The following is a 69510-nucleotide window of genomic DNA, read 5'->3' on the forward strand; positions in this document are numbered from 1 at the left end:
TTCAATTATGGATAAAGTACTACTTTAAAATTTTAAAACATAAGACTTCACTAAAACATCACCTTCAGTAGACTTGAGATATCAAGAATTGGATTTTTTTTTTTTCTTGGTTCTTGGAAATACGTCAGCATTTACCCAAAGATGTTTTTAAAGGGGCCATAATAAATATGGGTATTATTATCCAAGTAAAGGTTAATAAAATGTCTGTATGACTTACTAGTGAAATGTAGAATTTTTCCTTTGACTTGACTTTTCCACATGAGCTATCTTTAACGTTTGTGCAGAATTTAAATGGCATTTAATGTCCTAGGAATGTAAAAATGACTCAAATTTCTCTATGTAAGAGCTTTCCTTCTCTTTAGGAAGAACACAGTAAAATCAGTGGTGTTCTCTTTAAAAATAAGATGTGAATTCCAGATATTCCTAAATGAAAAGGAATGCTTGCTTGGAGATTTAAATAAGCAGGTCCCGGAAGAAGTAGTATAAAATAACTTGTCAACTCTTTGGAGAATTTGGTGTCACTATTTTAAATTATGAATTTAGAATTGAGCATATTACATATTAAAATTCCAGAAACAGCCATCCAATAAACAAGGGTCAAACCCAAAGTAATTCCTTCAGTAATACCCTCTCCTTCCTTCAGTAATACTGCTCTTCCTGGGTGAGGCTGATCACAGTTGCCTTCTTGGATTCCTACTTATTTGGAACAAAGTCATTGATCTCTCTTTACTTTGTAATACAAAAACGTGTAACTTTTTGGATAAACAGAACCTGTGAGAGACACAGGTAAGGAGCGAGCTCTGGAAATAAAGGTTCACAGCCTCTCCAAGTGAAGCTTATTTATCCTTTCCATTGGGTAACAGACACTGATGCAAACCACAGAAAATGCTTCCCCCACCTCCCCTGCATTGAGGCCCAGGAAGAGGTTGCCAGCCAGGGGCAGTGCAGCCAGTGAGAAACAAGTTGAGGACCCCCAGTACAAGCATGAGATGAGAGTCAGACCTCAGGTCTGTTCACAAGAGCACGCAGACTGTGGCCTCTGGTAGGTTTGTCCCATTACTGGGCACAGAAGACTCCAATGACAAAAGGACCCCTAAAGCTAGCTAGAAACATGGAGGGGGGGACAAAAAGGGACAACCTCTCCGTTGTATAAACATACAATACTATACACAGCACCAAATATGTCACACCATCAAAGCGCCATCTGGCACCAGCGTGCATGCTCGGTGTCCTACCCCGCATGAAATGTGCGCGCTTCACAAGCAGACGCTGCGTGAGGCGAGGGGCAGCCTACAGGTCACAGCCCCTCAGAACTGTCACTGGCCTGTCCATCCTGCGCGGACATGCCGCCTCAGGATTCCTCACAGATGTGGGTCCTTCACTGCTGGTAATTTCCGTACTGGCCCTGCAAGAGAGCAAGACACAGATTATACCCCAACAGGTCTGCGTGAGGTGGTCCACACCTGAGGATGAGACAGATCCCACCCCAGCCCACACCCAGGATGAGAGGTGGACGGGGCATGGTTGGCCAGCGACCAAATGCCTCAGCCTGTTTCCATGAGGTAGGTGGGTAGCTGATGTTCTGGAAGCCACCATCCAGGCTGAGATGACTGACTTAGGTCAGTGGGTGGAAGAGGCTGGCTTACGTGGTCACACAGTAGCTGACCCCGCTGTGCCTGGGCCAGGTACCCCCGACACATCCCCATCGGACCCTGCCATGAGCAGGTTTGGGACGGGCTCCCCAGGCACACTCCCCTTGGCACCGCTTCCCACACGCTCACCAGAACGTTCCAAAAGCCAATAAGATTTGCTCCCCTAATGACTCTGCCCTGGGCTTGTTTACTTCCTGTTGAAAACTTGTTCTCTATGTATAACTGGCTCATTCTGTATCTCTCTTTAAGGAGCAGGGTGAGAAGTATTTAAATAATGAGATACAGGACCTTACCTATTCAGGTACCAAGAGAAAAACATCCCTAATCCACACAGTGCCTTAAGGTTTTATTAGCCATGTAAATGGTCGTTAGTGCCTCTGACCTACCACATAGTCACTGATGGATAGTCACCTCTTGCCCGGGACTATCCTCCAAGGAGACTGCAGAGTGCCCAGGACCGATCTCCTCCCGCCTACTGCCCTGCTCCTGCCCCAGACAGGTCCGACTGTGACAGGCAAGATGCAAGCTCTACAGTCTGCCCAGGTGCCATAACCTGCAGGCACGCCACGGACACTGACGCTGCCAGGCATGAGGGAAACATCCGAGGTGTGAACGGACGAGACTCCAGGCGAGTTTAGGACACAAAGAGCCAGCTGTGTCTGACCGAAGTGGCAATTTTTAAACTCCTTACAGGCTCAGAGAATTCATGTTCCGGAGGAACCTGGGGAGCCAGCCTGTCCCATTTTATTATTCCTCGTGGCCACAGGGGAAACTTTTGTCACATGTGATGCACAAGGCGGGGCGCGGGTCTGGAAATGGGCAGAAGGCTTGCCTGCTCGTAGCCATAAGGACGCTGCTGCTGGGCGGTCGGGCCCGTCTGAGATGCTCGGTAGCTTCCATACTGCTGGCCTTGTCCCTGCTGGTAGCTGGAGTACTGTGAGGGGGCGCCCTGGGCGGGCCCTGGAACACAGCAGGATCCGTGAGATCATCCCCCCAAAGCCCTCTCCCACAGGTCCTCCCAAGCCCCTGAGACATGTGTTCATGCTAATTCAGTCGCGTCTGACTCTTTGCAACGCCATGGAATGTAGCCCACCAGGCTCCTCTGTTCATGGGATTCTCCAGGCAAGAATATTGGAGTGGGTTGCCATGTCCTCTTCCAAGGAATCTCCCCGACCCAAGGATCCAACCTGCATCTACCGTGGCTCCTGCATTACAGGTGGATTCTTTACAGCTGAGCCACTGGGGAAGCCCCTGAGACATCGGCAACCGTTTTTCCTCCACATTAAACCCGAGCAGTGAAAGCAACACAGCTGGCGGCCACCCCTGCTACACCCCCATGGCTCCAGCTATGCCCCCCCAACATCCAGACGGGGACTCGGGGCCGCTCTCAGACCTGCTTCCTGGGACCACTTTACACAGTCACAGTTATCACTGTAAACACGAGTTAAATGCACAGCAAATGGCGAAAATACATGCAAGACAGTGATGGTGCCTCGAAGCCTAAGTGGACAGTGTAGGTGGAATTGACAAAGGCTGAGGGGTTTTTCCAAAACCAGCTGCTTCAAGGGCTGAGACAGGGGAAATGCTATGGTCCCAGAAAGAAGCACATGCCCAAAGCCAAAAGCAGGGGGCACGTCTAAGGGCCATAGGCACCAACCCAAGCTCCCGAGAGGCAGGGCTGAGACAGCTTGAACCGTAAAATAAAGAAGCTTGGATCATAACCCGATGTGTAACATCAGTACCTGTGAGCACCTACCAATAGAAGTATATGATCAATAACTGAGTGAACAGGGGAGAAGACACCTATCTTCCCTGGAGAAGACTTCCTGGACAATCTATGTGGATGATACCTCCTCAGGTGGGGATGGACCCAGTGACACCACAGTCTGGAGAAGGGGATGGAGGGAGTCGGGCAGTGGGAAGGCCTGGCAGGCGCCATGAACCACATGACCACGGTCAGCCTCAGTAGAGGCAAGTCACACCCATGGGAGGGGATATGAAGACACTTCCCCACCATGGTCTTCTTTTCAGAATCCAGACAAAGCCAGCCTGATGGAGGGACTACAAAGTGCCTGCCTAGCCCTCTTCAAAGTGCCAAGGTCAGGAAAGACAAAGCAAGTCTGAGCAACTTGCAACCCAAGGAGCTGTAGGACCCCAGACAGTTCAGGACAGGAAAGGACAAGAGATCTGAAGAAACTGGGTTCAGCCCACGGCCACGCACCAGCACTGGTTTCTTAGCTGTGACCATGGGGCGCTAGGAACAGAAGAGGTTAGCCATGGGGAACCATCAGCTCTCCTCACAGCTTTTCTGGAAACCTACAGCTGTTCCAAAATAAGAAGTGTGCAGGGACCCATTGAGTGACCACATTCCTGCAATGCCCCCACCTTACCGTAGCCTTGCTGTTGTCCGGGGTAGCTCTGCTGGTTGGGGTACTGCTGTTGGGAGTACGTCTGCTGCTGGGTCGTACCCTGCTGGTACCCTGTCTGCTGCTGGCTGTACTGTGAGTTTCCTGCAGAGGGAAGCAGATGTGAGCTTGTTTCCAGAGAGCAACAGCAGCTCCGTTGTCCCCCGAGGTGTGGGCTACTTTGGGTTCCACAGATTGACTCTACTGTTCCAGTACCTTTTCTTTACCACAACAATACAGATTACTTTATTATACTTCTCTCTTACTATCTGACAGAAATACAAAAATACAGCCAAAATAAAAACATTATTGAAGTTAATACAAAGCCCGACACCAGGGCTTCGAGGTCCTGATCCCGGGGACTGGTGGCCTTATTTGGAAAGAGGGTCTTTGCAGATGTAATTGTTAAGGGGAGGCCATCCTGGATTAGACTGGGCCCTAATCCAGTGTCCTTATAAGAAGGAGATCTGGACACACACACAGGGAAAGGCTGTGTGACTTCCACAGTTCAAAGGGACCCCACACGTTTCAGTGCAGTTTCGTTTTACAGACAAATGTGCAAGCCAGTTCAGACCTGTAATGTGTTTTTCCTCTGACTTCATGGATGAAAAGATGCAGAAATTTGCCTCTGTATTCTTCATCTATATGTGGATATAGTCCCAGAGATGTTTTAGGTTCGTTTTTTCTTTTTTTTCCCAAAGAAAATGCCTTAATTCTCATTTTCAAAAATCTTAACTAGCCAGTCAGCACCCATGCTAAAAGCCTCATTTTTGGAAGAAAGCTCATAGCAAAATTTGAGAGAGTGGTAAGCATATTAACAAATAGTTATCAAGGATTAAGAGCGAATGTAAACAACCATGTAAAAATCCTACACCTACAATGGAAAAGAACCTAAAAAAAGTACGTATGTAAATATATGTGTATTATATAAAACTGAGTCACTTTGCTGTAAACCTGAAACACGACACTTGTCAATCAACTATATTTAAATAAAATTTTAAAAATCAATAAAAATTAAAAATATTTCTACAAAGTCTTCCTAACGCAGGTCACAAGAGTTTTAGATAGGTGTAGACATTAAATGCCATTCAGTTTTCATAGTGCTTTTATACAAAGACCAATTTAAGCCTAGTTTCACTGTTTTCTTTCAAATAGGGCTTTGCTCTTCAACACCACAGTGCCTGCCCTTTAACTTACAGCATATCGGGTCCTACTTTGCATAAGACCCCACCCTCTAGCAGGAGCAGCTGGAGGCAGGGGGCCCAGGAGTGTTTACTCCTCTGTGGCATCAGAGAGCCCATGAACAGCCTGCCCAGAAAGGAGAGCTGTTTGTTGTTTTGTTGTTGTTCTTTAATAAAAACATATTCTGGAAGTAAGAGACAGAGGCACCGTCACAAGAGGCCAGGTTATGAACAATGGAATCCAAATAACCCATTTTTCTACATTATTTTTCCAGTTGTAAATAACTTTCCTCTTCTAGGAGTTGTAAATTGTAAGTATTTAAAAACTGGGATCCTTATAATGTACATTAAAAAATAACAGCTTTATTGAGAGCAAATTCATGTGGAAAGGCTTAAAACCCCACTAGGAAGTCCATTTCCAGCTGCACACAAAGAAAAGGAACACGCTCTGTAACATGGGCAAACTTTTCTCCAAGGTGGGCTCTGAGGAGCCTGCTGGGTCTTTTTAAAAAATTATTTGTTTATTATTTGGTTGAGCCAGCTCTTAGCTGTGCTGTGGCATGTGGGATCTTTAGTTGTGGCAGGTGGGATCTAGTCCCTTGACCAGGGATCGAACCTGGGTCTCCTGCACTGGGAGTGCAGAGTCTTAGCCACTGGACCACCAGGGAAGTCCCTCCTAGGTCTTTCTGACTGATCACCATCTAAGGAAACACCTTGACCTCTGCTCCCTCCTCATAACCATGGCCAGTCCCAGCAATAATGGCCAATGGGACAGCCAATGGCCAAGGAGGTGTCAGCAACTGGTGGAGATGAGGGTTCACTGTCCTTGTGTCTCCTGAGACTTGGCAGGTTTCTCCAGGGCTGCAGAGTTTCGGGGCCCATCTGCACATTCTCATGTCTTACAGTCCCTGTTCTCCTCCTGTGGTAACAGGTAAAGGGGCTAATTTACAACAGCCGCCGCTGAGGCTTGGACACAGTAAGTGTGCAGTGAGTAAGAACGCAGCGCAGATCTCACGTACCCAGAAAAACCTTCCCTTGACCCAGGGCCAAACCCCAGCAGATGGGCTGGTTTGGACAACTCTGAAACAAGAGGCAGGACTCTTTGAACATGCCTGAGGGAGTCTCAAGAGGGTCTTGTGGGAGCAGCAGAGCCAGGGAGCCCAGATTCTGCCCTTCCTAGAACAACCTGGGGCTTTCCCTCCACTGGGGCAGAGACGACAACTTCCCTTGTTTTTCTGCTCCTTTTCATTTGTTTCTAACTTTAAGACTATTGCGACAGTCTATGATGTGGCCATGAAAAAAGGAAACACTCATTGATGAAAGAGGCTAGTGTTAATAAATGTGGCAGGAATGTGGCCACAAAACAAAGGAACAAACCCATGATGGTGACTTGTTTATAAAACCTTGTCGTCAAGCACAGATGAGCCTTGGGGCCTGAGTGGCAGTTGTCTGGGGCAGAGCCACCCTGCTGTCCCGAATGCCCACCCACAGTTACCACTGCCATCGGGAGAAACTGAGAATCGACCCGAGGACTGGGGATGGGGGGCAGATCTGCACAGCCACAGGGTTAGCGCTTTGATTTTCAACAACAGCCAATGATGTTTAATATTTCGAAGTTTGACTTCTAAATGGACAGATACATTGATGCAATCTGAAATCTAAAACCAAACCCAGTCCACCTTGGAGAGGTCCAGGGCCTGCCTGCACCACCCGCCTGGCCTGGCCTTATCACCCCCGAGTCACTTCCATCACTGTCCCCAGTATTTCTGGTCTGTTTTTGGTGGGTGGGTGTGCTCTTAGCACTCGCTGTTTTACACAGAAGGCAGCATCCAGACACCCTGGTGCTGCACATCTGGTGTGACCCGGGGGACCCGCCACAGCAGTGCTCTGGACATGTCACAGTGGACACTGGCTGTGTCCAGCCTCTGCTCCTGCAAACCTCATGGAGAGGAAATGCCCGTGGGACGCCAGGGTTTCCATGGAGGGCTCTGCAGTGGTCCTAACAGCAACCCTGTCCCACCCAGCTGAGTTTGCTGTGCCCGGGGCCACTTCTTGGCACTTCTCACTCCAGAGAACCCGCAGGGCGCCTGCCTCCTGTGAACAATACCAGGACCAGCCACCCGTGTCTCTTGAGGTTCCTCATTCCCTTGGGGGACAAAGCTAGTTATGGCAAAGTCCTTTATGTCGCTTTCAAGCCACCCCTTATCGCCCCCGCCCAACACCCCTGCCTTTTTCAGGGCACAGACCACTCCTCTGAAAGAGACACCCCCACCTCCCAACCTAAAAAAGACCAGGCAGGCCACCCACCAAGGCATGGCCAGTACTGTGTGTGGTCCTGTGCGGGGGTCACTAACCAGGTGGAACAAAACGTTTCTAGATCCAGGAGGAAACCATGCCACCTGCCACACCTGCCCTAAAAGAAGTCACTGGATGTTTTAGCAAAGTCCTCATCAATTATGGAGGGTGAGTGCTTGTAACCCAAAGCGAGGGTACAAACTGCACTTGAGGCTTTGACAAGCCTGCACTGGTGAGCAGCTGGAAGGCGGGCAGGGGCTCCTCCTGAGGAGGAGGCTGAGCCCAGCTTTCCCAGAGAGGGACGGGAAACAGGGAGGCAGTGTTTCCTGGAGACAGATGGTCAGTTCGGGAAGATGAAGGCTCTGGAGATGATGCTGTGACATCACAGCGTGCACTAGTGCCACTGAAGTGTGCACTTAACATTGGCTAAAACGGTAACGTTATATGTTTCTACAATTAGAAAAAGGTCACCCCCAAAGTCACATTTTCTAGTCACTCATTCCATTTGTATCATCTGTCTTTTCGTTCCTGGGCCACTGGCAGCCCTGACGTTGTCCCCACTCCTGACCAGCAGACTGGGGGCCCTGGATCACATCGCCCATGAGCTTATTAGTGGCCCCTCTCCTCTCAGGGCTTCCTGGGGGCAGCAGGAAGTCCTTTCCAGGGCCAGCTGACACCCATCAGTTTGGCAACATCACCTTGGTGGCTTTATCAGCACCCGCCCCGTTTCTGCAGGCCCTGTGCACACTGGGCCTGGAGCTCACAGCCAGCTGCCTTACCGCCCTCGTAGTAGTGCTGCGTGGAGTCCTCAAACGACCGGTCGTAGGTCTGCTCTGTGTAGGACGCCGGCTGGTAGGCATAGTCGCCGTGTCCTGCAAGGAAACGAGACGCCTAGCAGTCAGTGGAGGTCCTGGCTTCCCAGACCCGGGAAAGACCACATGGACTCAGCCATCAGGTCAGGATGGCTTCCCACTGGATGTGGGTCCCGTGTCCTAGACGGAGCCCGTGGGGGCGCTTTCTGCTGTCTGGCAGCCAAGGTTCCCTTAAAGTGCAGATGGCCACCTGCTCCTGGGGCCAACAAGCCAAGGTTTACAGGGCATATTTGGTGCCCCATGTCCGACACACGTGTCCATTAGCTCTTAATGTCGCTATGTGGTCACCATCCCGCCACCAGCTCCCATCGGAGTGCATGACCCCTCTGGTCTTGGCCACCTCCCCACGGCCCACTGCCTGACCCAGTCACACATCCCTGCATGGGGTCCTCTCCAAATCCCACCCAACCTCTGTAGTCACTTTAAGTCATCTCCACAAACCCTGATTTTAAAGATGCTGGAACGGTGACATGGAAAAGGAAAATAACCTGCAGAAGTTGTAACTGAGCAGCTGGGAGGTGGGTGTTACGGGACATACAGTTGGCTCAGGTTTGTCACGTTCCTGAAGGCACTTCACCAGGAGCTCGTGTCCATCCTTTGGACAGTTATGTCCATCCATTCAGAGGACTGTGCCCCCAGCCCCAGGGAGCCCAGTGCCAGAAGCTTTTTTCAACAGAGACCAGCCCCTACTCTCAAAGGGAACTCTGGGTGCTTCGCTGGCAGGGGCGCTGGGGCTGAACTGGGAACAGCTGGGAAGTGGGGACAGATGCCAGGGAAGTGGGCCTCACCATCGGGGTAGTACTGCTGACTCATGGGCTCCGAAGCGGCCTGGCCATGGCCGTACTGCTCACTGCCGTAGTACTCCTCCTGGCCCAGGTACTGCTGGGACGAGCCTGGGGGAACAGTGCTGACGTCACCTCCCCGAGCCCCAGAACCTCCCAGACGGGCCCACTCAGAGGACACCCCACCAGGCCCACCCAGGGGACACGGGGCCCTGCCGCATGTCCAGCCCCCAGGAGCCAGGCTTCCCACAGCGGCCCTCCCCCCACCGGTTCCCTGTACCAAGGGCGGCCTCACCTTGCTGGGAGGGCCGGTAGGGCGCCATGGGCCGCTGCCCCATCACGCCGCCCCCCTGCCCGCTCTGGCCCATCATGGCCATGGACTGGCCCTGGTAGTGCTGGCTCCCGCCCTGCGCCGCGCTGTAGTGAGACGAGGCTGCCTGCTGGTGCATCATGGACACTGGGGAACATGACAGACCCCAGTAACCCAAGCAGTTCCCGGGTGGTGCCTCCCCCATCCCCAGACCAGCCTGCACCCTCACCCCAGGCTGAAGCTTCTACAAGGTCCCCCCCAGGGGGCCACATCACCCTTCCTGCCAAACTGCCTTTGGGTGACTCATAAAATGTGAAACGGGGCCCCCACTCTGGTCCCAGAGAAGCCTGTGGCCCTGCCCTCCACGGACTGTACCCTCAAAGAGCCCTGGGGGGCCCCGCCTGCCTATCCTTTCCTGCCCCCCTGCTTGGGACCCTCCAGGCAGCGCTGTCCAGCACAAGGCATGTGAGCCACATCACAGAATGAAAAGAAACAGGTGAAATCTATTTCAGCAACATTTTATTTGACTCAATATATCCCAAATAGGTTGTTTTCAGTATGTAATTAACATAACAAGAAGCAAGGAGGAATTCTGTACCCTCTGTTCCTGCTCTAAGCTTTCAAACTCACAGGGCACCCCACTTTGGACGCAACGCTTCCTGAGTGCTCAAGGCCCCAAGCTGCCCAGTGGGGCTCCCGCCACCCCTCAGCATGCCCTGCGTGCCTCCTGCCTGTGGGAGCCCTACCCTGTCCTCCCAGCGCGGGGTGGGGCATGCCACCACCCTTCAGAGCCTCCCCGAAGCTGTCGTGGGAGCAGCCAAGCCCCCCACCCGCCAGGCCTGTACCCACCAGCGCCGCCCCTTGGGAAGCTGCCAGAGGAGGGGGCCATGGGCAGAGCGGAGCGGTACCTGGGTTGGACTGCATGTTGATGTTGGCCCGGGACACATAGTTGCTGATGGCGCCCTGGCTCTGCAGGGGTACACTCTGCGAGGCAGGGCCTGAGTGGCTGTAGCCGGGCCCCGAGCCGTGGCCGCTGCCCGACATACTCATAGAGGTGGTGGGCAGCGTGCTCTGCGCCGTCTGCTGCAGGGACACGTGGTTCGGACCTGTGGGGGGTGAGGGGGTGTGAAGCCCACAGAAGACCGGCTCTGAGGAACCCCCCCACCCCGCTGAGCTTCCTTCAGGTGACTGTGCAGGGGGGAGGCTGACCACGGTCAAGGACGCAACCATCGAAGGAAATAGCCTGCTTCCCATCACGTTAATCAACCGTCCCAATGGCTGCTACCGACTCTCAACCCAAGAACAGGACACCTGTGCACTCAGGTGACCAGGTGACACACGCCGATTTGCAGGGTCACAGCCAATCTGGGGCTGGAACAAGGGCCCTACCCTCCCCGTGTCACCCGCGCATGTGTGCCTGCAGCAGGGCCTCTGGGAAGAGGGGGTCTCCACCGTAGCACCAGCCACTCGGGAGCCCAGTCGGTGACCCGGTTGTTTCCCGGAACCAACCCGAGCCTGACGCGCCGGGGCTGCTCACCGTTGCCGATCTGGGCCTGCATGAGGGAGGACGGTGGCAGGCCGGCCCCGATGGCATCGCTGAGGCTACCCTGCGAGTGCAGGCCCTGGGCCGAGCCGCTCTGGGACAGCCCTCCCGGGCCCAGCGTCATGCTCTGCGTTGGCGGCTGTGACAACAGGAAGGTCACCGGGAGGAGGGTTAACGTGGAGAATGGCCTCTAGACCGTCTCATCCAGGGACTCAGCCACCCCAAGACCTGTAGCCACATTTGCTGGCTGCCTGGTAAACGTCTCTAAGACAGACCACCGCTCTCATATAGCTGGACAGCTCAGGCCAAGACAGAAATGCTACTCCAAGTGTTCCCCGAGCTTATCAACACACACTTTGAGGTTCAAAACTGGGCCCCCCTTTCCTGGGACTCAGGGAGTTGCTTCACCAGCCCCAGCTGTGTCCACCTCACCTTCTCCACACCCTTCCCCGCCCGCCTTGGTCTCAGCTGGCCGGGGTCTCTGTCCCTGGTAGCCCCGAGTCCTTGCACAGTCTGTCCTGTGCTACAGTCTCAGGCTGCCAGGTGCCCTGCTCCCCCTCCACCCCCAGGGCCATCTCTGACCGCAGGACTAAAGATGGAGCTTCCAAGTGACCCCCCACCCCCACCTGGGCACCCTCATCTCCCAGATCTGAACCAGACAGTTCTGCAGCTTTGGACCAATGGTGTCTATACCCCCCCACCAGCCTTGGTGGGCACTCACGGCAGGCAGCAAGGACTGCATGTTCTGGTTGGAGTCTGCGATCGTGGCCAGGTAGACCAGGTTCCGGTGTAAGATCTGCTGGTATCTGCAGGCGGGGGCGGAGGTGAGGGGAGGAGCCTGCCTAGCCCTGCAGCCAAGCCCTGGGGTGGGGCGAACGGGCAGGTGGCACAGCGCTCTGCAACCCAGAAAGGGCCGGGGGTGGGGAGGGATACCCCGACCTGGGACCACTGAGTCTGTTCAGAGGATGGAGGTGGGGGTGGGTCAGAGGGACTTGGGGGCCAGGGAGATGCAGGAGGGGCTGCCAGGGGGCGAGCCTCATCGGTGGACCCTGGCTCTGGGCTCACTTGATACCCCAGCCCCCGAAGAGGCAACAGCATCTACGACAGCAGTTTGTGAGCCCACTCTGCACCCAGCCCTGGGCCCCACAGTGGCCCCTTCTCCCCTACACTTGCATTTCCCTCCAAACCCGCCCACCTCTCTGTGGGGAGCCACCCAGGGGAGCCGACTCAGCAGCTTAGCTGACCCTGCGGCCCCACTCGCTCAGGCCACCAAGCCCCAGAGGCGGCTGGGAGGGGTGCAGGCAGCGCGGCCACTCACTGGGTGCACTCAGCCGTCTTGCCCTTGCTCTGATAGTCCAGGATGCACTGGATCAGGTGGTGGTTCTCATCCAGCATCTGAAGGAGAAGCAGACGTGAGCGTGGGAACACAGTGTGTTTTCAGGTGGTCTTCGAGGGGGCTCGAGGGCACCATCCCACAGCTCATGAGGCCCAGTGGTGCCATCAGCAGAGCTGCCCCCTCACAGCCCAAGCCAGCAGGGCCCAGCACTTTCCACATCCCTGGGCCAAGCCCGCAGCCCTGCAGGGCCAGGGTCCATCACACCCAGCCCCACCTAGACAGGTCCCAAGTTCTCCGCAGAGGAAAACCCACAGCCTGCAGGACCTGTTTTCCAGGATCCTTGAGGGTGGATCGGAGTCTGGAGAGCATGAAACCTGCAAGTAATGGCCATGTGGTGGGGATGCCTAGGGGAGGCATTCTCCAGAATGGCCACTTGGGGACAGCACCTGAGGTGGCCCTGGAGACCAGGAGACGACAGAGGCTGCAGAAAAGGTCACCACGTGGGAGTGTGGGAGAGGATCCCAGAGACCAGCCAGGAGGCCCTGCGTAGACACTTCCCATCCGGACGTGGGGTGGAGATGAGGGCCTTGCCCTACCCGCTCAGCCGCTGAGCCTTTGGGCTTGGCTTCTCTTGCTTGGTTTTTTTAGTTACAGCCTCTTCCTCTTTGCTGGGCTGTTTTCCCCACGCTGGAGATGATGAGCCAAATTCTGCCATTCCCATGCCGGCGGCGAAGCGGACCGAGGTAGGGAGCCACAAGGGGGCGCTGTGGGCCGGGGCTGCCTGCAGAGCCCAGAGCAGGCAGGCTATTAGACCCACCGGGACTGGGAATCCCAGCCATTTGCCCAGGAAGCCTTTCCCAGATTAATTAAGAAAGGAAAACAACCACAGAAGGCCGTGTCCTCTCCCTCTCAGAGCCGCCCCTAGAAGGCTCCACAGGCTCTCCTCCTAGGCTCATGTTGCCAGGCCGGAATCCTCTCCCAAGGTCACATGCTTCACATGAACCATAAGTCCATTTCAGCATCCTTCCTATCTGCTCAGAAAAGGGTGAATGCTAAGTGCTCAATGTTGGGATAACTTATGCAATGACAGGAAGACCATAGGATGAGACGTTAACCAGCTGTTAGGAACATTTTTGTAGTTCTAATAACTATGAGAAAATGTTACACTGTTAGGATTTTTTTTTGTTATAATTTTTTAAAAACAAGGTACTTCTCACTTCATGGAAAACAGAAGGAGAAAATGTAGCAGCAGTGACAGATTTTATTTTCTTGGGCTCTAAAATCACTGCACACGGTGACTGCAGCCATGAAATGAAGATAGTTGCTCCTCGGAAGGAAAACTATGACAAACCTAGACAGTGCACTAAAAAGCAGAGACATCACTTTGCTGACAAAGGTCCGTATAGTCAGAAGTATGGTTTTTCCAGTAGTCATGTATGGATGTGAGAGTTGGACCATAAAGAGCGCCAAAGAACTGATGCTTTCTAACTGTGGTGCTGGAAAAGACTCATGAGAGTCCCTGTGACAGCAAGGAGATCAAACCAGTCAATCCGAAAGGAAATCAACCCTGAATATTCATTGAAAAGACTGATGCTGAAGCTGAAGCTCCTATGCTTTGGTCACTTGATGCAAAGAGCTGACTCACTGGAAAAGACCCTGATACTGGGAAAGACTGAAGTCAAAAGAAGAGGGAGGCAGAGGATGAGATGGTTAGATAGCATCACCAACTCAATGGATAGGAGTTTGAGCAAACTCCAGGATAGTGAAGGACAGGAAAGCCTGGTGCATTGCAGTCCATGGGGTTGCAAAGAAATGAGCTTCTTAATGGAGGCTGACTTCTGTTGTTGCGTCTCATAGGCTTAGCAGCTCCATCTTCCTGGATCAGGGATCAAACCCACGTCTCCTGCATTGGCAGGTGGATTCTTAGCCAGTGGCCCACCTGGGAAATCACTGAAGGAGACTTTCTGAGGAGAATAATCAGACCCTAGGAAAGACTTCCTGAGGTGGGTGACCCAGTTCTGACTGAGACGTTCTGAGGAGGGATGACCTGATCCTGAGGTGGATGACACTCCTGAGGGGAGATGGCCCAATCCTAAGGGAGACTTCCTGGAGAGGAACGCCCCAAATCAGACAGAGATTCCCTACGGAGGGACAGCCTGATCCATGGAAAGGATTTCTGAGGAGGGATTATCCAACTCCCAGGGAGACTTTCTGAAGAGAATGACCTGCTCTGAGGGAGATATTGGAGAAGGAACGACCTGATCCTCAGGGAGACTTTGTGAGCAGAGATGACCTAACCCTGAGGTAAACTATCTGAGGACGAGGGTCGGGATCCTGAGGGAGACAGTCTCAGGAGGGATGACCCGATCCTCAGGGAGACTTTCAGAGGAGGGATGATCTGATCCAGGAGACTTTCTGATGAGGATAATCAGACCCAGGGAGAGACTTCCTGAGGCAGGATGACTCAGTTCTGACAGAGATCTTCTGAGGAGGAAAGACCTGATCTTTGAAACACTTCCTGTGGAGCGACGACCTGATCTTGGGTAAGCCTTTGGAGGAGAGATGATCTGATCCTTAGGGAGACTTCGAAGAGGAATGACCTGATCCTGTGGGAGACTTTGTGAGGAGGGATGAGTGGATCCAGAGGGAGACCTTCTGGATGAGAAATGAGCCAATGGGGAATCTTTTAAAGGAGGGGTGACTCAATCCTGAGGGAAGTACTCTCGGGAGGGATTAGCCCACCTGAAGGGAGACTTCCTGAGGATTGAAGACTCCTGAGGGACATTATCTGAGGGAGCTTATGAGTCCTAAGAGACTCTATCAGAGGAAGAATGACCTGATCCTGAGGTCTGAGGTATACTTTGTGAGACAGATTACCTGATCCTCAGGGAGACTTTCTAAAGAGAGACGACCAATTGCCTGGGAAACTTATAGAGGTGATGACCTAATCCTGACAGTGACTGCCAGAGGAGTGACTACCTGGTCCTGAGGGGTGTCTTCTCAGGAGAGATAACTGGATCCTGAAAGGGCACTTCTGAGAAGAAATGAGGCAATCCCAAAATATCCTGGGGAGCAACAACCCGATCCCAAGGGAGACTTAACATACTTTCTTAACACAAAAAGGAAAAGGCATCTTCCACACTAATTGAGTGCAATGTGTCTGTGTTACTTGTATCCGACTCTTTGAGACCCCATGGACTGTAGCCCGCCAGGCTCCTCTGTCCACAGGATTCTCCAGGCAAGAATACTGACATGGATTGCCAGTCCCTCCTCCAGGGGATCTTCCTGACCCAGGAATTGAATCCAGGTCTCCTGCACTGCAGGTGGATTCTTTACCATCTGAGTCACCAGAGAGCCCTATTGAGTGCAACTGACCCATAATCTTCAAAACGTCAAAATTTTAAAGACGAAGATGAAAGACAAATTCCTTACTGGGAAACTGAATATACGTGACTTGGGATTTTCTTTTTCTATGAAGCACATTTTTGGCATAAATGTGGAATTTGAATTAGGTCTACAGGATTTCCCTGGTGGCCCAGTGGCAGACTCCATGCTCTCATTTCAGGAGTCTTGGGTTCGATCCCTGGTCAGGGAACTAGTTCCCACATGCTGCAGTTAAGACCCGGCAGAGCCAAATAAATTAAAAAAAAAAAAAAAAATGAATTAGGTCTACAGACCAGATAACAGTCCTGTGTCCATGTCCGTGCCCACATTCCCATCTCTGTTCTGTGGTTATGTCTTTGTCTTTAGGAAAGTGATGCTTGGACATTTAGGAGTAAAAGTCAGTTTGCAAATCTCAAACAATTCTGGCAAAAATAATATTTATACACAGGGCAGGGGGGCAGAGAGAGGATGAGAGAGCAAATGAGGCAACATGTTAACTTGGGGAAATCAGGGGGAAGAGAATATGGGAATTCTTTTAAAGGTTCATGTCTCACACCCCTTTTTTCAGGGATCTGTAAAATGACGTGGTCCCATAAAACAAGGGAGCAAATGGCAAAAGGGGAAGACCTCAGACCAACAAAGAGGCCTAAAGAATGGGGACCATAATGGAGGGAAACCTAGAGAGGCCCAAGAAGAGTAGCACTGAGACCATGAACCTGACAGATTACCTGAGCTGAGGCTTCCATGACTGGGAGAAAGTCTAGGATAAAGTAGTGAGAAATGATTTAAAAGAAAGTGAGATTGCCAACTCCAGGGGGAAAAAAAAGACTGGACAGGAAAAATGATCACACACAAGATCGTGCATGGAACAATATTTACACTATCACAACCAGAGGTGGATCAACCACCAGGGGGCCATCCTGGGGCAACTGGAGCACTTGTGTGTGGTGGAAGAGGGAGCATGAAAATGAGCCATGAACCCCTTTGCCATCATCTTCATGTGAGAGCAAATGTTAGGGACTGAATATCTGCTGTCCCCCTAAAACTCCTGTGTTGAAGCCCTAACTCCCAATGTGATGGCGTCTGGAGGCAGTACCTTTGGGAGGTGTTCAGGTTTGGATAAAGTAATGAGGGCAGAGCCCCCATCACGAGATCACTGCCCTGGCGAGAAGAAAACACCAGAGCTTCCTCTGGGATGAAGACAGCAAGAAGGTGGCCATCCACAAACCAGGGGGCAGGTCCTCGCTGGGAATCAAATCTGCCACCACCTTGGTCTCAGACTTTCAGCCTCCTGCTGTGAGTGGACTGAGTCAAGAGACAATGCTTAAAGCTAAAATCATTCAAGAAGCAGCCACTTGGTTTAGCAATGGTGAGGGCAAGTGGTGTTGCTGGGAGATGGAAACCAGCATGGGGGTGGAAGAATGACCCTGAATTTCTAATACAAGCCTCACAGCATGATTTGATTCTTTATGTGCAGGTGTGGTTTTGATGAGTGTAAAATCTAACCTTAAAACAAGAAGTTAAAAAAAAAAAAAGAAAGAAAAAAAAAAGAAGTAAATGACCAGAGGGAAACCCTGGCTCACTCCAGATTGGAGATTACAGAGATTTTATTTCCTACGAAAGTCACTCAGTCGTGTCCGACTCTTTATGACCCCATGGACTACACAGTTCATGGAATTCTCCAGGCCAGAATACTGGAGTGGGAAGCCTTTCCCTTCTCCAGGGGATCTTTCCAACCCAGGGATCTAACCCAGTTCTCCCAAATTGCAGGCAGATTCTTCACCAGCTGAGCCACAGGGGAAGCCCAAGATTACCGGAGTGGGTAGTCTAGCCCTTTCCCAGCGGATCTTCCCAACCCAGGAATAGAACTGGGGTCTCCTGCATTGCAGGTGGATTCTTTACCAACTGAGCTATCAGGGAAGCCCTGATATTTTCTGATGGACTGGAAATCCATCGGGGTCTCCCTGCGAAAGTTCATATCCTGCTAACTACATGGTGGTTATCTGTGAATCAGTTCCTTCTTATTTCCTATATATGTTCCTTAAAATTTCTAAGAGAGGCATTTGTTACTGTTATCATTTAAAAGATGATTCTATTATCTTTAAGCTTCTTTTTTTTGGATCTTTTAAATTTTCATTTAACTTTTTCTTAAAAATTTTTTTTAAATTTTATATTGGAGTATAAATGATTTACAATGTTGTGTAAAAGGTGATTTTAAAGAGTCTGGGACTGCCGGGGCTGGATGGGTCCAGGGGTTCACTTGTTCTTTTTCCTACCAGTGTGTGCATGCTAAGTTGCTTCAGTTGTGTCTGACTCTTTGCGACCCTATGGACTGTTGCCCCCCCAGGCTTCTCAGTCTATGGAATTCTCTAGCCAAGAATATTGGAGTGGGTTGCCATTTCCTCCTTCGGGGGATCTTCCTGACCCAGGGATCAAACGCTTGTCTCAGGCATCTCCTGCAATGGCAGGGGCGTTCTTTACCACTAGTGCTACCGGCGGAGCCCCTTTCTCTACCTGGTGTGTGTCTAAAAAGTGTGTATCCTTGATACAAAGTTGAAAAATAAAGACAACACTTACACTGACAGGGGGATTAACAATCTATTTCACATATTTATTGCTGTCTTCTGCGCTTTCTCACAGGAGATTCTGTGTCTTCCTGCACCAGAGGGCATGCCCCTTCCTCTCTGCCCTCTTGGGAAGCCTGGTATTCATAGGTTCAGGGGGATGGTGCAGGTGATGTCACAGAGAAAGTAGCTGGAGACTCGTGACGTATAAGAGCTGAAACTCAAGTGCCAGGCATGGCCCAGGGCCTCTGGAGGCGAGAATCCTGGGGTAGACAGTAGAGAAGGTGGCAACACCATTTGAAGAAGCTGGCGCTCTGCATTGAGGGCCACGACTGCCAAGTTGATGGTGAGATCCCATCTCTGAAGGCCTATCCTAAGCCAGGCAAGTGTGACAAGGAGATGGCCAGACCCCACCCTTGCTTGCGATGGAGTGGGCAGTAGGCAGCCGGAGTCAGGGCGAGTCGGCCATGGGCACACATCTGCTTGGTTGTCACAGGGCGGCTGTGTGTCAACTGTGATCTTGACAGCAGGGATCCAGGAGCACTCAGCAGTGACATCTGAGCCATGGTTGGAAAGCCGACCAGGAACACACAGGCGGAGATGAAGGCAGGGCAGCCTGAGTGGCAGGGATGGCCCAGGCAAAAGTGTGGTAGAGCAGGGCACATCCGAAAGCAGAGACAGAAGTTTCAGGAACGTGGATAAGAGGATGCGGTGGAGACGGAGAACCGTGGAGCAGCTGGGGGAGGCGGAGGCCTGTGGCCAGCAGAGGGTGACCCGCTGAACCACAGCCTGGAGGGACTGCAAAGGCCAACGGGACCAAGGTCATGGGACAAGGGCACAGCCATTACCTCCTGCGTGTCACAAACGTCCCCATGCCCCGTGGTGAAAACAGCGGCTTCTGAGATCTCATGATTCTGGGCCATCAGGGTGGTCTGCCGCAGGTCTCTCCTGGCCTAGGCTCTGGCATCAGTGGGGCCTCCTTGGCACATGGTCACCCTGGTGGTCTCAGGCCCCAGTGGGTAGCCGGAGAGCACAGGTCTCATTAAGCCTCTGTTGTGCCGGCCGCTGTTTCAGCGGTCAGAGCCCCATGAAGCAAAGCCCGGGGTCGCCGTGGGGCGGGGGGAACACGGGCTCAGAGCGGGGGCGGCCCCACTCAGCTGTTGTTTCTGTGACCATCCACCACAGGCTTTACCAGGGACTGGACCTGGCTTCGAGGGAGGTGATGACCGACCTGGCACTCTGCTGCCCATGGGCCTGCCTGGAGGTGAGGACACAGGTGATGAGCAGGGCCGGGCTCAGGGGGCCACTGACGCCACACGTGGGGTCCTGACGGGTGGGTGAGGGGTTGAGGATATCAGAAATTTGGGAAGGGGAGGGACTAGGGGCCCTAGAGCCCCCAAGAGAGCAAGGTACAGGGACTGGAGCCATCAGAGAACCCTGGAATAGGGGCCACAGAGGGACCTGGAAGCCCTGAAACTTGCTGCCAAGGGGGGATCGGGTCACCCCACAATGGGCAGAAAGACCCTTCACAATGTCCTTGTGGCTGTTCTTGTAATTAACAAAGGCTGTACCCTTGAAATGGGAGGAAATTCACGGATGTGCTGAAGTCCAAGGAGAGGGTGGGCCTCCCACCTCCCACCCTTGGCTGCCACTCCAGCCAACCTCAGCTGGTTTGGGAAGCATCTCCCCGTCCCTGCTGTGCACACATGGGGAACATTTCAGTCCCGCTGGTCTCCCACCATCCCTGTTTCAGAGACTGTCCCGTATCAGCCACAAAGGTCCTCCCTCTTTGTTTCCTAAGCACCAGAGAACAAACACATGGTACTCAGGGGTTCTGTGGCTACAAAAGAGACTGCAGAGCATGCCTCCATACGTGGGGTCAACTCCATGTGAGATAATTCCTGGGAGCCACTTGAGCTGTGGGAGGGACGACTAGAGAGCTGGGTAAGTGTCCCCAGGTGGACAACCCTCCTCCCACCATGGTTCTCAGGATTTTGCTAATCCATCAGGGCTCCTTCCCACCAGCACACAGGCAGCTGCCACGAAACCACCCTGGAGGATAACTAGGAGCCCCCAGGCCAGAGACCCAGCTGATGGATGCCGACAGGACCCCTTCCAACAAACATCTGCCTGATGGGACAATCTGTGAATTGGATGTGTAGGTTTCAAAAAACCCCAAACCTTACTCCTGTGGTGTCCTTGGGAGGGGCTGGCCTGGCTCTGTGGTCCTCCCTCTGTGGCTGACACGTGTGTTCAGACTCTAAGGACATGGTAAGGCACATTAACATGGTTGTGATTGTTCAGTTACTCAGTTGTGTCAAATTCTATGCAACCCCATGGACTGTGGCATGCCAGGCTTTCTTGTCCTTCACCATCTCCCGGAGTTTGCTCAAACTCATGTCCATTGAGTCGATGATGACATGCAACCACCTCACCCTCTGTCATCCCCTTCTTCTCCTGCCTTCTATCTTTCCCAGCATTAGGGTCTTTTCCAGTGAGTCGGCTCTTCACCTTAGGTGGCTAAAGTACTGGAGCTTCACCTTCAGCATCAGTCCTTCCAAAGAATATTCAGGGTTGATAACCTTTAGGATTGACTGCATTGATTTCCTTGATGTCCAAGGGACTCCCAAGAGTCCTCTCCAGACTACAATTCGAAAGGATCAATTCTTCAGTGCTCAGCCTTCTTTAAGTCCAACTCTCACATACATGACTACTGGAAAAACCATAGCTTTGATTATACTGATCTTTATTGGCAAAGTAATATCTCTGCTTTTTAATATACTGTCCAGGTTTGTCATAGCTTTTCTTCCAAGGAGCAAGCATCTTTTCATTTCACGGCTGCAGTGACTTCACTGTCCACAGTGATTTTGGAGCCCAAGTAAATAAAGTCTGTCACTGTTTCCATTGTTTTCCCATCTATTTGCCATGAAGTGATGGGATGAATGCCATGATCTCAGTTTTTTGAGTGCTGAGTTTTAAGCCAGCTTTTTCACTCTCCTCCTTCACCTTCATCAAGAGGCTCTTTAGTTCCTCTTCGCTTTCTGCCAAAAGGTTGGTATCATCTGCATATTTGAGGTTATTGATATTTCTCCCGGAAGTCTTGATTCCAGCTTGTGCTTCGTCCAGCTCATCATTTCTCATGATGTACTCTGCATATAAGTTAAATAAGCAGGGTGACAGTATACAGCCTTGATGTATTCCTTTGCCAATTTGGAACCAGTCTGTTGTTCTATGTCCGGTTCTAACTGTTGCTTCTTGTCCTGCATACAGATTTCTCAGGAGGCAGGTAAGGTGGACTGGTATTCCCATCTCTTTAAGAATTTTCCAGTTTGTTGTGATCACGTTAATGTGCACGCAGCTGCAAGCGTATGCCTATCCTCCTCTAGGACATGGGGCCCGCACATTCTTCAGTCACCACCACTCTGCCCCTGTGAGCCTGGCTCCCTTCCCTCTTCACAGGACCCTGGACTCCTGCGGTTTGGGATCACCTGCCCTTCAGAATCTACTCTTCGCTTTTGCTCAATGTCAAGAATACCATCGAAAGGCTGAGACCATCACTCACTTACAAGGTGGCTTGCCTTACTGTACCAGGCGATCACGGGTTACCACAAGTGCAGTTGAAAGGATCCAACCATGTCATCTTCCTTAAAACAAGGAACCCGAGGCCTGGGGGTGGAAGTGGGGGTGGGGGGCGCTGGACTGTGAGCTGTCATAGCTCCACCCTCACTGCTGACCCCATGGCCCACTGCCTATCCACCGGTCCTGCAGTCCCAGTGCAATCACCCATCTGCTCAGGAGCTGTGCTGGCCAAGGGGGTTGGGGCCACATTTCAGGAGCCTCAGCTGCACAAACATCCAGCACCTTTGCCCTGGGGCCTTCTGACTCCTGTCATGTTCACGCAGCAGGGCACACAGTCATGGTGCCCGCCAGATATCAGGCAGTCCAGACTGGCCTGATGTTGCCCACATTCTGCCACTTGGGGACATCAGTGCTAGGTCCCCTCACTGCGGGGGTGGGAGGGCAACTTCTACTCAAAGCCTGGGGATCGCATGGATGCTGTCATCCAACTCCCAGCACAGGGCCCACCGGCCCAGGGAGCAGGCTGGGGCAGAGGGCCGGGGCCACGAGCAGGGCACAGTGGGGACACCTATGAGTGAGTGTCAGAGGGCCCCTGGCTACCTCCCCCTCCCTCCACCTCCAGGCTCTGGAAGAGAGACACAGCCCTGAGGAGGCAGGCTTGCGGAGCGGTTGGGGGGTGGGGCCTGTACTTTATCCAGAGGCTTCCATCCTCCACCAGGGGGCTCCCAGGACAACATCTGGGTTGAGGCAGTGCCTGGGCAGAAGGGCAGAGGCCGGGCGGTGGCTGTTCCCTCCCTGAGAACACCCATAGGGGATGCACTCAGAGCCTCCACAGGGCAGGTTCAAGTGCGCTCAGGGGCAGCACCCTGCCTCCCCACCCAGGGCTGGTCCCAGAGACCACAGTGAAGGGACACCACCATTCCCACCCCGGGAGACCCTTCCCAGGCCTCTGCTCACTGGGGAGAAAGTGCTTTCAGTAACTACTGCCTTAGATGATCAATAGCAAAGTTCACAGGAGGCTCCGAGTCCCCAAGGCCCTCTCAGTTGTGAATTTTAAAATGGCCAATCTACCTCCCCCATGAATTAGCCCACATTTTTAAGGCAAGTTTCAGGTCTGAGAGAGTACAGGGCACCCCCCTACAATGGGTCACCCCTTACCCCCATGCCCCCACCCTGCCCCTGGGCACAGAGGTCCTTGCAGCCGGGCAGCCACCCTGCTGGTCTCTCTCCCATGCCTGACCCGTATCAGCAAACACGCCAGCTGCCTACCCCTCCATGAGCTCCCACGGAGCCTGTCCCGCCTGCACAAGGTGCTCAGGTGCAGAGGGACAAGACACTATCCCCGCTCTTCAGCTAAGGAAACAAGCTAAGGAAACCAACATAAACAGGGATGATAAAACTCACATTTATTAAGCAACTACTATGTACGAAGCACCAAGGAGGCACCTACACGTCAGCCAAGGCAAAGCAGTCAAGGGCCCCTCCAACATGCCCCAGCCCAGCCACACAGGCTGCAGAGACAGCAGCACCCCAACCCCCACCAGTGACATCCGGAGCAGCTCAGGGCGGGTCCTGGCCTATAGGTCAGCTGGCCAGGTACAGAGCCACTGGCTTTTCCTGGGGACACTGCCCACCTCCACCTCAGACCCTCTGGCCAAATCATGTCCCCCGTGGTTCTCACCTGGGTTGAACCTGCCCTCACACTACGCTTGGTCACAGCAAGCAAGACCACTAAGTGCATGACTGAGGCACCCCTAATCAGGCTGGCCCTTCCAGCCCTGCCAGTTTTGGTGCCTGATGTGAAGAGCCGTCTCACTGGAAAAGACCTTGATGCTGGGAAAGACTGAAGGCAGGCAGAGAAGGCAGCAACAGAGGAGATGGTTGGATGGCATCATTGACTCAACAGACATGAGTTTGAGCAAACTCTGGGAGATGGTAAAGGACAGGGACGTCTGGCATGCTGCAGTCCACGGGGTCACAAAGAGTCGGACATGACTGAGCCACTGAAAAACGCCTGCTCTGCTCCCTGCAGACCACAGGCGGGACCACTGGTGACTCTCAACCTTTGAGACCCTTCCTATCCCCACTCTTTGGTCCTTCTTGTCTGATACGCCCCCACCCCATGTGTCCTCCTTTAGGAGTTGAACTGTGTCCCTCAAAATTACCTGGTCAAATCCTAACTCCCAGTATCTGGGACCATGGCCTTATTTGGAAATAGTGGCCTTGGAAAAGTAATCAACTTATATTTGAGGTCACATGTATTAATGTGTTAGTTGCTCAGTCGCGTCTGACTCTTTGTGACCCCATGAACTGTAGTCCATCAGGCTCCTCTGTCCATGGGATTCTCCAGGCAAAAATACTGGAGTGGGTTGCCATTCCCTTCTCTACTGCCTGAGATGATCAATAGCAAAGTTCACAGGAGGCTTCGAGTCCCCAAGGCCCTCTCAGTTGTGAATTTTCCCCTGAAGGGATTGACTTTGATGGCCTGCAGGGACCTGGTGGACTTGTCCTCAGCCTTTTGACTGTTTGAGACTTTTGTCGTGGGATCTTCCCGACTCAGGATTGAACTCAGGTCTCCTGCGTTGCTGGCGGATTCTTTACCATCTGAGGCAACAGGGAAGGATTAGGGTGGACCTTAAATCCCACACTTGGTGTCCTCATGAGAAGAGGGAGATTGGACACAGAGACACATAGGAAGGGGGCCAGGTGAAGATGGAGGCAGAGGTCAGGATTATGCATCTACAGGCCAAGGAGCTCCAAGGACCACCAGCAATCGCCAGAAACTCAAAGAGAAGCCTGGAATAGATCCTGCCTTGGAACCCCAGAAAGGAAGCAACACTGCCAACACCATGACTTTGGATTTTCAGCCCTTCAAACTGTAAGAAAATTCATTGCAGCTGTTTTAAATGACCCTGTTTGTGGCAATCTGTTATGACAGCCGTAGGAAATGAATACAACTGCCCATCCCAAACGCTTGACTGATGGAACCAGGGTCACAGATGCTCCAGCACATGCTAGGCACTGACTGTGCTGGACACTGTGCCAGCCTGGGGACACAATAAGAATGGGTCAGCAACACAAAAACTTGGAAGCCCAAGTGACATGTCAAAGTGCTGCACTTACCACATTACTGCCAAGGGTGCACAAGGAAGGGGCATTTCAGTGGGGCCTTGAAGGCTGAGTAGGAGTTTGTGTGGCAAGCTCCTGTCCAAACAATCTCTAAGGACAAGAGTGTACTTTCTGCTGTCTCTCTACCAAGTAGGCTTCCGAGGAACCCCTGGCTTTTTCTCAGTGCTCTGAGCATGAGCACATACTGTGAACACAGCTCATATGAGTGCAGAACATGTATTTATGATACCCTCTCAGAATACCAGTAAGAGAGCCCTGCGTATATATATTGACAAAACACCAAGGTGACCACACAGACTGCTAGTCCTATCAGGTCAAACCAGATGACAGCCTAAGCCAAAGACCCACCTCCAACAGTCGGCAGGCAGACATTCTGCCCTGCGATTCGGTCTTTCTGATCTGATGTTTGGGAACAGTGCTCAAACACACATTTCTCCCTAGAGACTTGCAAAGTGCAAACAACTGGATGAATGCTGACGCCAAGGCAGCTTCAGGAACCGTGGCTACACTTGTCACACTTAGCTCCAAACACCAGGGTCCTCAGAGCCTCTTGGGCTGCCAACATGTGTGTCTGGGTCACATGCTTGACTCTCTGCCCCACCAAGGGTCCCACATGGGGTGTCACTGTCAGGGCAGACCCTGGAGTTGCTGTCCAGGTGTGACTCCTGGCCCCACCGTGTACCAGCAGGCACTCAGCCTCCCTATACCTGTCTCCTGATCTGTAAAATGGGGACGATAGTAACTCGAGACATTAAACGAGCTGAGACCTGCAAAGCCCTTAGAATAAGGCCAGTAAGCTCCCCATAAGGGTTAACCAAACAAATAAGAATGCTCTGTTTTTAAACCTGTATTTCTCCTGCTTAAGTCCTTTCTTCCCCACTTAGCATTTATGAGGCTCCTCCTTTGTCAAAACCAGTCACGACAAAAGTCTCAAACAGTCAAGAGGCTGAGGACAAGTCCACCAGGTCCCTGCAGGCCATCAAAGTCAATCCCTTCAGGGGAAAAACAGGCTCACAGAAACCAAGGCATACTGCAGAGGACCACAGGTTAGAAAAGAAAGTAACATAGCTGTCAAAAACACCAAGAAAATTCAAGTGGGAATGACTAACACCCTCTTTCTTCTAAGCTTATCTTCTAAGAAAAAACAGTAGGAAAACTGAAATCTTCATTTTCACAACTTAAGGCTTTGTTAAAGGTGCCCCCAAGCCAACCGGGAAGGTTATCTCTAGAAAACCACAAGGCCGAACTTAAAGAACGTGGGCAAGGCTGTAAAGCGAATGTGTAAAGTTTCTGTTAAGTGAGAGACTGGCTAGGTGTCACACTGAAACACAATTTGACACGTGAATAAGCGCAGCAAGGTTTGGCCGGCAGGTCGGCCCCGGGGTGTAGCGAGCTCCTTGAAGGGCTGCGGGGCTGCTGGAACTGCGTCCCACCCTCTGGATGCGCCCCTTTGTGCATCGGAGTGCACTTAAGGGGGCGGTAGGGGCCGGCTGCTGGGACCTATTCCTGTTTCCCCGTGCACCCCTCGACCAGTCAAGGTGCGCGTAGGGGCCAGGGCCGCCCACCACGCAGCGCCACCGCTTTCGCCAGCGAAGTGGATCCCTTGTGCACGCGGGGTGGCCGGCGGACACCACTCAGTGGGCGGCTGGTCCCACCGCCCTGCACCCCTGCCCACGGACCGTGGCCCCAAAGATGGTGAGTCACCACTGTGCCCGCGCGGCCCGCAGTCGATCCCGGGTTGGATCCGAGGATACCAACCGCGAGCAGCATCTTTCGGACACCACCCCTTGGGCAGTCTGTTCCGCCACACTGCGCCCCTGCCCACGGCCCCTGGTCCCGAAAGCGGCGGGTCCCCACTGTGCCCGGCGTGGCCCAGGGTCGTTCCCAGCTTGGATCCGCCGACACCACACCGCGGGCCGCCACGCGCCCTGCTCACGGCCCACGCGCGCCCCCGCCCAAGCTGGCGTACGTCGGCGGCCAAGCGCGCGCGGGGCCCCGGCGGGGTCGCTGCGGTCGCCTGCGCCCCGGCTTTGTTCGCGCCCCGCGCCCGCCGGCTACCCTCGACCCGGCCGGGCGCCCGCCCGCACGCCGCGGCTCCCGGGCCCCGGCCCGGGGCTCCCAGCCCACCTTCTGGATGGTTTGCTGCGTGACCTCGCCTTTGCCTCTCGGCCGGGCGGACGCGAAAGCCACCGACATGGTAGCGGGCGCTGGATCAGCCCTAGATCATCGGGGTTTATTCTCCGGCTGCGATCGGCAGCCGGAGGCGCTCATTCTCCGCAGTCGGTGGGGGGCGGGGGGCGCGGGGGGAGCCGCGTTGTGGGCTCGTCCGCCCCGCCGCTGCCGCTTCGCTCTGAAGCCCGCCGCGCCCCTATCCCGTGCGCCGCCTCAGCTCGAGGCGGAGCCCCGCACGGCGCCCCCGGGCGACCGCTCCGCGCCCCACGCCCGGCCCGCCGCCGCCGCGCCACCCCCTGCGCCCGGCCGCCGGTGGTTCGGCCGGGCCCCGCCCCGTTGCGCGCGCACGTCAGCCTGGCGCCGCCTGACGCCCCGGGACGCCGCCTTACGCCGGTAGCGTAATCGGGGGCGCCGGGGGCGCGGGCGCGCGCGGCGCCGGCGCAGCAACGTTGTGAATCGCCGGCTGCGCGGCCGTGAGTGTGCGCTTTTCCCGGGGCGGCCGCGTAGTCCAGCAGGCATGAGCTACGACCGCGCCATCACCGTTTTCTCGCCCGACGGCCACCTTTTCCAAGTGGAATACGCGCAGGAGGCCGTGAAGAAGGGTTCGACGGCGGTGAGCGGGGAGGCGGGGCGCGGGGGGCGGCAGAGGCCTGGGCGGCTGGGTGGGGCCCGGGCGCGTCTCGCTGACCCGCTTCCCCGGGGGCCACGCTGACGGGCGCGCGGTGGTTCGGGGCCCAGGGAGGCATGGTGGCCTGGGGCGCACACGGAAGCTGGGACTGGGGCGCCGCTGCGAGAAAGGAGCGCCGCAGGCGGCCGTCGCGAGGGCAGGCTGGGAGGCTCTTCGGGCGCCTGTTTCCGCGTACGGGCGAGCGGGGCTGCTGGTGCCTAGACAAGGGCTTTTCTGGCTGCGGGCTTCGCTTCCCCGCGCCGTGTCCGGAGCCGAGCGCGCGCCTGCCGCCGACGCCATCTTGGCGGGGGCCCCCGCGCGGGCCTGGGGGGCCGGGGTCGGTGCGAGGGCGTGGGGCTTGGTGAGGCCAGGGCCCGGCCCTTGCTAGTTCCGAGGCGCTCCTTGAGGGAGTAGGTGGCTGCGGCGGAATCAGTCTGGACAGCTCCCAGGTAGCCGACTCCCCCCTCCCTCTCGTCTCCCGCCCCCAGAAAATAGTTGCCCTCCAGGTCTGGGGCGATTTCGAGAACAAAAGGCGACCGGTGTCAGCGTCGGCCTTGCACTTCCCGGGCCGCCGGCGCGGCGGGCAGGCTCCCTCCTGGGTCTGATTGCTGAGTCCTACCCCCTTGGACCTTGCCCTCGCCTCGTGTCCCGTTGCACCTGAGCGGTCTGTCATTTAGGCCGCTGCTTCAGGTGTGAATACTTGTTGTCTTTAAGATACCTGTCAGTTTGTTTATCGGTCTAACTGGATGATGGGTTTTTGTGGGGTTTTTTTTTTTTCCCCTAATCATTTACTGTTTCGGAGGCCTGAGTAGGCAGAGAGAAAACACACGGTTCTGTGAATTTTGAAGTATTTTTTATTTCATGAATCTCGAAATTAAGGCCCCCAAATCCACTTTCTGACCTACTTCAGCTCAGCTTGAAGACTACTGGAGGAATGTCAACTGACACCCCTCCACCGTGGGCCAGCCAGGTGGCTGCCTTTGCTTGCCCTGACTGCTGCCTCTGGGTCTGGCCTTTGCAGACAGTTTATGAGAAAGCTCCTTGAAATCTGAAACGCTCCCACCCGGTGCTTTTCTGCACGGGACACGGAAACTTCTAAATATCCAACAGGGCTCAGACCTGGCTCCCCACATTGAAGAATTAGCTGGCCCAGGTGCCTGTAGGGCCAAGGCTGAGATACCCTGTCCAGACTGAGAGAAGTTGCTTTTTACAAGTGATTGTCTCGTTTGTGTCTGCTGTGCTTTGAGTGGGTTAACTGGCAGCCAGTGTGGTTTTCTCCCCCATGTATTTAAAACATCTTTTTCTTGTGCTATAGTGTCAGCCATAAGCAGAGCCATGGGCCTCCCAGTAACAGTTGATATGTTGTTCACCTGATACCATACCAGGCCCTTCTCCACTGCTGTACACATTGGTTTCAAAAGTGCAGGAGGGGGTGTTCCTTGGCAGCCCAGTAGTTAGGACTCTGCTTTCACTGCAGTGGCCCAGGTTCAGTCCCTAGTTAGGGAACTAGGATCCCTCGAGCCTGATGGTATAATCAAAAAAGAAAAAAAAACAAGTGCACAGGAGAGAGAGGGAAGGATTTGGGTAGTTTCATAATCACAGCAACATTGCTTTTGGAACACCTGACTTCACTGTTAAGGGTCTCATGCTCAAGGTTTACAGAGACTCTGATTCACTGGGTTGAAATGACACATGTTCACAAGCACATGGATTATATAGCAGTTATTCCTTAGTTGTGTTGTAACTGAAACTACATATCAGTATTTTAAGGCACAAGGCTAGGTGCCTAGATGGTGATGCCTGGGCTAGCTCTACCAAAAGTGGATCGAGACCCACAGTTTGCAGGGTGTGCGTGCCCTGCCCCCCAAGGGTGTTCACAGGACCGTATTAACATCTGCTCTTAGTGCTGTGTCTCTGGTGGCAAAACCTCTGGTCAGTTTCGTAAGTGCCCCATTGATATTTATTGAAGGTCGGTGTTCGAGGAAAAGACATTGTTGTTCTTGGTGTGGAGAAGAAGTCAGTGGCCAAACTGCAGGATGAAAGGACAGTGCGGAAGATCTGTGCTCTGGATGATAATGTCTGCATGGCATTCGCCGGTGAGTCTGGGGCCAGCACCGTGTCTTCTGTCTCTTGGAAGAACGGCCCTCTGGAGGTTAACCTGGTGAAAGGGCTGTGGGGGACATGTGATTGGGTAAACCGGAATCATTTAGAAGAAAGATTTGGCCTTTAAGAAAAGGGCTGGCCTCAGTTTCAGGGGTAGGATCCTCCCCAGGAGGCTGAAGCAGAGGGGCTAAATGAATAAACAGTTCCAAAAAGAGGGGCTGTGCTGTCTCCTATATTGCTATCAGGAGAAAGGTCAGCTGTGCACAGTTAACTGTGTACCTGTGAAGTGGGGAGAGCTGGACAGCACCCTGCTCTCAGGATGTGCAGTGTTCCTGCACTTCTGTGGCTTCACTCATTTCCTCCTTCAGTAGGAAGATCCCAGTTCCCATAGAGATTGACTTGTCAAAGACCTAGTGTGTGTGTAGCCTAGCACCCATAGCTCCTTAACCATGCAGCTTTCTTAAGAGGATTTCACAGAGGCTGCTGGTTCCACTGTGGGGCTCTCAGAGTAACCTTGGTGCTGCCTATCAGGACCAGTTTTATAACCTGTCCAAGGTTATCTGCTGTCCATGCGTGTGATCTGCACCATCCTTGACAGTTGCCCGGATGAGGCATGGCTTAGGGGGCATTGTCTTTGTGATCCTTGCAGGCCTTACCGCTGATGCAAGAATAGTCATCAACAGGGCCCGGGTGGAATGCCAGAGCCACCGACTGACTGTGGAGGACCCGGTCACCGTGGAGTACATCACCCGTTATATCGCCAGTCTGAAGCAGGTGGGTGTTCCTGCTGTGGCTGGGCTCTGGTGTTGAGCTGTGTCCTGGAGCGTCCTGCCACGGGATATCACTGTGGGGAAATCAGGAAACTGCACTTGTTCACAGGCACAGTCCTAACCTCGACTTTCTCATCCGCAGTTTTACTGTTTATCCTTTTCAGTGGCATTTGTGGTGGTCTTATTTAGTGGTGTGGGGTAGTCCAGATTCATATTTCTAGAGGGACATAATGTAGTTTTTGTCTTGTTCTGAATGACCAGTCACCAAACAGTTGTGAGGGGGCTAAAAGCCACCCCCACTCTTGGTAAAATTTTAGTCACCTGTGAACCTGGTGTGTAACCAGATGGTGTCTGCTGTCAAAGTAACTCCAAGGAACCCCAGCCACTTTCCATGATGCATTCTGGTTTTCTAAGAATGAAAATGTAGCACAGGAAGGAGGAATGCTGAGAAACCATGGGCTCGTTTCATTTTTCACTTGAATTACAAGTAACCTGAACATGGGCTTAATTTATTTTCATCCTTTTGTTAAAATCTGTGTTTGGAACATGGTGTGTGTTTTATTTGCAGTGGGTTCTGCGTGGCCTCTGTGCAGAGGCTGCGGTGTCACTGTGTCTCTTTCTCCACTAGCGCTACACGCAGAGCAACGGGCGCCGGCCATTTGGCATCTCTGCCCTCATTGTGGGTTTTGACTTTGATGGCACCCCCCGACTCTATCAGACTGACCCCTCGGGCACATACCATGCCTGGAAGGTGAGTCCCTGACAAAAAAGGGGTTTGGGGCCATTTTGCCTGTAGAAGCTGTTTTGGAGGCTGTTGGGACCTTGAGCTGGCCTCATCTTTTAGAGGGATGTACACATACACACATTTTGTACTCATGACACTTGTGATGCGGAAGCTGGGAAGTTGTTCAGTGTTGATGTTTGAGAGCAAAGGACAGTGAGCTGTAAGGACATGTGGCGTATGCAAGATGCCTGTGTGTCTTTTCATTAGAGTCCCATTCTTGGTGGGCATGAGCACCAACTCCATATAGCCTTTTGCAAAAAGAAGCCATGGGGCAGGGCCTCCCCCAGCCCGGCTGCCTCTCCACAGCACGCAGGAGCAGGGTGGCACTGGCTGGCTCTGGATCGTTGCCTTCTGTGCCATGTAACACACATCCCTGTTTCAGGCCAATGCTATAGGCCGGGGTGCCAAGTCAGTGCGTGAATTCCTGGAGAAGAATTACACTGACGAAGCCATTGAAACAGATGATCTGACTATTAAGCTGGTTATCAAGGCCCTTCTGGAAGTAAGTTTGTGTTTGAAACCTGGGCAAGATGAAGACACCCATGCCATGGTGGTGGTGGTACTTGGCCTGGGGAATGGACAGCATGGGATAGAACAGCCCAATGTATAGGCAACAAGGAGAGGCACAGGCACCACTTTAGTGCTTTGTCAGCTCCTTACACATCTGGGGCAGTCAGGGTACCAGGTGGCTAAGTTGGCCTAGAGTTCAGACTTTCTGAGGCTCAAGCTATGGCTAGAGGCAGAATTAGAAGAACTGGGAATAATGGGTGGGAGCGGTGATGTCTGACTTTGTCAAGACCTTGGAGGTGCTGGGAGTGAAGCCAAAGAGGCAGAGGGGGATTACAGCTTTAAGGCTAGGCTGGGGCTCAGGCCTTGGTGGTGGGGCAGGCTGCGAGCAGTTGGCAGGGCCCTGAGTACATGTGCTGCAGGAGGAGAAACAGACAGCAAGCCTGCCCAAACCCAGCTGCCCCAAGACAGGAGGAGTGCAGATATCCCGAAGGACTGCATCAGCGTGCAGCTGGGACACCCCGGTGTCCCACCCCTCCCCTTGTGTGGCAGTTCTGGGTTCAGGTTCACGGGGCACTAAGTCTAGTTGAGGTGGGTGAGGTGTCTAACACTCTTTTCTCCCCTCAAAGGTGGTTCAGTCAGGTGGCAAAAACATAGAGCTGGCTGTCATGAGGCGAGATCAACCCCTCAAGGTAATCACCAAGTTGGTTTGCTGTCCTTCTCTTTGGGTATGTTCCCAGTGGTCAGGGCAGGGAGCAGTGCACATTCAGAACTGCTCTAGCACCAAGAAATGTTCTTTCCAGGGGGCCCCATACAAGTGGAAAAGAAAACATTCCCACATTGACCATCTACACATTGGTTCCACCTTGTCCCCTGGGTCAGCCACATGTGACTTCGTTCTCCTGTAGAAGCAGCCAGAGGGGGCATCTGGGACTTAGGTTTGGGGGCACCTTGTGTGGCTAACCATACACTGTTCCTTTGGTAGATTTTAAATCCTGAAGAGATTGAGAAATATGTTGCTGAGATTGAAAAAGAAAAAGAAGAAAATGAAAAGAAGAAACAAAAGAAAGCATCATGATGAAATGAAATTTTGCTTGTAATGATTTTAAAATTCAAATCATGGCTGATTTTCAAAAGGATACGTATGCGTTTCCATTCCATTTAATTGTACTGTCCAAGTGTCCTACAATAAATTTGCCTATTTTTTAACCTTTCAGAGGTGAATGCATCTTTTAGGTGTACGGATAGCTCTTTAGGGAACTTGCTCACTTTGGGTCTCTGGAGCATTCCTTCCCACTCCTTACCAGGCTCTAAGACAAGATGATGGCTGAGTGGGATCCCTCCCTTGGGATTTGTGGAAAGGCTGTACGGGGCAGTAGACAACAGGTGCCATGGAGGCAGAAACTTGGGATTTCTCCACACAGGATGACCATTTCTTTTCACATTTTGTTGGAGTCCTTGATCAATATATGATGTCAGGACACAAGGCCAGACTGTGCTCAGTTTAAACCAGGAGCTCACTTTGCAGCGCAGCTCTGGAGCTGGTCTTGAATTTCTGGTTCTAGTAAATCAGGTCAGTATTCCTCCTGTTTTGATCCTTAAAGACTTCTGGTCCCTACCCACTCTCCCTCTTTAGCCCGGAAGATGATCCTTCTTTTAGCTTCCAGCCCACTTGCAGGGTAAGTAATGGTCCTCAGCTTTGCCTCGGTAGGAAAACCCCAACCACCCACTTTGCCTGCATAGCTCTTATGGGCTCTGCCACCAGCTTTAGCAATGGCATTGCCTTTTAGCTTCCAGTACTGCAGGAGAACCCAGAGGGCTTTCTTGAGTCTCTGGGCTGGTGGTCTCTTGTGACTGCACTGGTAGTACTCCAGGGCTCTGCTCTGTCTTGTCTATGGCTTTTCTTGAACTGAGTTCTCGGTTCAATGGATTATATCCATCCGTCAGACTTCTAGAGTACCAGGAATTCCCTGGTGGTCCAGGAGCAGGACTTAGCACTTTCACTGCTGAGGGCCCCGTTCATTCACTCTTTGGTCGGGAAACTGAGATCCCATAAGCCACACAGCACAGTCAAGAGGCCTAGATACATTGTAAACTCAGCCTGAAGTGTCTCGTTGTCACAATGATTGTCAGTTTAAATTTTTAATAGCAAGGTTAGTCATAGGTGGTAAACTGTGACTTAACTATATTTAGACTCTCTAGCAGAGAAATACCTGTTGAGCTTGAGTGTGGAGTAACCTACCTAGTTTAGAATTAGTGTTTAGGCTGGTTGTATCCAGCAAGTCAGCTGTGGAAGGTGTTTATTTTTCATTGGTCAAAGATGTCAGTCGCTCAAATGGAAAGTTGCCAAGAATCTGTTCAAATTCTGCAACTACTGCCAGGGCTCAGGACCTGCTAGGAGTGGTGGAGTGCCCAGAAGAGGACGCTGGCCAGAGCACAAGGCTGGGGCCACCTGCTGCCCGGCCCTGCCCTGAGACTGCCTTTGAGAAACCACCTGGACGCTCATTAACAGTGATGTGAGGCGCTTCCATCTGAAAGCGGCCAGGTCTCTGCTCTTCTCTGTGGTCCAAAGGTCCAGTCTTGTAACGTGTTATAAAGCATCAACATGAAGTTCTGGGGGTGTGGAAGCTGCATTAAGGTAGCAAAACTTCTGAAGTTGGTTCTTTAAACCAGTGTTCCAAGCGTCTAGAGAGCAGGATCACTGACCCCAGAAGGGCCTGACTGACGGCCCACATCCAGACTGACCAGGTCTTGCTCACAGCACCAGGTGTCCCCAGAGATCTGACCAGCTCAAGGCCTGAACAGCACATACACAGCATGCATACGGGACGGGCATGTTAACCCTGATGTAATTTAGGCAACAGAGTCAACAGGACTATTTCTAGAGCGAGAGAAGAGTTTTAAAGGTTTGCGTGTTTATTTATAATTACAAGTTTACATTACTCCAACAGGGCAACCCCACCACTATGCTCTAATTCTTAGCCATGAAGTCCTACAAAAATAAACCTAAGCCTTTACAGTAACTTAATAGAGAACTAAAACCTTTATACCTACTTAAAGGGATTTAGTTACCAAGGTGCTTATGTTCACCACAATGCCCTGTCAGAGGGAACATGCTTCTACTAAAGGTCTCATGCGATGAATTTATATTCCCACCCTCCCCTCCACCTACCAGTAAAACAAAAACATGGAACTATTTACAACTGAGAAGAAATATGCTCTTGGGTCAATTGACCTCACAAAAAAAAAAAAAAAAGACTGGCTCATTTCCAAGTGGATGAGACACCGAACAGTGTTCGGCCTGAGTCCAGCACTGACTGGCCTGGGTCAGGGGCTGGTGAGGACAGGCACGCCACAGAGGGGCTTGTCCTGGGTGTTCACCCCACCCCGATTCCTATGAAGCCATGCTCCAAGTGACAGCTCACCTCCAGGAGCCCCCCACCCCGACCCCACCAGCCCCTACCTTGACATTGCCCCTTGGGATGTCAGGGTCATCTGCTTTGCTTATACAACATGATCCGTGGGACACCGCACTTTCCCTGCCCTAGGCCCACCCGCCCCCACATGCCCCCGTGCTGGCCATGCCCGGCTCCCGGGCCCCACCTGTGGCAGTGGGGGTGCCAGGCCAACAGCACCCGCGGCCAGTTGAGTTACAGAGATGCATTTGGCTGCTGCATTTGCCAAATGAAATTTGGTTCCACCTTAAAGTCAGAACTGTCCAAGAAAGTTCACAAAATGAGGATCACGCTTTCGCTCTAGAATCTTTCTGCAGAACACCAAAACCTTAGAATCAGGCTGTGCACAACTAAAAACGAAAAATAGGCTAGGACACCTCAGAGCGGCTTCCCATGTACACGTCCCCAAACAAGAGGTTCTAACTCTGACCACATCCAAGTTCAGTCCAAAATTTAAGTAGTAGCGCGGAACTTTCCAAACTCAGTAAACGAAGTGACCATGTCTCCCCCAGTAAGTGCAGCGTTCTCCATCATCCTCGTAGACACGGCCTGGCACCCGTGCTGCTTCAGCAAGAGCCTTCAAGAAGACATGACACCTGTGAGTGTCTCACCAGGCAGCTCCCCAGCCCAAGCCCAGCACACCTTGGCCTCCAATGAAGAATGGGCTACTGAACCTTCCCCCGACCCCAAGTCAGCCAACACAACCTGAGGTCATTTTTTGTCCACACTGGGGGTTGGAAGGCAGCTCCAGGTCCCACCTGCAGCTCATGCACCATCCAAACCCCCAAGAGGCACATGTGATTCCCCCTTGACCTAGTTTAAAGACGTAGACTCGGGGGCACTGCAGGGCCAGGCTGGAGCTGAGCCCCAGCTTGTAATCATTTCTCCTGATTGACCACACTAGAGAAGAAAACATCCCACCCTTCTGTGCCTGGACCCTCATTTTGACAACCTGGGGCCTGAGTCCCACTGTCCCTGAGAGCCCCCCAAGTGATTCATTAAGATCACAGCGCCCAGTCTGGCCACGATGCTAAAGGATCACGAAGCCCCCTCACTCACCTTTGGTTGCCTCCTTACACCCTGCCGGTCCCAGCTCTGTGGGAAGTCGGGTTACGGCGGGTTGCACCGTTGCCCCTGCCCCCTCGAAATCCACCGCGGAAACTACGGCCTCGGAGGAACCTCCCTGACACCCCGAAGGTCTCCGTGTTGAGCTTCCTCTCCTCAGCCCACGTCGTCCGCCTGGAACTGAACCACAAACAAAGAACGTGAAGCTGACTGCAGCAGGCAGCTCCTCACACAGCCTGGGAGGAAGGACAGACGGTGACTCATCACGGGAGCCATGGGGGGCGGGGGGGCCATCCAGTCAGGGCCTTGAAGCCCGAGCCTCTGCACTGCAAGGGTTCCCAGTGGACAGGTCTCTCACACCTGCAATGTCTTAAGGCCAGCACAAGACCCCCGTGTGCTCAGGGGGAGGGGAGACAAGGGCCTCTTCCTTTCCTTTCTGCTGCACCCCCAGCACAACTACTCCACTTGAGAACGAAAGGACCTAAGTGTCCACACCATGCTCATCCTTCAGACTCCATTTACTGTCTAGCATGTTCCTGGGCAGCACCTGGGCATCAGCTGTTGGGTACTAAAACCGTGGACACCCTTGCCAGCTGCCTAGGTGGCAAGGGCCTCAAGCCAGCAACGTCAGACCAGGAAGCAGGCGCAGGCGAGGTGGTGCAGAACTGAACATCAGCACTACCAGCAGGGAGCACTCCACCCGCCCCTTGATGGGTAAAGGGCAGCTGAACAAAGGAGTCTGGACCTGCGTCAGATCACTCCACAGTGACCGCCAGGGCTCCCAGGCCCCCACCGACTGCTGGCGCCACTGGGGCTACTGTATGCATGATGGTAAAACTGAATGGGGGCCCGAGAGATCTGCCCTGAACCTGAGATCTGGGTTTGGTCTCCATGGGAGCATGCCCCAGTCTCAAGAGCGCACCAGGTACACCATCTCCACAGCAGCTCCCCGAGGCCTTGCCTTGTCCCTCAGCCCCCCAACCTGGTCTTGAGTTCAGAGGAGATGTTGTCAAAGAAGGACTTGGATTTGTCATAGTAGCAGTTGGGTCCCAAGTGGTCCTCCTCAGCAGGGGCCTCGTCACTCTGGGTCACCACGGCCAGGTCCTTCTCTTCCCCTTTCTCAGTTTTGTCATCTGCACAGAGAAGCAAAGAACTGAGATGCCAGGGAGCAAAGCAAGCCGCTTCCGTCAGGACAGGCCCCACTGGGCCACTCCACCTGACTGAGGCTTTGGGAAACACCCAGGAGTGTTCTGCACTGAGTGGAAGCTCTTCTGCTCCTCAGGGCTGGTCTCGGTCCCCCCCTGCACTGCCCCAGGCCCTGCAGCCTGCTTTTGTCCCCCTCTCCAGATGCCTCTCCTTCCCGGGACTTCCTTACATGGCAGCACACTCTCCCACTGATCACCATTCCCAGCTGCCCCCCACCCCCAGCTGTCTTTCCTTGACCCACTCTATGGAGACTCCTGGGGTGAGGGCAAATTTTCAGACCTTTAAAATTCAGTTTCTTCTTAAATTCCTTGTCCAGCTCTTCTCGGTTGAACTGGGCATTTGCACTCTCAAAATCAAAGTCACCTTCAAACTTGATTGTGTTTTCCTTGATGTTAGTTGGACGGCTTTGCCCTCTGGAGCGGTTCCTTGTTCGTCTGTTCCCTGTGAGAAGAAAGGGTGGCCCTGGCTGTTAAACCAACCACCCAACATTGCTCAGCGTGAGACAACAGAGCAAGAGGGACAGAATACATGGAAGCCACCGCTGAACCCAGCCCCCCGAAACTGTCACCCATGAGAAGCAGGCAGGAGCCATGAGCAGAGCACAGCTCCTCAAAACTCTGAATGGCAACACCTGTTACCTGAGCGCCTCCTCTGAGGTCTTCTGTTCTCGTCGTTCACCTGCCCTTGAGTTTGCACAGCTGCCGGCTGAGCTACATCTAAGGCGCAAAAGGGAAGAGTTTAAGGCCAGCACCTGCAGAAGCAGAGCCCGGTGAGGGATGGGAGCGGCACCCCCAGGGGACACGTGGCAAGAGGCTGCCCTGCAAAGCCTATAGGGCTTGTGAGGTGTGGGGCCGGGGGGTCTAGTTAAAAAATAGAGACCCCCAGGAAGCACTGTGCCTGAGAACATGAATGAAGACCAGGGGAGAGAGCAGTTAAGTACCGGGGGTGGCCTTGCTGCCAGGTGGGGCTGGGCGGCCATTGAGCTGCATGCCCACGGTGCCCTTGCCAGGTAACAGCTTCTTGGAGTTCAAGTTATCAAGAGATCCAGTCTGGACAGCCTGCTCCACCATGGGGCTCTTGCCAACTGAGACAGACGGAAAGCCGGCTCCTGAGTTGAGGAGAAAAGGATTTAAAAATGGCGAAGAGGAGCAAGCCTCACACCCCGCACCCCGATACTTGTCTCCCAGCTGGTGAGTGAGGGAGAAGAGGAAGGCAACCGCCTTGAGAAATTCTACTAAATACAGCACAGCCCGGCCCGTGCCATCCCCTGCATTGAGCCTAGGCATCAACAAAGCCAGCAGGCTCCCCTAGTTAGGGCACCCCGAGGAGGGAAACCCCTACCACCACGAACACCTCTCAAGTGCCTTAGAAAATGCTTCCCCCAACCACACAAGCTCTAACCCCATGGGGGCTCGACAGTAATGAGATGCTGGTGAATTCACGGTCTGAGAATGTGTTTCACTCTGGGCCCTGCTGGACAAGAACCATCTCAATCTGGCATCTTCCAAAAAATGCAGTGGTCAGCCTTTGAAGTTAAAAATGCTAGAAGATGGTCATTTTTGCTTAAGGTACAATAAAATCAAAAAGGATGAAGTGATGAAAGCTGACTACAGAGAAGTGACAGCCTGCGCTCTTCCCGTGAAGGCTCGTTTTAAGAGCCCAGGGTTCCCAGGCTGCCCCAGGAGCAGGCACCGCAGGAGTCTTTCCCCACCCCAAGGCATCCCTAGGCCTGAGGGCAGGAGAGGCGCCTCGGAAGCCAGTCTTGGCAGAATTCCCAGCTCACAGGAGGGGCTCAGCCACAAGAGGAGGTCAGACAGGGAGGTTAGGCCATCTCCCCTCCCACGTTCCTGTGGGCACTGTTGCAATGGACAGCTGAAGACTAGGTGGAGGTGCACAGACTTCTGAGACAAAGAACAATGAATCCTAACTATGGAGTAACTATGTCCGGAGGAGCAGCCCAGCACACACGAACACAGGACAGTCCACCTTAGTTCCACACACAACAGAAACGACTGTGAGAAATTCCTTGTAAAGATCAGGACTCAGAAGCCAGACCCTACACACAGGTACTTTTTTTTATTTTGGCCACACCACAAACCATGCAAGATCTTAGTTTCCTGGCCAGGGATCGAACCTGTGCCTCCTTCAGGGGAAGCGCGAATTTTTAACCGCTGGACTACCAGGGAAGTCCCCACACTGGTACTTCTAAGTGTTCTCTGTGATGGCATTAATTAACCTAGACCACTTTCTCTGACAATCGTGTCACTGAACACGGCCTTCCCGCAACAAGACACAGCTGCTGTGTCCTACTCACACTGTAACCAGACTGGGCAAGAACCTTGGGCTTGTTTGCTTTTCACAAAAACAGACCAAACTATCTTGCCCTTAGAGCAGTTCTACATAAAGAGCCCCGAGAACCACTATCTATCTAGGGCAATTTTTAAGTGGGGGAAAAACCACCGCAGCCATAGCTCAGATCCTCTGGCATCCATGCAGGAAAGCAACACAACAAGCAGGTTAACAGACTGACAGTAGTCGTGGGCTCTAACGGAAGCCCCAGGTACCATCCTGAACCGAGTCTCTGCAATGGTGAGGGCAGCACACACAGTGCTCTTGTGTCAGATTGCTGGTGAAAGGAGAAGACCCAGAAAGGTCAAGAAACTCCCACAAGTGCAGGCGCCCGACAGACAGGTGGCACAAACCAGCATTAACAAGCCAGGGATCAGGCCGACTATTCACCTGGTCCACAGCTCAGGTTGGCCTCCCAATTTTAATGGAGCTTCTTTTCCCAAAGATATCTGAGTCCCCCGATTACTCATGCCCTGGGTGGTGAGGAAAGTGCCACACGGATCCCAGAGCAGCAGGCGATCGCCCTGCAGTCTTCCCCACCAGAAACCCCAGAAAAGGGCCTTCTGAGCAGAGGTAATCATGGTAGAGGTGAAAACAAGCCCTGGACTCAGGATGAGTAAACAAAGTGCACTGCCGGTTATTTCTAATCAGTTGTTTAAAACTGTGGGAGTCATTACTCCAGGACTGCGTGCAAAACCACACAGAAGCACTTGAACTGATCATGGGCTCAGCAAGTTATCTGCTACAGCTACTGTCATTCTGGGCTACTGGTTTACCCCTCGCTCTTAGCTCGCAACACGGCATGCAGTTCTCCAAAACTGCTGTTACCCTTGGAAGTGAGCTGGTGTGGCTCTGAGGACATGTCAAGCTCTGAAACAGGTTGTGGAGATGGAGAAGAACTAGGGCTGGAAGCCGCGGCTGAGGCTGGAGGGCTTACCAACTTCTCTAAAAGAAGATAAAGGAGACAAGAGCAAACAAGAAAGCACAGGTGAGTAAGGACAGACCCCGCTCGCACCCAGCAGGCTCTCTCACGGGGCACTCTGTTCACACGGGCCTCATCTAGGAGGCGGGAGCCAGGTGAAAAGGCCTCCTGCACTGCGGGAGCAGCAGTCAAGACGGCAGGAGTCTTAAAGCACAACTCATGAGCCAAGTGGGCAATGCCTGCAACTCTCTGGTCTGAATACACTGCAAACCTATGGCCAGGTAACCCTCAGTCTATGCGTGTAGAGAATTTACTGAGCCGTGGGGGAAATTTCATTTTTTGAGCAAAGCGCTGACAGGAGAATGATAAAAGGATAGAATAGGTGGGTGTTGCATTTAACTTTTATGTTTATAGGCTGACAAATGTCTAAGTGGTTAGAACTCATCTGTAATTACACATATCAGTTATTTCTTCCTTGAAGCAGACGTACCACAGCTTCCACCCAGACACAGGCTATTTTAAAGGAATTCTGATTCGATTCATCTGTTTAAAACTCACACTGCTGCCTCTCACTCATTTGAGGAATTTCTAATTTCTCACTAGTTGAAGGGGCACTGAGAAAGGTACATTATGCAGTGTGCACTACAATCTAGATGTGACAAGAATGCAGTGTCCCCACCACCAGGGTCTGTGCCCATCTCCTGGATGTCACAGCACAGGCAGTTCACAGGTGGCAAAGGTTACTCACCTAAACCCAAGGAAGCGGCATACTGCTGGCTAAGCAGGGAGCTGGCGGCCAGCTGGCTGTAGGGCGGCATCCCTCGGAAGGGGCTGTAAGGCACGTGTGGCTGGAAGGAGGAGGCCGAGCCCGAGCCCAGGGAAGACTGAGCAACGAGACACACAGGTGAGAGCAGCGCAAGGCCTCCCGTCACCCTGCCTGGAGAGCGCCGTGCACACCAGCAAAGGCAGCCAGGCTGCCAGCCTGTGTTCGCAGAGGCTGAGGCGGCGCGGAGGCGCGCGAGCCTCCAAGACGGCCTCAGAACCGCCAATTCCACACTTCATCCCTGCTCCACCAGTAAACGAAAGTCTAACACGATCTTCTCCTAACTCTATGAACCCCTCTGATGGCCCCCCGCTGCCTGTGACCAGAAACTCAGAGAACGGGGGGCATCGACTAGGCCCTTCCCCCAACATTCAGGGGCCCAGCTGTGCCACTAGGAAACTGTCTCCACGCGTCTCCTCTCTGGCTGCCCACCTTCAGGCAGACTGGTGCCTGGGCCCCGCTGTCTCTCAAGGACTTGCTCAGGTACTTCCTTCTTCTCAGCTTCCTAGGGACACTCATTCCAAACCTTTCCGAAGTCTGGCCTGGGGCTTCTTTATGGGCTCCACAGCCCAGAGTGCAAGCTCCTACCTCCCGGGGGGCACGCTCAGCCCCAGAGCCTCCTGCAGTGTGAACCCCAGAAGAGTCAGTGACTGTCGAAGTTTACAAGTCAAGAAAGTATCAGCCTGGGCTCCCTAGTAATCCAAGGCAAATGCCCTAATGCAGCAGGCAGGCATGTGGTATGAGACCTGCAACATCAACGTCCCGCAACTCTGAATGCAACGCCTGGACAGTGTAGAGAGCGAGTTCCGCTGACCCAAGTCCCTCCAAGCATCTCTGCTGCTCATAGCATGCCACTGGGGCTCCAGGCTTACCCAACCAGACACTAAGGACAAGCCCCCCAGGTGCGTATCAGTAATTTCCCCTAGAAGCATCTCGCCCCCACCCCTCCCAGCACACCCACCTCCCTCTTCAGTACACCCCACAGTTTTAGAGGAGGTTAAGATCTCCCACAGAACACCAACTGCCTAGACAAAAATTCAACTACTTTTCATGAAAAGGTCATTCTTGGAGTTGAGCACTCTGGCCATGGCCAGATGACACCAAGTTCCACTTGGAAACCAGCACCTCTTAGAAACAATGCCCACGACAGAAACACAGCAAGGCACTTACTTGAACGATAGCAGGATCCTGGGGGAGCGTGTGCTGAGCTTTCGGAGGTTCACACACAGTAATATCTTTGATATCACTTCCCCGGAAGATGATGTACTCATAAATCTCCTCTCTAGGGGGGGCAGGCCTATCTGTGGGACGGTCTTCAGTACCAAAGGACCTCACTTAGGGGTTGAGAAAAAGAAGGGTTAACTTGTTGTCCTCAACCAAGTGCATTCAATCAGTCCCCTCCTAGGAGCCAGTTTCCACGTTTCAACTACTACCCACCCCCAATTATCAATGGAGAAGACCCCATTATCAACCGACAAGTACCCAGCTGTCAAAGCTCCAAAAAGTTCTAGGTCACAAAGGACAAGGAAAGATTCATGAAGCTCAATATTCTCACTTTAAAACACAAACCAGCGCTCTCGCAAAATGAATCGTCTGATTTACAGAACCCCTGTTCACATCTGACTTAGCAGATTAAACAGCCCCAAAGCTGCTTTTTGGTTGAAACTTCACAACACATCAGCCCTGGGGAGTCTTGTTTTCAACCGAGAAAAGCCGTGGGTTGAGTGCTATCCCCACCCTTCTGTCCACAAGCAGCCTGGGAGGAGCTGGTAGAGAAACAATGGGAGAGGGGTGCCCTGAACATGGACCCCCACCAGCAGTGTCACTGTCTCCTGGCGGAACTTCCTAGGGGGTTAACCCATAATGGCAGGGTTCAAGGAGCCCAAGCAAGTGTCTCCTCCTGGGATCTCTGAGGCACAGATGGGCTTGAGACTGCCTTAACTAATTTGAGCACAGTGAGGACCAGGGACTACTCTGGGCCTCAGGTTTTCCAACCAGGGTCTCAGGCCAAATGCTGTCAAAAGTCAAGAGTACAAATGACGATATAATCTTATAATACTAATACTAGTCAGTACTAATACAAATTAGTACTTATACTAACACAATACTAATAGTACTTGTATCAACACCTCCTGGAGCAACGCGTCCATCCAAAAACCTAACTACTAGTCTTTAGAGGTGCTATTCCCAGAGCTGGGAACTGACTGCGACCTAAAGGCCTGGGGCTCTAACACAAGAGAGTGGGTGCTGCGCCTTGACCCTTGAAGCCCAGCACAATGTCCCTAGCCTAACAAGACTCACCAACCACACGGGGCTTCTATAGACCTGGCTGCACGCAGCACTTCTACGAGGCAGAGGAACGACACTAGTTACCTTCCCGGAGGATGAAGACAAAGGAACTTTGGGGCCACCTCCAGCCTCAACACACTCAGAAAGACTCTGAGCTCCAGCAGAGGGACAATGCAGCCATCTTTCCCTAAGTCTCCCAGGACTTCAGTGGGGTTACCAACGCTCGCAGGGAGAGGTCTGTCACCAAAGAATAAACCCACAGACCGAACGTCTGAATTAAGAGTAGGAAGGCGCTTTCAAATGGAGCACCTAGCCGCCAGCCGATGCTCTTATCCTAGCAAGAGAATCCATTAAGACGTGGTATTTGTTCAGGCTCAAGGCCCCAGCTGCTTAATAGGTTCCAGAAGGGCTTGCAGGAGTCGTTTTCTCACCCCCCGCCCCCCCAGCGGCCTGGAGAGGCCCGGGGAGACTCGGGTCTGCACGCTCCCCCTACCCCTCCCTTTCCCTCCCCTCCCCCCAGGGACCGGGTTTTCTCGGCGCCCGCGGCCCCCTCGGCCCTAGGGCAGGTGGGGGAGAAGACAGCCCAGCAACGCCGAGCCCCCACCTGCAGAGGTGGGCTACGCCACCACGGAGAACGGGGGGCGGCGCCGCGGGAGCTGGACCCGCCCCCACCTCCCCACCCCAACTCCGGGCAGAGCCGGGCGGCCGCTCACAATTACGCCGCCTCCGGGGCCGGGAGAGCCCATTGTGCGGGTCCAGCCCCGGAGGGCTGCGACTGGAGAGGGGCGGAAGCCAGGGACGCCCCGGGGGGCGCGGACCGGATGCGGGGGTGCGCCGGGGGGGGAGGGGCGCCCCGGGGGGTGAGGCGGGACTGGGGAGGGGGCGCGCTGGCGAGGTGGGGGTAGGGCGGGGGCGCGGGCCCGGCTGTTGGCGAGGGCGAGGGCGGGGGCGGGGGCCGGACGGTTGGGGCGGCCGCGGGGCGCTACCTTTGGCGAGCGCCACGGTGGAGTTGTCCGTGTCGATGGTGTAGAGGATGCCCTCGTAGCGGATCTGCGCCTTGGAGATGAGGCTGATCTTGCTGCCCAGGTACGGAGTGCCCGAGGAGCCGCTCATGGCGGCGGCCGCCCGGCCGGGCCTGGCCCGCTCGCCTCCGCGCGGTCGCCTCGTCGCCCTCTCCTCGGCCTCGGCGCCGCCTTACCGCCGCGCGAGGACCTGCGCGGGGACCAGCGAGTGAGCGGCGGCGGCGCGCGGCCGGGGGCTCTGAGGGGAGCGCGGGGGAGGAGGGGCCACAGCAGCCACATCCGGGGCCTGCGCCGCCACGCCCCGCCCCAACACGCTTGTCGCCCATTGGCTCGCCTCTCCGGCCTCCCTTTAAATATGGCCGTGCCGCCGGCCTGGGGGCGGGCCCGCGATCTGCGCCTGCGCAGCCAGCGCTTCCAGCCCGGGCGGGCTTTCCCCTGCTCTCCGCCCCACTTCTCGGCTGGCTCCCGGCGGGCCCCGCGCAGGGTGGTAGCACGAGACGCGACGGGCAGGACTGGGGGAGGGGTGGGAATCGGCCGGGGCGGAGCGCGCGTGCGCGGGAGGGGCGGGGCACACGTGTGGCGAAGGGGCGAGGCGCCAAGCTCTGCCTGCAGCGCGTGCTAATCTTCTCGCCACCCAGGAACAGGGAGCCAGTGGACAGTGTTAACAGCTCTGTTTCCCCTTTTTCAGCAGCTTGCCGGACATCTTTCTCCGGCCCTGGGCGGGAAGGCCAGAGTGCGCCCAGGCCAGAGTGCGCCCCAACTCTCCCGTTCCCCAGGAGCAAAGATTGGGGGCTCCTTTCCTCGGGGAGTGACGGGGGGGCCGAGGTCACCGCCCGTGGGGTGAAGGTGGGGAGCCGGGGAGGTATCTTCCTTAAGAGTAGAAGGTAGGAGGCCGGGCCATAGTCATTGCCTGCGGGGTGGAGGCGGAGGGTCCGGGGGCAGGTCTCTTCCCCGGGGGCACGAAGACGGGATCAAGGTCACTGCCCAGGAGGTTAGGGTGGGGGCCGCCGCTCGCGCGTGGGGTGCCGTAGTAACTGCGGGTAACGAGCGCTTCCGGCGCGTTGGCCGCTAAATATAACACGCTGAGCGCATCTCCTTTAATCCCGTCCCTCCCCCTCTCCTGCTGTGGCGTTCCGCGTCCCTTAAAATAAATCCCCGCCGCGCCACCAGGGCCTCCGAGCCCCGCCTGACCTGGCCTTCTTGCCGCCTTGTCCGGCTCCGGCTGGAGGCCTCGCAGTGAACTGGGAAACGGGTCGCCCCTCCTGTTCGCCAGACCCTTCTTCCCTGCACAGCCCTATACTCCATGGGTGGTTACGTCTGCACTTGGTTTTTTATTTTTTTTGGTCTGTCTCTCTTGACATCAGATCAGAGGCCAGTATTGGGTCACGTAAAAGCTTAATGAGTGGTGACCAGCATTTTATAAAAACGAAACAGAATGAGGCGGAGAGCGTCTCAGGGAGAGTGCTCTGGCTCTGGGAACCGTTTATTTCAGGTACAGGTGTTTAAGTGGGTACTTCACCAAGATGTAAACGGCATTGCTTGCAGTAAGTGCCCAGTGAAAACGCAAGAGCCACCGCAGTGAACCCCTTACCACACCGTGCACTTTGGCTCTGACTCCCCATTTTACAGAAGAGCCCCAGCATGGGAGGGTCGCCCGGCCCACAGGTTGCAGATACCACAGACTCCTGTCCTTGTGAACCCCCTAGTCCCATAGGCACCCCGCAACAGAACAGTACTGGGTTGGAGAAAAGGGAGCAGAGAAGGAGCAGAAGACAAGATGAAAAAGTCTTCTAAAGTTTAACTGCCGAGATTTAGCTGTGCTTTTCTGCTCCTGGAGGTGCACTGGTGAGATGGCCCCTGGCTTAGCCCAGCTCCAGTAAGAAAGGTCACCAGGCCTGGGGGCATCTGCCCATAGGCGTGACACAGGGCTCTCCCTCAGCACAGTGCCTATGTGCTATCAGTGCCCCCCCCCCCCAGGTCTCCTGAGCACCTCAGTGACGATCTGGGCTGGGGTCCCCTGTGCAGCTGATGCCTCCCCACCCACTATCCAGGTCCAGAACATGACTTGCCCCAGGTCACAGGTTCTGTGGCTCACACATCTCGCTCGCCCCAGCCATGTGTGCGCGGCGGGGTGGGGGACTGGAGGTGCGTTCTTCGCCAGCAGGAGCCGACTCAGCCATGGACAGGGGCGCTGGGTCGTGAGCTCCAGGGTCAGGGCAGCAGCAGTGCCCGAGACCTTGGAGAGACCACTGGGCTCCCGGTGTGCAGCCGGCTGCTTCCCTGAAGATGTCAGTTGCTGCAAATGGCAGGGCAGAGGCTAAAAATACACGTGGCGCACAGGTCCAGGAAGGCTGGCTGTGCCATTCATTCCTTGGCATCCTGCCCACAGTGGAGGGCGCTTGCAAAAGGACAGGGGGGGGCAGTTGTGTGGGGCCTACATGTATCCCAGGAGTCCATTAGTGTGGTCTGTTTCCCAGGAGAGGACACACCCCTCCAACCCCACCACCCTAAATAGCCGTTCACAGTGCCCACCTGCTCAGTCATCCCCAAGCCTTAGGCTCCCAAGCCTGGGGATGTAGTGTGTGCTAAGTTGCTTCAGTCATGTCTGACTCTTTGTATTATGGCTTAGTAGGGGCTTCCCCGGTGGCTCAGTGGTAAAGAAGCTGCCTGCAATATAGGAGCCACAGGAGACCCAAGTTCAATCCCTGGTTGGGATGATTCCCCTGAGGAGGTCATGGCAACCCACTCCAGTATTCTTGCCTGGAGAATCCCATGGAGAGAGAAGCCTGGAGGGCAACAGTCCATGGACTATCCCGCGAGGCTCCTCTGTCCATGGGATTCTCCGGGCAGGAATACTGGAGTGGGTTGCTATTTCCTGTTCCAGGGGATCTTCCCAACCCAGGGATTGAACCCACATCTCATGTCTCCTGCATTGGCACGTGGGTTCTTTATCATTCGGGCTACCTGGGAAGCCTGGGATGTAGAGAGAGGAGCTAGAACCCAGAAGATTCTGGGTAGGTTGGACTCCCTGCCTCAGTTTTTCCTTTTGCCAGATGGAGATGACAGCTGTCCTGCCTCTCACTGGGAGCATGTGAGGACCCCAGAATATAATGCTTGTGATGGGCTTTTGATAGGTGCTGGGGCTCTGCATGGGAGAGGGGGGGCCATGCAGAGGACCACAGAAACGGCTGGCTAGGTTTCCACTGCACCCACGAGCCACACACTAAGCCCTGGTGTTTGGAGGAGAGTGTCCTTTATTAAGGGCTTCCCAGGTGGTGCTAGTGGTAAAGAACCTGCTTGCCAATGCCCAAGAGATGCAGGTTTGATCCCTGGGTCAGGAAGATCTGGAGAAGGGCATGGCAACCCGCTCCAGTATTCTTGCCTAGAGAATCCCATGGACAGAGGAACCTGGCAGGCTACAGTTCATAGGATTGCAAAGAATCAGAGACAACTGAGGAGACTCAGCACACTCACGCACATGTCTCTTACTAGGGACGAGTGTGAAGATACACAGACTCCTGCCCAGGGTTTCATTGCTGCCCATGTCCTGCAGCAGGTGAGGGGCAAGTTGCCACAGAAAGCCACTTTGTGACTGATACGCAGCTGAGAAGGAATGCCTGGCCTGGCCACTGACCTCACAGGTATTATGGCTTAGTAGGGGCTTCCCCGGTGGCTCAGTGGTAAAGAAGCTGCCTGCAATATAGGAGCCACAGGAGACCCAAGTTCAATCCCTGGTTGGGATGATTCCCCTGAGGAGGTCATGGCAACCCACTCCAGTATTCTTGCCTGGAGAATCCCATGGAGAGAGAAGCCTGGAGGGCAACAGTCCATGGAGTCACAAAGAGTCAGATAGGACTGAAGCGACTTAGCATGCATGCACATGGCTTAGTAGCAGCAAAACAGAACAGGTGAGTTGTTAGTAATAGATAGGTGGTCACAGATAAAGCAGGAATTGAGCCTCTGGTCTGAAGCTGGGAACATGCCAGCAAGGCAGGACCTCGCCTGTCCCCTCCTCTCCTCCAGGACCTGATACACACATGGGAGGGGTAGATGTCCACCCTCTGGGAGGGAGACATTGCCCATATAGAGTGAGGAGCCAGGAGGGGGCTGAGGAGTTACAGGTGGGCTGGGTCGGGGGCAGGGGGCTGGCTTTGGGAGTCTTCCAGGCAGTCTTCCAGGGGTTGGGAGGCCCCGGACAGGTGTGTTCAGGGCTTCAGTGGTCTGGGAGTAAAGACAAGAAGAGCAGGGTTGATCCTGCACAGCCAGGCATCCTCCCCAAGTTCTCATCTCTGTGAATCCACTGGAAGTGCATTCCCTGCCCCAGGGCTTGCAGGGCTGTTTTCCCTGGAGGCTCCCTGAGCTCCAGTGGGTTGAGGTTCATGCATCTTTGGAACCCCCCCTCCCTTCCTTTCCCCTCTCCTTCATCCCTTCCTTTCTCTTCCATCTCCTCCTTCCCTCCCCCCTGCCCCTTCCTCATCTCCTCTCCTCCTCTTGCAGCCCACCATCTACCCAGCTGAGCCTCCTGGTGATGAGGCATACTGTGGGGAGTAAACAGAAGTGTATTTGGGGATTTCTCTTGTGGTTCAGTGGCTAAGATGCTGTGCTCCCAATGCAGGAGGCAGAGGTTCAATTCCTGGTCAAGGAATTATATTCCACAAGCTGCAACTTAGAGTTCACATAACCCAGTGAAGGTTGAAGATCCCTCATGCTGCAACTAAGACCCAGTGCAGTCAAATAAGTGTGTTAAGAAACAGACCTAGCTAAGCAGCCTTGGCCCGCCTTTCCAGGTCCAGCTGGGTGGGACAGTGAGCAGAGTTGATGGGACCCTGGCAGAACCAGATACTTGGTCCCTGAGTATCAGGGGGCTTCCCTGGTGGCCCAGTGGTTGAGAGTCTGCCTGCCATTGCAGGGGATATGGATTCAATTCCTGGTCTGAGAGGATTCAACATGCCTCAGAGCAACTAAGCCCGTGTGGCACAGCTGCTGAAGCCTGCGTGCCTGGAGCCTCTTCTCGGTCATAAGAGAAGCCCTCACGCACTGCAACTAAAGCGTGCACAAAGTAATGAAAACTCAGTGCAACCAAAAATAAATCTCAAAAAAAAGACAGCAAACTTGAAAAAAAAAAAAAAAAAGAGCCCAGGAACAACTTAGGGGGCACATCCTGAGACCCATTAGCCACCCTCACCACCCAGGGCCAGTCAGGCAGACCTGACTGTGTTCTCCTAAACTCTCCTACTCCAGCATTCTAGACAAAAGTGGGGACCAGGTTGTGGCTCATGTTCTGAGGATGGAAAATGTGAGCACCAGGCCAGCAAGCAGCAGGGACTCTCATAACACCTCATCCTGGGTCACCCCCATCTGCTCGCATGCTCAGAGCCTCCCTGAGAAGGGTGATAAGGGTCGTTAGGGACCAGGGCCCACCATGCATACAGGGAGGGTGGAAGGAGGTTGAGGTCCCCGAGGTCCCCCACATCAGCAGCTGGGTCCACCCTACCCATCCCACAAGGCCTCCACACCCCTTCCATACACCTGGGCTCCCTCACAACCTCAAGGAAGAAGTGTCCAGGCTGGAGAAGTCAGTGGTGAATGTTTGACTCCTGAGAGCAGGGTGGGAGGAAGACAGGTTTCAGAGAGGAGAAGGAAATTGCCCAGAAGCAGAGCCCTGGGACACCATTCCTGGTGCCTCCCACCTCATCCCCTGCCGTGTGCCCTGGGCATCTCCTGCCCACATTCTTCTGGGGTAGTGAGCCGCCGGCCATGGTGATGGGCAGGCCTACGGTTTAGGTGACCTGTCCCCACCCCCTAAGAACCTCCATGCCAGGCTCTGGGTTTGGCACCAGGCACATGTACCATCGCTGTTTATCCAGCTCAGTTCATAGGGGGCCTGCCAGCGCTCCATGCCAGCCACTCAGCCCTGGCCTCCTGGTGGTTCCCAAGGGGAGCTCAGAAAAGGGATGTGGCAGTGGGGCAGGGGGCTATAGGGAGAGTCCCCTGTGTTCCCCTGAGCACATGACAAGTGTTGTTTTTATTTATCAGTAGAAGGTCGCTCTAAGGTCCCAGTGGTGATGCATGTGTCTGTCTAGCAGCAGATGTTGTGGAGCGATCTCACAGCAGAGCTGGAGACCCCCATGAACCATGACTGCTGGCAGGAGATTGGGTCAGTCTGGGCACCACACATAAGCAGACCATGGTCATATAGACGGGGCCGTGAGGGAAAGAGACTCAAAGAACCCACGCTCTTATCCCCTGTGTGGAGTCACAGACCTGCACTGCACGATGCAACCAGGATGTTGGAGATCAGGATGGGGCCCCCCAGCCGGGGAGGGGGCCTAATGATGATGAACCCAGCCTGAGCTAGATGCTCATCCAGGGTCACACGGCTAGTGAGCGGCCGGGCTGGGATTCTGATCTGAGCCTCCGGCTTCTGACCATACACCCTGCCTCCTGGCATTCCTTGTTCAGACCCCAGGGGAGAGATCAGATGCCCACTCCTCACTCAAGGAACCCCCACTGTGCCTGTGCCCAGGGCAGGCTGTCCTGAGCTGAAGCTTGGTGGGGAGGGGGGCGGGGGGGGGCATTCCTTCTTCCTTCTCTTGACCCCATGCAGAGAAGTGCAGGATGCGTCCCAGGACGTTGCCACAGTAACCCAGAGACCTCCCAGAAGCGTTGTAGAATGTGAACGCCCTGTCAGCTCCAAGGCTGGATGCCTGCTTGTCTTTGCACCTGCTGATGATACATGAGCACAGACCTGACACAATCTCAGCTCCAGGAATGAAGTCGTGTAAATAAGCAGTAGAGGGCTTCCCAGGTGGCTCAGGGGTAAAGAATCCACCTGCCAATGCAGAAGATGGGGGTGGGGTTCCATCCCTGCGCTGGAAGATCCCCTGGAGAAGGGAATGACAATCTATTCCAGTATTCTTGCCTGGAGAATCCCATGGACAGAGGCGCTTGGCAGGCTAGAGTCCATGGGGTTTGCCAAGAGTCAGACTAGACAGAGAAACTGAGCACACGTGCAGAGATGGTCCAGCCCCCGAAGCCTGTGGTCACTGCAGTGCTTGGGAGCCAAGCGGAGGGCTTCTCGGCTGCGTGCTGACACCCTCACCCAGCGAAAGCCTGGAATGTGGATGGGGAGCATCCTGCTGGGCCCATGGGTGCTTTGGCTCGTGAAGGTCCAGTTTGTTAATACTACAAACCTTCTCTTCTGTGACTGCCGGAAGCTCCCTGAACACCAAGGGTTGGCGGCAAGGAGCCAGGTTCGTGGAGAGCCTGGGCCCCGAGGCAGACACTCATTGTGCTGCACCCGAGCCAGGCAGGCACGTGTATGGTGGGAGGGGCAGCCTGTGGGCCGGGCTGAGGAGGGGGCTCTCCTCCAGGAAGTTGCCTCTGCCCAGAGCTGCTTCTGGGTTTTCCAGGAGGTTTCAGCAGCTGGATGGGGTGGGTGGGGGTGGGCAGCACCAAAAACACACCCCCGTGGTTGGAGTGGCTCACACAAGCCACCGCAGACGTCCACAAGTGTATATTTGTCTTTCCCAAGCAGCAAGCATGAGAAATGTTTGCCTTGGGAGTCTCCCTGGGTTCGGGGAAGTGTTTTCACAAATAGTGTTCACCATGCTCCCTGGAACCTCAGGGCCAGCGGTCCAGATTCTGGTTTCTCTCCACACTGGGCTATACCGAACTCACGTCTGTTTATTCATTTCTTTGTTTAGCAACATTTTTGAGGTATTATTTACACACCATAATATTAACCCATTTAAGGCATTCAATTCAGAGATGTTTAGTATAGTCACAGAGTGATGCAGCCATCACCACTGTGTAATTCCAGAACATTCCAACCCTCCAAACCGGGGTTTCCCTGGTGGTCCAGTGGTTAGGATGCTGGTCTTCCACTGCAGGGGCAGGGGTTTGATCTCTGGTTGGGGAACCCTGCATGCTGTGAGGTGCAGTCAAAGGGAAAAAAGAAAGGTCAACACAGCGCCCCCAAACTCTGTAGCCATTAGGGCTCACTCCCCACTGCACTGTCCCGCCCAAGGTGCAGGCAACCACTGTGGATTTGCCTGTTCTGGACATTTCCCATCCATGGAATCATATCCTGTGTAGGTTTCTGTGACTGGTTGTTTTCACTATGCAAACGTTTATAAGTGTTTTCAAGGCTCATCCAGGTTGCAGTGTGTGTGAGTCCTTATTTCTTTCTGTAACTGAATAACATTCTGTTGTAGGACAGTGCTTATGTGTTCATCAGTTGATGGATATTTGGGTTGTGTCCACCTTTGAGCTACTGTGAATAATGCTGCTATAAACACTGTGTACAAGGCTTTGTGTGGACATATGTTTTCATTTCCCGCGGTATATACCTCAGTAGAATTGCCTGCTCATATGGTGAGTCTATGTTTAACATTGTGAGAAACCACCAGACGGTTTTCCAAAGTGGCTGCACATCTTTCTGTTCCCACAGCAACGTGTGAGGGCAGCCGGTCCTTGTCTGATGCTATCTGGGGACAGGGTGTCCATGTCTCTGCAGGGCTGTTCCTTCCATTTGGGGATGAAAGGCAGTTCCCTGCTCAGATGAGCGCCCCAGCACTGAGTGTCCACCCCCTGTCAGCAGTCGCCGAAGGGGCAGATTCGTGCTCAGCTGGGCAGGACAGATAGAGGTTTCTTTTAGGACAGGCCTTGGGAGGGGACTGACAGCCTGCTTCTGGGAGAGCTGCCCTGGGATTACTGTGTATGCAGCCTGCCTTTCATCCCAGTCAGTCAGGTAGCGCACAAGTCATAGACCTTCGGCCCAAAGCCCCCAGACCTTACAGCTCCAGGTCTTCAGGCCTGTGGGTCATCATCCTGACCTTGGATACAAGCAGACCTCAGAGGTATTGTGGGTTCCCTGCCATGCCACTGCAATAAAGTGGACATCAGAATACAGGGAGTCGTGAATTTTTTTTGGTTTCCTAAAACTTATGTTTAGGGTAGTGAATTTTTTTTGGTTTCCTAAAACTTATGTTTAGGGACTTTTAAGGACTGATGCTGAAGCTCCAAAACTTTGGCCACCTGATGCAAAGAGGCAACTCATAACACCAGGAGAAAACAAAGGACAGAGAAGCCTGGCGTGCTGCAGTCCATGGGGTCACAAAGAGTTGGACATGACTCAGTGACTGAATAATAACAACTAGTAGTCTAGCATGTAAGACTCCATGCTCCCAGTGCAGGGGGCCTAGGTTTGATCCCTAGTCAGGAAACTAGATCCCACATGCCACAACTAAGACCTGGTGTAGCCAAATAAATATTTTAAAAGTTATGTTTACACTATAGTCTACGAAGTGTGCAATAGCATAATGTCTAAAGGATAATGTATATACCTTAGTTTTAAAATAATGCTGTTGGAAAAATGTGTGCTGATAGACTTGCTAGATGCAGGGTTTCCACAAAACTTCAGTTGGTGAAAAATGCAGTATCTGTGAAGTGCAATAAAGCAAAGCATAATTAAACAAGGTATGCTTGCAGGATGCAGACTGTGCATTCTGATTTCTGCGGAGAAAAATAAGGTCCATGGAGCAAACACTTTGAAGGAGTGCTCAGAAAAAAGGATAGCAGCTGAAGTTCACAGTTGCTGAGTATGTGCTGGCCAGTGTACCAAGCAGTTTCCATCTACACATTTGATGTTAGAAGCAGTGCTCTGGGTCGGGGGAGGAGGGTGGAGTGCTCTACAATTACCCCATTTTATAGACAGGAGACCAAGGATGAGGGCAGTTATGGAATGTACCTACCATTCTCGCTATGTGTTAGTTGCTCAGTCCTGTCCAACTCTTTGTGACCCCATGGATTGTAACCCACCAGGCTCCTCTGTCCATGGGATCGTCCAGGCAAGAATACTAGATTGGGTTTCCATTTCCTTCTCCAGGAGATCTTCCTGACCCAGGGATCGAACCTGAGTCTCCTGCATTGCAGACAGATTCTTGCTGAGCCAGGTGTAAACCCCAAACATTTGTTGAGTGAATAAACCAATCCTCCCCAGTCATCCTGCCTGTCATCACATAATGGCCAGGTGAGAGGGTCTCCGGGAAGCAGATGCTGAGATTTGTGAGGGTTCAAAGGGTATGGCTGGGGTGGGGGGTGGTAGCACCTCTGAGGGGAGAAGTGGAGGAAGTTGGCATAGGCTGGGACCTGACAAAGTCTCCCCGCTGAACAGAACTCTCGAGTCCAAGTGAGGAGTCCCATGTGGGCAGAAGTGACCAGGCCCTAGGAACACAGCCTTGCTCGGGGGCTGACTGCGGCCACCCTGAGAAGGGCACCATCTCCGTGAAATCTGAGGCAGACCCTAAGCCTCTAACGGCTGTGGGCAATCAGCCAGCCCCGCTCCTATTTGGGGCAGTGCGTCTCTTTGGGAAGGGAGATCTGTGTGACCACAGTCCACACCCTTGGTCGAACAGGTCCGCTCCCTGGCACGTGGGGGCTCTCCAAGGGTTCTCCAGCCTCTCTTCCTGGGGATACTTAGATGAGAGAGGGAGGTGGATGTGCCCTCACGGGTCTCGGGTCCTCAGCTGGTGCTCAGTCCCTCTGGTCTCCACTCTCCAGCCCACACCCTCCTCGTTGTCACCTCTGTAGATTTTAGGGGTCTTCGTCAGGGAGTGACCCTCACCCTCATTCCAGAGGATCTGAGCCCCAGTTTCTGTTCCTCCTCAAGTTGGGGGCGCTGCTCTGTCCATTCACGGTAATGGTCATATGGGGAGCACCATGGTGCCAGGGACACCCTCAGAATTCACTCCCTACCCCGCAGACTTCACAATATGTGTCAGCCAAACCTTGAAGTCCCTTTTCTCCAGTATCGTCCCAGCTCCATTTGTGACTTACTTCTCGTTACAGGCCCGGAGGCCCAGAAAGCATGTGGGACAGGCTGTCTTGTCGGGGAGAGTTCCACATCACTGCCGGGGAGGGGGCCGCGTCTGCAGGCTCAGGTAGCAGAAGGCCTCTGTGGATTCAAATTCTGCATGCACACATTCAGGTCCCCACTCCCTGGGGGTGCCTGGGGTCCCAACCAGGGTCATGATGTAGGCAGAACAGTCCTGCCTCAGCTAAGCACTCAACCGTCTGAAGTATAGCCTCTCTGGCCACTGCATTTGAACTTGAGTGTTTTCTGCTCTTGGACCTGAGATGGGAATTGCTTTGAAGTTGCTAATGAGATTGCTGGCTCTCACACCCTGTTCTCAATTATTTAACTGCCCCCAGCCTGTCATTATCACCTTAATGTCAATGTCTCTAAGTCAGCAACTTAGTTAAGGAAGGTTCCATTATCTCCTCCCTCCTCCAGATGAGCCAGTGGAGACCCCTCCACCAGCCTCTTTCCCAGCCCCTTCCCCAAACCATCCCTGGGGAAAGTGTTCACAGCTGGGCCCCTGGCCAGGGATAGGGTTCTCCTCATTGCCCCAACAGTGAGTGGTCCCATCCACAAGTCCACCCTGCTGCCTTCTTTCCTGCACAGCTCCACTCCCAGTCCCAACTTCTCCAGGAAGCAGACAGTGAAGTGGAGTTGGGAGTGCAAAGGTTTCTTGGAAAGAAATACCTGCAGAGGGGAAAAGGGAGGTGGCAGGGCTGAGCAGGAGGGACCACCAATGGTGATGTGTCAGCCCACGGGGGTGGCTCAGGAGCACTGGCCCATTATAGGAGTCCCACACTGAGCAGAAATAGCTGGCAGGGCCTGGGATCACCCGAGCAGAGAGTGACCTGGGTTTGCAGCTAATGGCTGGAGGTTCTAGGGTCACCCTGCTCCTTGCAGCTGGGCTGTGGTCCTTTCCCAGAGGACTGTGAGCAGCGCATCTCTGCACCTGCACAAAGAGGATGTCAAGAATCCATCCCTTCCTGGGAAAGCCCTCAGCCTTGTCACTTTGGGCTGGCTTGTCAAGAGTGCCATATTCCCTTTGGGAGACTGGCATGGTCCTGGCTCTTTTCTGTGAAATGCAGCCCCACCCAGATGTTTAGCATCTTTTCATCTTCTTATCGTTCTTTTGTATATCTCCTTTGGAGAAATGTCTATTCACATCCTTTGCTTGTTTTAAAATTGAGTTATTTGTCTTTTTATTATTGAGTTGTGATAGTTCTTTATATATTCTAGATACAATTCTCCTCTAAGTGTGATTTAAACTTTTTCTGTCATTTTTTCCATTTTCTTGATGTCTTTTGAAGCACAAAAGTTTAAAAATTTGATGATGTCAAATTTATTTTTTTTGTTGTTATTGTATGTGCTTTTGCTGTCATATATATATATATATATATATATATATATATATATATATATAAATCACCTAACCCAAGGTCTATATGTGGACTTCGCTCTAACTAAGAGTTTTACAGTTTTTGCCTTCACATTTAGGTAGCTCGGATAGTAAAGAATCTGCTTGCAATGCAGGAGACTTGGGTTTGATCCCTGGGTCAGGAAGATTCCCCTAGAGAAGGGAATGGCTACCCACTCCTATATTCTTGCCTGGAGAATCCCATGGACAGAGGAGCTTGGTGGGTTACAATCCATGGGGTCACAGAAAGTCGGACATGACCGAGCAACTAACACTTTCACTTTTTTCTTAGGTCTTTGATCAATTTTTAGTTCATTTTTGTGTCTAGGGTGAGAGGGGGTTTATTCCTTTGCATTGCATGTGGTATGCAGTTTTCCCAGCACATTTGTTAAAAAGACTGTCCTTTCCTCAGTGAATCGTCATGGCACCCTTCTCAAAAATCATTAGATCGTTCATGTGAGGGCTTATTTCTGGGTTCTCTTTTCTGCTCCATTGGTCTCTATCTCTCCATACCCTAGTTCTGCTCTGTCTTGATTACTGTGGTTTTGTAATACATTTGAAATTAGGAAGTGTGAGTCCTTCAACTTTGTTCTTTTTGAAGACTGTTCTGGCTATTCTGGGTCTCTTGAATTTCCATATGAATTTAAGGATTCCTTTGTCGATTTCTGAAAAGAAGTCACCGTGAGTTTGATAAGGATTGTATTACATCAGATATACCAGTGGTATCAGGGCAAAGCAAATAAAAATCAATTTGGGGAGAGACTTTCCCAGTGGTCCACTGGTTAAGGCTCTGTGTTTCCAGTGCAGGGGGCACAGGTACGATAGCTGGTTGGGAAACTAGGATCTTGCATGCTGCATGGCACAGCCTAAAAATTAATAAATACAATAAAAGATGCTGAGTGAAGGAAAACAGACACAAAGGAAGACATGTATTGTATGATCCCATTTATGTGAGATGTCTAGAATAGGTAAATTCACAGGGAGAGAATCTGGATTTGTGGCTGCCAGAGGCTGAGGAAATAGGAGATGAAACTGACTGCTTACAGTTTTCCTTTGGGGTGAAGAAAATATTCTGGAACTGGGTAAGGGTGATCGTTGTACAACACTGTGAATGCACGGAATGCCACTAAATTTTACACTGTAACAAAGTTGAAATAGTGAGTTTTATGTTATGTGAATTTTACTACAATAAAAAAAAATTAACCTTTACACACAAAATAAAACATTGGGAAAAGAAAGAGAGAAGTCTGTGTAATTCCACTGGCCTCAGGTCCCCAACCTGGCTGCAGGAGTGCATGCTATGAGAACTCAGGTGGTGGTCACCTGGGGGAGGGGAGCCTGGGAGCGGGGTCTCTGGGGTGGTGGGCACCGTTCTGCTCCTTGATTTGCTGCTGGTGAAGTGGGCGTGTCAGTGCGAGAAGTCACTGAGTTGTGCATTTTTTTAAAAGTGTGTGTCTTTTTCTTCTAGCACAAGTTAAATGATGAAAAATCAAGTGATGCTTCTCTTTTGTTTCTCTTTTTTTTTTTTTGCTTCGCTCTCTTTTTAATGATAGAAGAACAACGCATCCATTCGAGAAAATGTGGAAACTCCAGAAAAAGCACAGAGGAGAAGGGAAGCAACCTTGAGCTCCCCATCACCTTTCCAGTCTTTTCGCAGACAGCCCTGGGGAGCGGGCAGCCCAACAGCTGGAAACTGGTGAAAAACAGCCCTCTGTGGTTTCTGGCGGATGGATCAAGCCCACTTGGATCTGGTCAGCTGTGTCCAGAGTTTGCCCCCAACTGCTTTGATTCTTTCTCATGCTCTCAGGTTCATCAGGGAGAGCCCATGGGGCATCAGGCTCCTAATGAAAAGGTTCGCCCTTTTGCACTCAAGAGTTAGGCTATGTTTTTGCTTTATAAGCTTTAAAAAAAAATAGCATGTGGGTTCTTGGGGCAGGACGTTCATTTTGCAAATGGTTTCTGAATGACAGTACATTTTGATAAAAAAAATATAACTGGCAAAATAAATGCATCGTCATCTTTTAGTGGCTAAGTTGTGTCCGATTCTTTGTGACCCCATGGACTGTAGCCCGCCAGACTCCTCTGACCATGGGATTTCCCAGGCATGAATACTGGAGTGGGTTGCTATTTCCTTCTCCAGGAGATCTTCCTGACCCAGGGATTGAACTCAGGTCTCTTGCATTGCAGGCGGATTCTTTACTGGCTGAGCCACCAGGGAAGCCCAGATAAATGCATATTGGCATGAATTTGGGAAAGGCTTTAATGTGTGAGTCTCTCTCAAAGATGCGATTCACTGGCTTGTTCTTGACCACTAACCTCATTCTGCACGTGTGACTCCCTTTTGTTCACCCCAGAAAGGAGCCAGTGACTCATTTCACTTATTCCCCGTTTTAGGGAATCTGGGGGGGAAATGACAGGCATCCCAGGCATCTTTTGAATGAGAGCAACGGGTCTTAACCTTGGTGGGAAAGACCATAATTCGAATGATTTTTTCAGAATGTAGGCGGCTGCATCCCACCCAAAGCCTGTGGACACACCTCCCAGAGAGAGGCTGGATGCATCTGAATGCACACCTGTGCAGGTGCATGCACCATGTGAGTCTGTGTGGGTGTTTGTTTTACCTTTTAAATGCTAAGTGTCTCATGCATATAAAAGAGTGTATACATCACAATGCAGGGCTTCCCAGGTGGCCCTAGTGGTAAAGAACCCGCCTGCCAATGTAAGAGACTTAAGAGAGTGGGTTTGATCCTTGGGTTGGGAAGATCCCCTAGAGGAGGGCATGGCAACTCACTCTAGTATTATTGCCTGAAGAATCCCCATGGACAGAGGATCCTGAAGGGCTATGGTCCGTAGGGTCGCAAAGAGTTGGACACGACTGAGGTGACTTAGCACATATCAGAATGTATCTTTTAACTAACAAGAAGAAAGTGAGTGCCCATGTCCCCACCATCCAACCCAAGGAGTAGGGCATCATTAGCACCTCCAAGCCTGGGAAACTTCTTCAGTGGAAGGAATTTCACTCAATCCACCCCCTCCACCTTGCTGGGCTCCTGCCCCTGTCTGGGTTGTCTTTGGCTTCAATTCTTCAGGAGTGAGGGGAGTACTGCCTGGCCATGTAGGGCAGGGGTGGCAACTCGGGGTCCCTCTGCTCAGGACACTGTCAAGCAGGGCCCAGCTTCTAGCACCAGGCACCTTCTTGGTCTGTACACTACAGTTGCTGGGTAATCACCACAAATTAGGGGTTCCCTTTTAGGAAGATGGTTATTAAACACTCATGCTTGTGTGTGCTCACTCAGTCATGTCCGACTCTTTGTGACTCCATGGACTCTAGCCCGCCAGGCTACTCTGTCCATGACATTTTCCAGGCAAGAATACTAGAGTGAGTAGCCATTCCCTTCTCCAGTGGATCTTCCCGACCCAGGGATCGAACCCGTATCTCCTGCATTGGCAGGCGGGTTCTTCACCGCTGAGCCAACACTCACCAACACCTAACTGAAAGATTGATCCTTGACTTCTAGGACCTTCAGGTTAGTTGGGGTAGTATAACCTACAAGTATAAAATAGCTAGAGAATGTTGATGAGGTCACTTCTGGGTAATTATCCAAAAGAACTGAAAGCAGGGGCTTGAAGAGGTATTTGCACACCTGTCTTCATAGCAACGTTATTCACAGTAGCCAGGAGGTGGAAACAATGCAAGTGTTTACCAGAAATGGGCAGAAAGAAAGGGATTTGATGCAAGCAAATTGCTGTGTTGGGGACAGTACTGACAAAGGATTCTATATGTCTCCATTTCCTGGTGGCCTTAGGCAAGTCGCTTGCCGTTGCTGGGCTCTGGTTTCTGTCTCTTAGAGAATGAGGGGTATGTTTAAGTCTTTGCAGCTTGGAAAGCTGAGTATGCAAAGCCTGATACATTTCCTCATTGACTTTCACTCAAGTGTGACATTTACAAAAAAACTCCACACATCAACACATTCTCTCAAACCAAACACGCCATGTAATGCCACTGAATGAGTGGACCGCCATTTGTTTATCCATTTCACTGGTGATGGAAATCTGGGTTGATTCCAGTTTGGGGTGAGTCCAAACAGTGCTGCTCAGACTGTTCTGGTTCTTCCACGGGGCACACAGGACTTTCATCTATGGGGTGCAGGCGGAGACTTGCTGGGCCCCAGGCTGAATGCCTGCACTGCTTAAGCAGAAATTGCCAAACAATTTACAAGGTGGTTGAACCAATTCCTACTGTCACTTGTAGATATTCCTTCTCCTGGACAACTAGATGGTGTCAGTCCTTTTGACTATGGTCTTTCTGGCAGGTCTACAGTGGGTTTGGTTTGCATTTCCCTGGTGATCGATGAAGCTGGCCACTTTTTATATTTGAACGAGTCTTTTTATACATCAGAAGTCCTATGCCCATTTCTCTGTATTGCATGTAACTTCTCCCACTCTGTGGGCTGCCTTTCCATTCCTTTAATGGTGTCTTTTTTATAATTTATTTAGTTAGTTATTTTGGGTTGCACTGGGTCTTTGTTGCTGGGAGTGGGCTTCGTCTAGTTGTGCCGAATGGGGGTTACTCTTTGTTGCGGTGTGTGGGCTTCTCACTGTGGTGGCTTCTCTTGTTGCAGAGCACGGGCTCCAGAACACTGCCTCGGTTGTGGTTGTGGCACACAGGCTTACTTGCTTGGAGGCATGTGGGATCTTCCGGGGACCAGGGATCGAACCAGTGCTCCCTGCATTGCAAGGCAGACTCTCAACCACTGGACCACTAGGAAAGCCCCTTCGTGATGTCTTTTGTTGAGAAGTTCTTAATGTAGTCCAGTGTATCAACTTTTTTCCTTTATAATGTTCAGCACTTTTCATACTTATTTTTTAAAAAGACCTTCAAAAAAATGAATGCCCTGGCAGTCCAGTGTTTAGGACTTGGTGCTTCTACTGCTGTGGCCCAAGTTCAATCCCTGTTTGGGGAACTAAGTTCCCATAAGCTGCATACCACGGCCAAGAAACGGACAAAAACTTTATATATCCTGAGATTACAAGCCTGTTTCCTTCTATAAGTTTTATTATTTTACCTTTCACATTTAGCTCTTCAATTTACCTGGAATTGATTTTTCTGTATGGTGTGAGGTTTGTTTTTCACCCTTTTGGGGAGCCATTGTCCCAGGACCAGTGGTGAAAAAGACCATCCTTTCTCCGCTTCAAGGCATTGTCCAGTATGTCATAAGTAGGTTGACTAAACACATGTGAACTGTTTTGAGGTCTTGGTATTCATCTGGCCTATTCACCTATTCTTGCACCAACCCCTCACTGTCTTAACTACTATCACAGTCATGATATCTGGTAGTGAAGGCCTTCCAGGGTTGTTCTTCAAGATTACCTTTGACTTTTTACGTTTCCATAGAAATTTTAGGGCTTCCCAGGTGGCACAGTGGTAAAGAATCTGCCTGCCAATGCAGGACAAATGGGTTCAGTCTCTGATTCAGGAATATCTCAGATGCCTCGGGGCAGCTAAGCCTGTGGGCCACAACTACTGAGCCTGTGCTCTAGAGCCCGTGCTCTGCAACAAGAGAAGCCACTGCAATGAGAAGCCCACACACCACAACTAGGGAGTAGCCCTGGCTTGCCACAACTAGAGAAAAGTCCAAGCAGTAACGAAGACCAGCACAGCCAAAAACAAATAAATAAATAAAATTATAACAAAATTTGGAATTTGCATTTCTAAAATAAGCATTATAAACTAAATTCCCGCTATACATTGCTTATCTTGCAGCCCACACATTCTGATATGCTGTATTTTCAGTAAAATTCAGTTTGAAGTATTTTCAGATTTCCCTTGTGAATTTTTTGACCCATGGGTTAGTTAGATATTTCCAAATATTTGGAGTTTTCATCATTTTGTTATTGATTTTATTATTCTTATTGTTATCTTAATTGTTTTTACTTTTTGGCCATGCCATGAGGCATGTGGGATCTTAGTATCCCAACCAGGGATCGAAACCATACTGCCTGCATTGAAAGAGCAGAGTCTCAACCACTGGGCCACCACTGGGCCAGGGAAGTCCCTGTTATTGACTTTAATTCCAATATAAACAGAAAACATATTCTTGCATGATTTCAACCTTTTAAAATTTGTTGGGATTTGTTTCATGGCCCAGCATTTGGTTTACCTTGCTGAGTATACTATGTGCAATAGAAAGGAATGTGTTGGATGTAGTGTTGGGTAAATAGCACATCAAAACAGTTCGATTCCTGGGTTAGGAAGATCCCCTGGAGAAGGGAGAGGCTACCCACTCTAGTATTCTGGTCTGGAGAATTCCATGGACTATATAGTCCATGGGGTCGCAAAGAGTCGGACATGACTGAGCTACTTTCACTTCACAAGACAATTCAGTGTTGTTCAGATCATTTGTGTCCATCCTGAGATTTTTGCCCATTGATTCAACGGCTGTTATAATCTCCAACAATGGGGACTTCCCTGGTGGGACAGTGAAAAGAATCTGCCTGCCAATGCAGGAGACATGGATTTGATCCCTGGTCTGGGCAGATTCCACATGCCAGGGAACAGCTAAGCCCATGCGCCAAAACTACAGAGACTGTGCTCTAGAATTGGGGAGCCACAGCTACTGAAGCCCGTGCACCTAGAGCCTATGTTCCCCAACAAGAGAAGCCACTGCAGTGAGAAGCCAGTGCACTGCAACTAGCAAAAAGTCCCTGCAGCGACAAAGACTCAGTGCAACCAAAAAAAAAAAAAAAACCTCCAACGATTGTTGAATTATCTATTTTTTGTTTAATTCTGTTAATTTTTGCTTCATATGTTTTGAAGCTATGAGGCACATAAATTATGATTTTTGTATTCTTAATGAGTTAACCATTTTTCATTAGGGAAGTGTCTCTTTTTATCTCTGACAAGCACTGTGTTGAGGTCCATTTTATCTGATGTTAATACAGCCTCTCTAGCCTTGTTAACCTGTTAGCATGATATATTTTTCTGAAATATATCTCTCAAAAATAGCATACGGCTTTCTTCCTTTTCTATCTTTTTAATTGAAGTGCTTAATGCTTACCATTTAATATGATGATGAAGCTGGTGAGATTTAGGTCTATTGTCTGTTTATGTTCTTTCTAAAAGGTGCTCTTTTGTTTTCTTTTAGATTATCTGAATATTTTCAACGTTCTAATTTATTGATCAGATTTTTAACTGTGACTCTGAGTTAAACTTTTTAGTGGTTGTTTTAGGTATGTCAATACATATTATTAACTTTTCAGTCTTCTTTGAGTTGACATTGCACCACATCACATAAAACGTAGAACCCTAAAAAAAAAAACCAAAAAAACAAAAAAATGTAGAAACCTTTCACTAGCATAGGTCCATTTTTTTTGCTATACCTTTGCTATAGTATATTTAAATGCAGGAAAACCTCCCACAATTCACTGTTAAAATTTTGCTTTAAATAGACATGTACTTTAGAGAAATGAAGAGGAAAAATATTCTTTCATGTTTATTCTGGTATTTACTGTTTCTGATGCTTGTCATTCTTTCCTGTTGACCAGTGTCTATCTGGTATCACTTTCCTTCAGTTTGAAGAATTTCTTTCAGCATTTCTTATAGTTTAGGTCTGCTAGTGATGAATTCTCTTAATTTTCTTGTACAGTAAAATATCTTTATTTACCCTCATTCTGGACAGTTTGAAAGTTTGACGTTCTACAAAAGGGTTCATGGGCTTTCTTTCAATACTTGAAGGTGTTGGTCCATTTTCTTCTGGTCTCCATAATTTTGGGGAAAAGTTAACAGTGTCATCTCACTGTTCCCTGCGTGAGATGTGTTGTTTTCCTGCAGGTGTTGTTGTTTAGTTGCTCAGTTGTATCTCTTTTATGACCCCATGGACTATAGTCTGCCAGACTCCTCTATCCATGGGATTTCCCAGGCAAGAATACAATACTGGAGTGGGTTGCCATTTCCTTCTCCAGGGGGTCTTCCTGACTCAGGGGTCGAACCCTCATCTCCTAGGAAGCCCTCTCCTGCAGCTGCTCATTAGATTTTTCTCTTTACATCTGGCTGCCAGCTGTTTGACTGTGCTCTCTGCTTGTGCATGGTTTTCTTTGATTCTATCTTAGTTGGGGAATTCTGGAATTCTTCAAGTGTATAAATTTATGCCTTTCACCAAATATAGAACATTCTGGAAATTATTTCTTCAAATACTCTTTTTTTCCTTATCCTTTCCTCTGTTTTTGTGATTTTGGTTGCACAGATGTCGCTATTTCAATACTATTCAGTATTACAGAGATCCCTTATGCTCTTTTAATTTATTCCCCACTCCTTTTTCAGATTGAATAAATTCTATCGATATACCTTCAAGTCTACTGATTTATTTCCCTTTGTCATTCTACTCTTCTGTTTGGTTTCAGTTAACTGTATGTTTGTGTGTGTGTGTGTGCTAAGTCACTTCAGTTGTGTTTGACTCTCTGTGACCCCATGGACTGTAGCCCGCAAGGCTCCTCTGTCCATGGGATCCTCCAGGCAAGAATAGAGTGGGTTGCCGTGCCCTCCTCCAGGGGATCTTCCCAACCCAGGGATAGAACCTGGGTGTCCCACATTGCAGGCAGATTCTTAATCGTCTGAGCCACCAGGGAAGCCCAACTTTTTGTTTAGAAAATTTTAACTTTCAGTTATAGAATTTCCTTTATAAAATATATTTTCCAGTCCTCTGTTGTGATTTTTATTTTTATTTATTTAGTTTTGGCTTCACCATGTGGCATGTGGGATTCTAGTTCCTGATCAGGGATCAAGACTGTGTCTCCTGCGGTGGAAACTCAGAGTCTTAATCACTGGACCACCAGGGACATCCCAAGTCTGCTGCTGAGTTTTAAAAAATCTTTTCACTTGTTAAAGTATATTTTTCTTTACGTGACTGATTACAATACTTTAAATTTTTATTTTGCTAATTCTGTTATCTGGATCATATCAAGGATCAATTGCCATTTTGTTCCCCCAGGATGGCTTATATTCTCCTTCTCTTTATTTAGTAATTTCAGATTGTGTCCTGGATATTGTGTTATTTTGTGTTGACACTAGATTCTCCTACACTAACTCAGAGTGTTGATTTTATTATTTCTGTGTTTGTGTTAGCACACAGCAGATGACTTGGTGGGACTGACAGTAAACACTTTCCCTTGGACAGCAGCTCAGATCTCATCTCAGTTCTTTCATTCTTAGCCAAGATACTTAGAGTCTGTCCTATACCTGTGTTCCAATGTCACCTGGAGATTTAGGCCCAGATTATAAGTAGAATTGGGGTCTCCCCTTCTCTCACTCCTTCCTTTCTGGGATGACCCCAAATACTTTCCACAGGGTATCACTGCCCCAACTCTATCTTCTGGCTCTCAGGCCAGCAGGCCTGGGGGTGTTTCCTTGGTGTTTATCTGTTGAGGTTGAAGCTCCAATATTTTGGCCACCTGATGGGAAGAGCTGACTTTTTGGAAAAGACCTTGATGCTGGGAAAGACTGAAGACAAAAGGTGAAGGGGGCGGCAGAGGATGGGATGGTTAGATAGCATCACTGACTCAATGGACATGAATTTGAGCAAATCCTGGGAGATAGAAGAGATAGAAGACGATAGAAGAGGGAAGCCTGGTGTGCTGCAGTCCATGGGGTCACAAAGAGTTGGACATGACTTAGTAACTGAACAACAACAACAATCTGCAGTTAGAGTAGAAGCTGTGAAAACAGGCAGCTCACCCTGCCATTCTCTTTTCCTGAGTGTTGACTCCTCTCCAGCATCTGCCTGTGCTCATGACAGGGGCTCCAGGTTAAGGGTTATTTTGTATTTTGTCCAGAGTTCATAGTGCTATCTATGAGAGGTCAGTTCAGTAGTTTACATATTGGAAATGGAAGCCTAGCTTGTCTATTTCTGTGAAAGGATCCTGTTTGGGATCTTAAAATCCATTTGTATGGAATCTAGATTATCCTGGGGAGAAATGATATTTTTACAATATCGAGTCTTTCAATTCTTGAACTTCGTATATCCCTCCATGTATTTATTTTTTCTGTAATTTCTCTCAATCATGTTTTACAATTTTTTGGTCTGTAGGTCTTGTGCTCTTCCTTCTTAGTTCTGCATCAGGGTATTTGGTGATGCTGCTGCAAGCCAACAATGCCTTGCGACCACCAGGAGCTGGAAGAGGCAGGAAATTCTTCCTGCATTCTCCAGAGAGTGTGGCCCTGCTGACACCTTGATTTTGGACTTCTGGTTTCAAGAACTGTGAGAACAAATTTCTATTGTTTTAGGCCCTGAAGTTTGTGATAATGTTACCGAGACCCTAAGAGATTCATGGAGCTGCATTTACAATCAGGTATGTGTTTCCGAGCTTGCCCCTGGGATGTGGAGCCATTCTTGACCAGAGCACAGCCCACTGATGCTGTGTTGCTGGTTGGGACCAGGGCCGGGTCACCAACTGCCACCTGGCTGTATGTCCTTTTTTTTTAAAAAAAATTGTTTTATTGTGTGGTATTTCAGGCAAACAACAAAAGCATAGATGATATAACAAATGCTGCATATCTTTCACAAATCCAGGGCAACACTGAAATTATTGACTTGTGGTTATGTTTATTCTTATATTTAAGAGAGCGTGTCTGATGTTTTCTCTATTTTATTGAAAAGACAATATACCGCTTAATAAACCCGATAGTCCCACATAGCTGCCAGCCTGGGAGGTCTCCTTTTTGCTCATGGCCTTGCACGTTTGCACCGCTGTGGGTGGCGACGATATACTGTTTTAGGGTTCTGCCATTCTCACTTAACAGCAAACATTTTTCTGTTTAAACCTGGTGTGTATATTTACACTCGTTTTCGGGCCCGTTTCTCTTTTCATGCTAGGTGGAATTTTTGTTTCAAACTACGTTAAGTCATACGGAAGCTTCTTGTGGGAACAAAACCAAGCAGCGATTGAAAGAAAATGCTCCGAGTCCCCAGGGTGGCCAAGGTTAACAATCTGGCAGCATCTCCCCGCCCTCCATAGGGAGGAGGGGAGGAGCCACGTGGCTACCGCCCCTCCCCCACCCTCCAGGGGGGCAGGTCTCTGGAGGGCGTCCGAGGCGCAAGAGCTGTTTAAGCAGTCGGTAGCCCCCACCTTCCCTTGGGCCACACAGACCCCGTCTGGAAGCGGAGTCGCGGCGGAGCGGGGTGGGGAGGGAAGACGGTGCACCGACGCTTTACCTCCCACACTTCCTGCTGGACCGGAGGGCGCCTCGGAGGACGCTGGGGGTGATGTCAGCACCGCTGCGGCGCGGAGGCCTGGGCGGGGGAGGGGCCCCGGGGTTGCCTCTATGGGGAAGCAGGAGGGGCCCGGCACCGTACCACCTGCTCCCTTCACTTTAGATCCCAGTAACTAGAAGGGCGGACCCCCCCGCCCGGGCCTCACCGTTTCGCGTCAGCCAGTTATTTGCCTCGTAGCACGGCTGTCACTCTTCTACCCCGATTCCGATCTGGGTGTTTTGAGTGCAGACCACGGTGTACCCTGTTTCCCACTACGGCACCCGGGGCCTGCTTTTGTTTGGCTCACTTAACATTTTATGAGTTGTCAACATTAAAGATGAGATTTTACACATATTCCCACATTTCTGCTCTTGCTCGCAAACCAGATTGTCGGCCCCCGCTGGGCTCTAAAGCGCGGTGGGGATGGGACCCAGACACCCTGAGTTCAGGGTACCCCCCAAGCCCAGGTTTGTTCCACCCCTTTCCTTTCCTGTGTTTTGGGTAGTCATATTCAGGTGCAATATTCCGATTCTCTCTTTGCAGGGTTTCCCCGACACGGTCGCCCGGGGAGGCCCCTTCGCAGGCTCCAACCCCCGCGCTCATTGTCTGAACCCGCCCCGGGAGCTGGGCTCGCGGGGGCCGCTGGCTCTTTTGTTAGGCGGGTAGAAAAGATCATTTGTGTGTCAACAGCTTCCCGCATTGTGCTGCGGGCCGTGTGACTGCGGCGCGGCCTGTTCGACCGGAGGCGCTTCTCTGGGTCTACCCCCCTCACCCCCCCAAAAAAGAGAAGAAACCACTAGACATGTCCCAGAATACCATCTTT

The 69510-nt window shown here is 52.0% G+C and overlaps 3 protein-coding genes across 4 annotated transcripts; 1 reads left to right on the forward strand and 2 right to left on the reverse strand.

Annotated features, from left to right (window-relative positions):
• Positions 1-814: 814 nt before the first annotated feature.
• On the reverse strand, positions 815-27298 carry SS18L1 (SS18L1 subunit of BAF chromatin remodeling complex). The gene is made up of 11 exons (XM_065921668.1): positions 27160-27298; positions 12359-12435; positions 11762-11846; positions 11035-11179; positions 10406-10603; positions 9483-9644; positions 9194-9298; positions 8313-8405; positions 4043-4162; positions 2485-2612; positions 815-1405 (listed from the first exon to the last, which is right to left on the reverse strand). Exons 1-11 carry the CDS (start codon positions 27226-27228, stop codon positions 1379-1381), a joined length of 1209 nt encoding a protein of 402 aa, XP_065777740.1. The 5' UTR covers positions 27229-27298; the 3' UTR covers positions 815-1378.
• Positions 27299-27605: 307 nt separating this feature from the next.
• On the forward strand, positions 27606-33249 carry PSMA7 (proteasome 20S subunit alpha 7). Its single transcript, XM_065921669.1, has 7 exons — positions 27606-27817; positions 29841-29967; positions 30624-30748; positions 31373-31495; positions 31911-32030; positions 32665-32727; positions 33021-33249. Exons 1-7 carry the CDS (start codon positions 27722-27724, stop codon positions 33111-33113), a joined length of 747 nt encoding a protein of 248 aa, XP_065777741.1. The 5' UTR covers positions 27606-27721; the 3' UTR covers positions 33114-33249.
• Positions 33250-34930: 1681 nt separating this feature from the next.
• Positions 34931-45437, reverse strand: LSM14B (LSM family member 14B). 2 transcript variants are annotated; one of them, XM_065921670.1, is made up of 10 exons: positions 45131-45437; positions 43026-43189; positions 41781-41916; positions 40939-41055; positions 38702-38869; positions 38400-38477; positions 38041-38202; positions 37538-37688; positions 36550-36735; positions 34931-36067 (listed from the first exon to the last, which is right to left on the reverse strand). In XM_065921670.1, exons 1-9 carry the CDS (start codon positions 45255-45257, stop codon positions 36564-36566), a joined length of 1275 nt encoding a protein of 424 aa, XP_065777742.1. In that variant the 5' UTR covers positions 45258-45437; the 3' UTR covers positions 34931-36067; positions 36550-36563. The 2 variants fall into 2 exon arrangements, with proteins under 2 accessions (XP_065777742.1, XP_065777743.1); XM_065921671.1 differs by lacking the exon at positions 40939-41055.
• Positions 45438-69510: the final 24073 nt, after the last annotated feature.

Source organism: Muntiacus reevesi, chromosome 2, assembly GCF_963930625.1.
Source record: "Muntiacus reevesi chromosome 2, mMunRee1.1, whole genome shotgun sequence".
NCBI classification, from domain to species: domain Eukaryota; kingdom Metazoa; phylum Chordata; class Mammalia; order Artiodactyla; family Cervidae; genus Muntiacus; species Muntiacus reevesi.

Coding starts and splice junctions, on each gene's coding strand:
- LSM14B (XM_065921670.1), bottom strand. CDS start 45,257: ATGAGCGGCTCCTCGGGCACTCCGTACCTGGGCAGCAAGATCAGCCTC. Junction 38,478..38,701: donor TGGCAGCAAGGCCACCCCCG/GTACTTAACTGC, acceptor TTTGCGCCTTAG/ATGTAGCTCAGCCGGCAGCT. Junction 37,689..38,040: donor GAAGAAACTGAATTTTAAAG/GTCTGAAAATTT, acceptor TTCTCTGTGCAG/ATGACAAAACTGAGAAAGGG.
- SS18L1 (XM_065921668.1), bottom strand. CDS start 27,228: ATGTCGGTGGCTTTCGCGTCCGCCCGGCCGAGAGGCAAAGGCGAGGTC. Junction 10,604..11,034: donor GCAGGCCCAGATCGGCAACG/GTGAGCAGCCCC, acceptor CACCCCCCACAG/GTCCGAACCACGTGTCCCTG. Junction 9,299..9,482: donor CTACCGGCCCTCCCAGCAAG/GTGAGGCCGCCC, acceptor CTGTTCCCCCAG/GCTCGTCCCAGCAGTACCTG.
- PSMA7 (XM_065921669.1), top strand. CDS start 27,722: ATGAGCTACGACCGCGCCATCACCGTTTTCTCGCCCGACGGCCACCTT. Junction 31,496..31,910: donor GCACATACCATGCCTGGAAG/GTGAGTCCCTGA, acceptor TCCCTGTTTCAG/GCCAATGCTATAGGCCGGGG. Junction 32,031..32,664: donor TTATCAAGGCCCTTCTGGAA/GTAAGTTTGTGT, acceptor CTCCCCTCAAAG/GTGGTTCAGTCAGGTGGCAA.